At 43.8% G+C, this 72089-nt stretch overlaps 1 protein-coding gene across 1 annotated transcript; it reads right to left on the minus strand.

Annotated features, from left to right (window-relative positions):
• Positions 1–232: 232 nt before the first annotated feature.
• Positions 233–29810, minus strand: TMEM108 (transmembrane protein 108). The gene is made up of 4 exons (XM_063124243.1): positions 29687–29810; positions 19110–20237; positions 4633–4787; positions 233–562 (listed from the first exon to the last, which is right to left on the minus strand). Exons 1-4 carry the CDS (start codon positions 29697–29699, stop codon positions 440–442), a joined length of 1419 nt encoding a protein of 472 aa, XP_062980313.1. The 5' UTR covers positions 29700–29810; the 3' UTR covers positions 233–439.
• Positions 29811–72089: the final 42279 nt, after the last annotated feature.

Here is a 72089-nt window from a genome sequence, read left to right on the forward strand (position 1 = left end):
TGTCTTTTTTGTTCCATGGCTCAACCCAAAAGAATGATAGACTATGTCCTAGTGTATCAACAGAGATGCCTGCTCTGGCCTAATCTTGTGAAATACGCTTGTGAAAGGGAAGGGAGATGTGAACAAAATGATTCAAAACAAAACCCTGTCAGGGTTGTATACAAAGTATGGCTGATAAGCATTTAGTAAGGGTTACAAGAAATGGATTCAATTTTATTTTTTTTTGCTTAGAAATAGCTTTTATTATATAAAGCTGAAGTTTGGTCTGTAAAGTTTTTAATCACACTTATAAAAAAGAGGTTGATAATTCTTGGGGAGTGGGGAGCTGAAAATGTTTCTCATAATTCAGGGTTACACAAAGGTTATATTTATAATATATATATTTATAATTTGGAAACCATAAAGATGGGACTGCAAGTACCAGAGCAGTGGAGAGGGCTCATATTTCGGACACTTGTTCACGTCCTACAAATAAGGTTTCTTGACAGAAAGGGTTCACAAGGACCATGCCGGTGTCTCTGTAATCACCATTGGCTGGGGAGCGAGGCTCAGAAAGATGGTCCTGGAAAAAGTGGGGAGAAGGGGAAAGAAAGAAAGAAAGAAAGAAAGAAAGAAAGAAAGAAAGAAAGAAAAAGAAAGGTTAAGCTTTAGGATTGTTTTGTCACTTATTCGTTCTCAGTACAACTTGTGCAATACAAAGACAGTATAAAGTCAGGCTGTGCACGGACACCCCCCCCACACATACATGCTTTGGAGGATGATCAGGAGCTTCCAAACCAGACCCACTCTGGATCCAGGTTGAGATTCAGATGCCCAAATTATTCAGACATCTGACAGGCTGGCCAGCCGGCATCTGTCTTTCTTTGGTGCCTGCCAAGCCTGCCCCTGGCTGCATGATTCCCCCCTTCCTTACCTAGATCCTCTGAGCATCTGCAGCTGTCCAGGCCTCTTCAAGAGAGTTGACATTTTTAAAATGGCAGCCAGGTACAGGTAAGAAGCAGGGAACTCACGTGGCGGGGATGTGTGTGTCCGGATCAATCTGAAGCACTCCAAATTGCTTCAGACCCAACTCGGCCCAAAGTCAACCTGCTTTGGTTCTGGGCCTATTTGGGCTGAATCAGCCTATTTTGGCTCAGAATTCAGACCCAGAGACAAAATGGTGAACAGCCCTAGTATAAAGTTGTAGTATATAAAGGGGGGGTGCAGCTGACATTTGCGTGTAGACTAGGGGTGGGTAGACTTCAGGCTCGCAGAATGTTACCAGAACCCAGAGATCCACCGGAGATCTTTTGCTTGGACAAAAGAAATACACTTAAAGAATCTGCTACTGGTTACTCCCAAGCTGTCTTTACTTCAGCAGTATAATTTGGGGTGGGGTGGGGGGTTCATTTTGTTGTTGATATTGTTAAACAACTGGGAGACAGACATCCTTGCCTATCCACTGCAAATCGCTCAGATCCTGATAATCGCTCAGATAATTAGCAGTAGATCCTGAGCTACCTTCAGCCTACCCTAAGCTCCACCCTGCAGCAAGGTCTATTCCTTTCCGTGGTGCCCCATGGATTGCGTCTAATATGGGGGAAGAAGCTCTTAATACAGTGGGTCTCAATAATCACAAAGAGGACAGTGTCAGAAGACAGAAGAAGTCGATGCTTTGGACTCTTTCCTCTACTCTTTGGAAGCTCAAGCTGCTGCAAATTCACATTGTAAAATTTCTCCTGGCATTTTCCTTCTTGGATGACATTTTGTAAAAATAAATAATAAAAGAAAAATAATAGTTAGCAAAATTCCCCATGTCAACCTCATGGGGGCTGGGCAGATATTTGTGAGAACCTATTTTTAATGTACTGGAGAAGCCAACAATGGAGTACCATGAAAGCCTTGATGAACTTTACATGGGAATGATGTTTTCCTACCTCAAAGTAATGGGAAAAGAGCAGAAGACACTTTAGTGGTAGTTGGGTTCATGTCACAGCGTTGCCACTTCTTAGGTGTGGGAACATATGTAGAACAGTGGGGGCTGGGGTGGGGAAATCATTCAACGGCCAATAAAGTGTATTTTTTGAACACAAGGAAGCTGCCTTATATGGAGTCGGACCAATGGTCCATCGAGCCCAGTATTGTCAACACTGACTGGCCGTGACTTTTCCAGGGTTTCAAGCAGGGCTTTTGTTCCCCCAGTCCTACCTGGAGATGCTGGGGATTGAACTTGGGACCTTCTGCATCCAAAGCATGAGTTCTACCCACTGAGCTGCAGCCTTTCCTTACAGCCATACTTTTAAGAAACCCTAATTTGCTTAATGCTAAAAATGGAGGCTGGTTGAAACAAGCCATTCTTCTCCCTACCTCCATACGGAGTCATGTCCATAGGAAAACCACAAGAAGAAACCAGGCCAGCTTAAAGTCTGCCCATATGGTATCCTGACTTTTCCCAATGTCAAAGTTACAGGGCAATTTACTTAATTAATTTACCAAGGGACAATGATTAAATGTAGCATTTTTAAAGTATGCTAAACATTAAATTGAATTAGTCCACAAATACTTAACAGGGGTTGGATCCAGACCTGGTCATACTTGAAGTAGACCCATTGAAATCAATGGGACAAGTTAGTTATTACTTACTTGTCCGGTTGATTGAAATTGTTCTACTCTAAGCATGCTAAATCTGAATCGAACCTCAGGACTGGCTCCAACCTCCCGACCTCTAAGCATATCAGTTACATGGATGTTTGGTCCTCACCCTACTGCTTTTTTCTCAGGCCTTGGCTCAGATAAAAAAAAGTTAGAGCATGGTAAATTTTAGCTTTTGCCAAACTGAACCATTAGTGGCAACATGTTTATGTCAGCAAAGCTAATCCTACAGCATTGCCTTTGGCAATCCCTTAGCTTTCCCTAACCTGATGCCCTCTAGGTTTGTTCAACTACAATTCCCAGCATCCTCCAGTGCTGGGAGTTAGTAGTCCAACACATCTGGAGGGCACCAGGGTGGAGAAGCCTGCCTTAGAGGAAAGTAGTTCCTTTGTACCTTTGATAAATGTGCGGAAGGGTATAATTGACATACATCTTCTCCACAATGGTGATGGAAATACCTGCAACTGTTGAATGTTTGTTCTGCTGTAATGCCATGGGATATTCTAGCTGCAGAGAAATGAATCTCTCAACAACAGAATATTCACATCAGTCCAGCTTCTGTTGAGAGAGTGGAAGAACAGTTTGGGGGGAAACCCTCATAGGGGTACTAGAGATAGGGGTACTATCTCTAGTGCAGAACTTGGTCCTTCAGCTGTTGTTGGACTGCATCTTCCACTAGCCCTAGCCAGTGCAAACAATGGTAAGGGATCATGGAAGCTGTAGTCTGATGACATCTGGAGGACCACATATTCTCCAGCCCTGCTCTAGTGAGATACATAGAGATCGGAGGCAGGGAAACTAAAGGGCAGGAGAGTGGCTGAAGAAAAAAAAAAGTCAGAACAGCTTATGATCTGAGAACCAACCTGAGGGAAGTGCAGGTGGAGAAAATGGTGACCCAAAGGAAAGAATGGGGAGGGGGATAGAAAGGAAGGGTATATAGCACTGGAGAAAATTTCTCCCACAAAAGGCTCTTTGTAGGAAGTGGCGGGGAGACTGAAATGTTGGACAGGTAGGTGGTTAAGTCAAAATGGCTAAAAGAATTGGGACAGACTAGTTAGGGGACTGAAAATCAAAAAAACTGAGAAAAAGATGGGTGGTGGAGGTGGAATAAAGGCCAAGGAGAAAGTGGGGCTGGGGTATAACTTCAGGTTGGGGCCACAGGAAGTTTATATGGATCAGGGAATTTTAGAAGCTCAAGGACTACGGGTCTGGAAGCCAAGGTACAGAACTGAGAAGGTTTATGTGCCTTCAAGAAATGTGCAGAAGGGAAAATTATTATTATTATTATTATTATTATTATTATTATTATTATTATTATTATTTATATAGCACCATCAATGTACATGGTGCTGTACAGAGTAAAACAATAAATAGCAAGACCCTGCCACATAGGCTTACATTCTAATAAAGTCATAATAAAACAATAAGGCGGGGAAGAGAATGCACCAAACAGGCAGTATAAAAGTCAGGGCAAAATCAAGTTTTAAAAGCTTTAGGAAAAAGAAGTTTTTAGCTGAGCTTTAAAAGCTGCGATTGAACTTGTAGTTCTCAAATGTTCTGGAAGAGTGTTCCAGGCGTAAGGGGCAGCCGAAGAAAATGGACGAAGCCGAGCAAGGGAAGGAGAGACCCTTGGTCAGGTGAGAAACATGGCATCAGAGGAGCGAAGAGCACGAGCGGGGAAATAGTGTGAGATGAGAGAGGAAAGATAGGAAGGAGCTAGACAGTGAAAAGCTTTGTAGGTCAACAGGAGAAGTTTATATTGGATTCTGAAGTGAATTGGAAGCCAATGAAGAGATTTCAGAAGTGGAGTAACACGGTCAGAGCGGCGAGCCAAGAAGATGATCTTAGCAGCCGAGTGGTGAACAGAAACCAACGGACTGATGTGAGAAAATTCTGCAAGTTACCACTTCTCCCAATGCTGTAACACTGTGGGCTGGCAACCTATCAGCCAAGAAGGAGCAGAATGACTGAAATCCAGATATTGATTTGAAGTAATCTTACCTCTGATGTTTCAAGGGACTGGATCTCTCTTGGTAACTCCACAGCATGTCTGTTGAAGTAGTCCATGGTGATTGCGTTGTTCCAGTAGCTCAGGTTGTTTTCTGGGTTAGATGTTTTCTTCTTTCTTCGCATGCAGCAGACAGTCAGTAGGACAGCTGTTGGCATAAACAAGTTGAGAATTTATTTGCACACCAGTGGGAAGCGAAGCAGTGATTCGACTGCTTGCATGAGCTTATCTGGAGCAATCTGCTCTGTAGGCACCTTGGTCGCTCCAGCCCCCCATGTTGTGGCCCATGACTGCGTGATGATGTGATGGGTTAATCATACCATCGGTGTGTAGGGGTGTGTGTGTGTGTGTGTGTGTGTGTGTGTGTGTGTGATCCTGCCTTGGCATGGGCAGGGAAATGTTAGCCCTTTCAGGTCTAAGAACAGAAGAAGAGCCATGCTGGATCAGACCAAGGGTCCAGCACTCTGTTCACACAGCAGCAAACCAGATGCCCAGGGGAAACCCACAAGCAGGGCATGAGTGAAACAGCACCATCCCACCCATGTTCCCCAGCAACTGATGTCTATAGGCATACTAACTTGGATACTGGAGGTAGTACATAGCCACCAAGACTAGTAGCCATTGATAGCCTTCTGCTCCAACAATTTATCCAACCCCCCTTTTAAAGCCATCCAAATTGGTGGCCAGTACTACATCTTGTGGTAGTGAATTTCATAGTTTAACAAAAAAGAATATATTGGTACCTATATTTTCATACCTGTATTCTCTATACCCTTAGAAGTCATGTTATAGTCTGTTTGCTACTCCCTGATGCTACCAGCTGAAGTAAATGCTGTCTCTGATATCCAGTGCTAACCATGGTGAGAAAGTGCCTCAGAATCTCTGCCTGACAGTCTGCAGCTACAAATTGTGTTTGTAAAATGTAGACTTTTAGTTTCTTCTGCCATTTCCACTTCCGTTTTCCTTCGTCACATACATGCATGTTGCATGAGGCAACCTCCATTACTTCATATTTAAAATAGTCTTCTGTTTATCCAAAGAACTAGTTCTTTAGATGTTATCCAGCAGAATGCCATCCACTGCCTGTGGGTGTCAATCACATGTCCATAGAAGGAACAGATTTTGATTTGTTTACAGCTGGAAGATTTATGACATTGAGGGCACAAACCTATGCAAGTTTAGACATAAAAAGGGCTCATTTTCGGTCGGAACTTGCGTATTGCACCTTGAGGCTACAATCATGTACACACTTACCTGGAAGTAAGTCCCATTGAACTCAATGGGGCTTACTTCTGAATAGATATACATATAGGGTGACCATATGAAAAGGAGGACAGGGCTTCTGTATCTTTAACAGTTGTACTGGAAAGGGAATTTCAGCAGGTGTCATTGTTATGTATGCAGCACCTGGTGAAATTCCCTCTTCATCACAACAGTTAAAGCTGCAGGAGCCCTGCTGCCCTCTTTTGTATCTGGTCATTCTAGTATAGCTCCTGCAGCTTTAACTGTTGTGATGAAGAGGGAGTTTCACCAGGTGTTGCATGCATACAAAGAACACCTGCTGAAATTCCCTTCTCTATGCAAGTATTAAAGATACAGGAGCCCTGCCCTCCTTTCCATATGGTCACCCTAATACATAAGATCACACTAAGAATGCCATGCAAGGACCTCACAATATTTTCAGAGCCCGGACCAAAGGGAATACACAATTACTTATCCACTGACCATTTCTGAATCCTGATGGTGCCTTTGAAAACATACAGCAGCATATTTATTCAAGGAACTGATACCTTAGGAGTGCAATGTGTAATAAACCAAACTGCTGGCAATTCTTGACACTTGGCCTATTCACATGATCATGGTGGGAGGGCGGGTAGGGAAAGAACACTGCAGAGATGGGTGGGAAAACCCTCACAAGACCGCAAAGCAATGTGGTTCTCTTACCCCTCCCTTCAGAGTACTCCCTGCGTTGTCCTCGCACGCCAGTCGCTGAATATCCCAGTGGCCGCCACAATGAGAATCAAGTCGCATCGCCCGCTCCATCTGTCGCTATGCAATGGTGACCATAGAGTTTGCTGTATGGGCTAGAGTGTTGCTGGAAATTCCGGATGCTCTAAGCAGCTGCCTCAATGGTCACTGGTTTTTATCAACCGAATGCCAGGAATTATCCACACTGCACCCGATGCATGACACAGAAGCCAGTCCAGGGACCCTTTCTCCCATTTTAGAGGCTGCGTACCCAGGGTGGGTAATGCATCAATCTTGGGGGATTGGGAAAACACTCCCCCACACACACATGTCACTCTAACCCCATGTGGGTTACTCCTGAATGCAGCCCACAATAGGTTGGTGTTACATCTGAACTGAACCACTGTGTTCCTACTGCCCAGTGCACATTGCTCCCAATATCGGCACATTATTTCAAAACAATACACTCAGGGCCTTGTAACCAAGTAAACAATTATTCTACCTATCTAATGGTTAGGTTCTAGGGGAATTAAGGCTAAAAAAAATCACAAGAAAGCTCTGTGTCAAAGGAGGAAACTAGAGCCTTTTCTAGATGAGGCTTTTAATGTGCCACTTTACCAAGGTTTCTGCTTCTAGATTGTTTGTGAGGTTCAGATCAGATCCTCTACACATGTTCTTTTTCCTTCTCTGCCTTTCTATATGTTTCATTACATAACCTCTAGGTGGCACTGTGGTATAGTGGAATTGCACAATTACGCTATGGTTTCGTTCCATAATTCCCTGATATACCAGACTTTCACCAATAAAAAAACCCACAAAAATGCCTGGAAATTATGGGAGAGGCCTTGGAAGATTATGTTGTTGTCTAACATACCCACAAACTACCATGAATGAGGAATCATAAGCACATGATAAATGTTCAGTGTAGAAAAGCTCTAGAAGAGACATGGTAGATAATGTAACAGTCACCCAACTAGGTTTATTTTTAAAATAAAAAACAACCACGAGGTGGTGAGTATAGAAATGGGAGGGGGGAAATTGCAGCATAACCCTTCCTACTCACGCCATTTTACACTCAAACCCTATCCTAAGCTGCTTTTTCACCTCAGAGGACAAATATGTATCCCACTCCCCCAGATGAAAAAGCAGCTGGGAAGGTGGAGAGGAGTTTGCACGGGCATAGGGGAAGCCATCATACCCCCACGGCTGCTTTTCGCTGGGGAGGGTTCTAACCGATCTATTAACCCTGTAGTGGCTGCGCAGTGGCTCTGCATTATTTAAATGATACAGCCGCCAACTTGCAGCCACATCAGGATTCCCCCCACCGAAGGTTTTCAAAGTGCCAATTTACGGTGACTTTTAGCTTTGCTCAGGGTTATCCATGGAAGTTGAGTAAAAGCTCAAGTTGGCTGGAGAGAGGGGCTGTCTTTTGTGGTTGTTGAGATGGGAAAGTGTGGGAATGCAGGGTAGGGGGCAGGCTTTTCTGGCCAGATAGCTCACACTCCCTCCTGCCCCATCTAACTTTATCAATTTAGCATTGCAGCAGCGATGCTGCAGGCGGCATATAGAAATTCCTTAGGAAAAAACCCTCCACCTTTTCTGGGGAGTGTTGCATGTGTAATAGCTAGTTTAGCCCAAATATTCTCCTCAGTCTTGTAGGTATCACAGATTACATGTTCAAGTCAAAATTCATAAGCACCTACGGTTCTCGGAATAACATGCTTCGCAAAGGCTATTCTTGAACTAATATTGCCAACGGGGTAAATCTAATCAGGTTTCACAGCACGCTCTCTTCTTATCATGCTCTCTTCTTAGGGAGGGGGGGGGAGTGTGATAGCATAATCATATCTGTTTTGATTTGGATCAAGTGATGCCTTATCTTCTTATTACCACTGAAAAAGCTTCAGAATCTGGGCAATTTCATCTAAGCCAGTCATAATCGCTTTGTGAGGCACACTCTTTTGCATTGTGTAGCTGTGGCAACTCAAACACAGATAGGAATTGTTTTCAGCTGAGCCCTACCAAGCTCCCTTCCTGTTTTATTAGCAAACACAGAGGGGCTGTCTGCACATAATAGTAAGCTACCATGAGTTAATTTTTCCTTGGGCTTAGTGGAGTATTCCAGCCACCCTTTTGAATACACAAGCAGCAACAGCTCACTTGTAACTTGACATGTCATGTGAAGGGTTGTTTGAGGGGGTAGAGATAACCCTCAAATAACCCATAGCTTGTTTCAGGGATGCTTGAGGGTTATCCTTCAAACAACCTACGATTTCAAGTTTGCATGACACAGCAAACCACGGCAACCAGGGGTGCCCATAGTTGCCCTGCATTTCACGATAGCCCCACAGCTAAATTAAGCCACGGGCTGTTGTGTGGGGAAAACCAGGTCATTATCATAGAGTTGGAGGGAGTCTTGTAGGCTATCTAGTCTAACTTCTTGCTCGACACAGGAAATCCAGAGCTAGAGCATCCCCAACAGATGACTGCCCATAAAATACTTAATCTGAGGGAAACATTCAAAACAGCAACAACACACTTTTATTTCAGATTTGTGAATGAAAAGTGTTGCCCAGTGGACAGAAAGAATACAGGTAGTAGGTGGGCGTTGCTTGGGATATTTTGACAAATATAGGAAGTGCAGTTATCCCGGATTTAAAACTGTTTCCATCTCAGCACATCAACTTTGAACATTATCGGTATGCAGAAGTCAGAGCTTCTCTTTCAAGGAACAAGAACACGACTATGGTGAGACTGTCAGTCGGATGGGCTCATTCCACTCCTGCCTTATTCAAAGGAAAACGTGGGCTGGTGCTATAAATCTCTTTGTTGAATTAATAGAAAGATTGTTACTACTGCTTTCAGTTTCAAAACTGCAAGCTATTATGATGCCCACCACAACAGTGCAGAGAGAGAATCCTTCAATTTCCCCATTGCCATTCATTCCACTCCTACCATACAAATTATTTTAGCCCTAAGCAAACAAGTGTAGCAGTCCCAGGGTGGCCGTGAAAATTGCTCTCTGTATAAGTGCCTGAAGGACACTGAAGGACAGATCCCCTGGACACTTTTCCCTTTCAGGGTTTGTATATGTGGGTGCTGTGGATCCTGAATCAACAATCCTTGAATTTACAGGCAGGGATTCTCAGGCAATGTTAGTTACACTCCCATACTCTGGTCATTTTCAGATTAGCCTGTGCTGGCCAGTGGTGTAGCAGAGCCAGGGCTCGCAGGGACACAGCCCCGGCACTTTTTGATTAGCAGGGACACTGGCAACATCGGGATTTCCTGTTCTCTCTGAACTTAACTAAAATCCTCGCAGTTGCAGGGGGTGGTGGGGGTGGTTGATGGAATTCTCCAAGGAGCAATATATTGTTCCCTGTTGCAATGCAAAGTATTTTGGGGGAGGGGGAGGGGGAGGGGGCTTGGCCTTGAATGGGCAATTAAGACCTATCAACACAGCTGCCTGGAGATTTAGACTCTTCTTGGGGTGTGGCTATGGGAATGTCGTGATGAGTGCCTGCACTACAAAATTCGCCACTATATTACTGGTGCTGCCAGTAAACCCTGAACTCCATTTGCCCTCAGAAGATACCTGTAATGATAAAAATATAGGGTCGGGGCCAGAGTTCAGTTGGTTGCACTACAGTCCCATTGACATCAATGGGATGCTAGTTGTGGCTTTAACTTCAGCCCCATTGGTTTTGATAGGAACTAAGCCTGGATTCAACATGTTATTTCCACAATTATCTACCCCAAGATTAAATAGTTCTGGAAACACCCTTTGTTCAATTTCAGCCTGCATTACTGCTTAGTCACTTCAAGATGTTACAAAAGAGAAGCTGCTTTTTTACCCCCAGTGGATCAAATAACAGCCTGGTGGGGAGGGGAAAATTTGTATTAGAAAAATGGATGGGAGTGGGCAAAGATTAAAAGTCCTTCCCCAAGTGTTGCTGCCCTCTAGATGCTCCCTTCCTGCAGATGCTTTCAATTGTGGTTTTTTTAAATCATTGGTTGACTATCATGGATCTCCTGTTAAATGTGTAATTTGGCTCTCATGTGAGGTTAAAGCCTGCATACAGTTGTGTGTCTAATTTCAGTACCTATTGGATAGTGCCAGCAATATTAAAGGTGAAGAGAAAAAAATCCTGTTTCCTTTTTTTGGAAGGGCTGGGTAAAGGGTGATTATTGATCAGCTGCAGGAGATTATTGCTCAGGTGGTCCTTTAAGAAGGGGAAAAAAAGATTCAAGGTGAATTTCCCTCCCTTCCTTGAAACAGGATGAAAGCTAGAGCAATGTTAGCTCTGAGACGGGAAGGGGCAATGTGTGGCCCTCCAGATGATGTTGACTAAGGATGATGGTAGCTGCAGTCCAACCACCCCTGCTTCAAGAAGAGCCTTATTGGATCATGGTCCATCTAAACCTAGCATCTGCTTTCTGATAGCTGCCAGCTAGATACTTCCAGGAAGTCCACAAACAAGGCAGGAAGGTAACAACTCTCTCCCACTGTTTGTGCTGGTGTTCAAAGTTGGTTATAGTGCCTCTCTCTGAACTGGGAGGACCTACTTAGCTCTCATAGATAACAGTAATGATAAAGTTCTCTTCCATGAAATGGTCCTCATTCTCTTTTAAGGCCAATACCAAATACTGTGGCAGTGAATTCTGGGTTGTGTGGAGAAAGACTTTCTTTTGCCTGTTCTGACCCAGAACCTGCTGTCAATTTCATGGAAGGATCCACATTCTAGTAGGGAGACAAATATACCCCCCTCCCCCAACATCATCACACGGGGGGGGGGAAATCATTGCTTCTCTGCCCCCACTTTTGTCCCTCCTTACTTCCTCTTTCTGCTCAGAGGGAAAAGAGGAAGTAAACAAAGACCACATGGACCATTTGTATCTCACAGCTTTTCGTGCACACAGGAGGAGACCATGGCACATTCCGTTTTTGTTTTTTTTAAAAGTTGGATTAAAATGGGTCTATTTTGCGACGGAAAAATGAGCTGGAGGCAGACATCATCATTTAAAGGACGCATGCACATCTGTAAGTGGGCAGTAGTGAGCGTGCAATAAAACGCTCGTCTGGTGAACCTCTCTCTGTCTATCTCTGCTTTTCCCACACCATTCACAGTTCGTTTATTTAGACTTGAACAATTACGAATGATGTTGACAGAGAGATTTCTCTCTCAAATTCTCTTGTAATAGCAGGGAGAAACTAAGGGGGAAGAAGGTAGTTCCTTCTGCGTTTTAGAAAGGGCCGGGGAGCAGAGGAATATTACTATGTGCGGCAGAAATAGATTCGGATTCTATTTGCCCACTTTCCATTTTCTATTTCCATTCCCAAAGAGTCACTCTATTGGGCTGAGTTTATTTTATTTTGTTTGCTGGACATCTGAAAGCACTTTCACTCAGAGAGGCCATTCTAAATTGCTTAGATACTTAATTACAGGGCATCTGTTAAAATGGAATGAAGTTCTGTAGCTAGCCTTTGGGAAAATGTTAGCTTTGCTGTTTGTCAAATTGTAGCTATGTTGCCAGCACAGTATCACATTCGTCTCTGGTGGATTGCAAAGACAGTTTCACTGCATATAAGCCACAGTGATTGCTCTGGTGGAATGGCACTAAAAATGAACCCCAGGCTCTTTAAAAAGTTTGAAACTTATGTCTATGGGTTTATACTGGCCTTTTAGAACAAATAATCTCAGTTCAAAAACCTCATGGCAATTTTTTATTTTTTTTTAAAAAAAGATACAGTAAGTAGTACAGAGCTGTGATATTATAGCTTCAGCTATTTAAAATCAGTGCAGATTTCCTGCAGATGTGCCAGTAAAGCAGCCTGATGCAAAAAGAAGGCAGTGCCTCTGCACCTCTAATAGTGTTGCAGAAGATGGAATTTTGGCAGGTATAAGCTACACCTGCTGGAATTTCCTCTTCTATCCAACTATTAAAGGTGCAGGGGCTCTCTTTTCTATGCAGCTACCAAAGCTGCTGCAGCCCTTTTGCATCTGACTACCTTGGCCACCAGTCTTTTCTGCACTGGGCCATAGCTCTGTAATAAGCCTAAGTCCCATTGATTTCAATAGGTCTACTCTAAGGCTGGATCCAATCTATTGTAATATAAAATAGGGCACGATCCAACCAAAGGTATGCACTTTGAAGTTTGGCTGATTTCAATGGGAGATAATTCAGCATGTGCTCAACACTCCCATTCAAAAGGGCTGGATTGTGCCTTTGATGATTAGAAATAGCCACTACATGAATGGGGTTTCCTAATTCTTCAAGTACCTTGAGAAATTCAGTGATGATATACTTAATGGTAACCACAATAAGATTTATTTTCCTGAGTAGAGAAGGCAAACTGGAGAGATCTGTTCAGTCTAAGAGTGCCATCCGGTGACAACATGTACTGATGCAGCCCCCTAGACATCACCGGAGTAGTACCTATTTATGCAGGAATTGACTCACATCTTAAGAGCCCCATCTACTGAATGGGATGGTTCAGGGTCTTCACTTACATTGTAGTAGCAAAGTGCACCTAAACTTTGCATTTGCAAAAAGAGGCATTGCCATCCTGTAAGTCAGACCTCCTCAACCTGGCACCCTCCAGATGTGTTGGACTACAACTCCCATAACCCCCTAGTCAGCACGCAACTGGAGGCCCCCAGGCTGGAGAAGGCTGTTGTAAGCTGAACACACATGTACAAATATGCTCTTTGCAGTGAAATGGTCAAGTAGGGTGAAACCTGTCTTGCTCCAGGGGAAAGACTACCAAGTGCAGGCATCCAGGACTGCAATCCTAAATGCACTTACTCGTAGGGAGTACACCCCATTGAGCAAAATGGGACTTTCTTCTGAGTGTACAATCTGAGGTTTGCACAACTATGAGCGGGACAGGGAGAAAGCCCAGGTTTGGCTGTGGGATGAGCCATGAAAAGCCTGAAGCCACACTGTAGTAGCAACCTTGTCCTATGGCCCTCTCTGTGGTCCTGCCCCAGTTACAAGGATTGTGCCTGGGATGTAAAGAAAACAGGGCCAGACTCTTCTTGTGAACGAGGCACAATGTGGGGTGGGTGGTTAGAGAGTCTGAAACCCATTCATAACCTAACCCTTTATTCATTTCTTGAGGTAATAATAAAAGCAGGAATTTTGAAGAGTTCTGCTTATGTGAAATATGAGCTAGAACAGGACCCAAAAGAACATGCCATGCATCTTTTGTGTTCTGCTGATACGGCCACACCACAAGCCTACCTCCCGCACACATCAGCAGAAGCAGCTAAATTAATGCACAGTCATGAATCAGAGTCACAGTTTTCCATCTTCCTGATTGTCTTCATGTCACCCTTTAACTGCAGAAATGTTTTTGATGTTTTGGCTTGAAGGACTTGGATTCCAAGAACTCTTTTACAGTAATTTTGTTATACGTTTTGCCACTCCACGTTTTGCAGATGGGAGCATATGATTCTCTCTCTCTCTCTCTCTCTCTCTCTCTCTCTCTCTCTCTCTCTCTCTCTCTCTCTCTCTCTCTCTCTCTCTCTCTCTCTCTCTCTCTCTCTCTCTCTCTCTCTCTCTCTCTCACACACACACTCACACACACACACACACACACACACACACACACACACACACATTCAAGGCTGCATGAAGGACATCATAAAACCAACTGGAATGATGACATGATGAGAATGCTGATCAAGGCATTTTTGTGGTTAAGAACTGAATGCCACTGAGTACTTCTTAACAGAACAGCTAACTGCCTCCACTAGGTAAATGGGGAACACATGCCACAGAGTCTTTGCACTTCATAATGTATTGGTCAAAACCACACAGATTTTGGAGTAATTTCCTTCTTTCCTGGATGACCAAACTCAGTGGCCTAAGCTGACAAGAGGAGCTGAAAATGTGCTTTGTTTGATGTGGTACTTCATGGCTGCTCTCATGATTTGGTCAGGATGTTGGAGAAACTTCAGAGCCACAGAAAATAAATTGCTGTGGACAGTTCTGTTGTCCTTCTGCCACTTCAGTATCGGGAAATGCTGTGTTCTGGAAATTCATTCTTGTGCTCTATTTATGGGCACGGGAACCCTATACTGAACCCTATGCTAGAGACCCACACTTCTCTGATAGGTACATATCCTACTGAATTCGTTCCTTTGCCTCAAATCACAAAGGATAAAAGTAGTCATACAGATTTATTTCATCCTACCACCGCATAAAGATGAGGTTTTTTCTTCTTCTTCTCTTCCTTATGATGGGAAGATTAGCCACATATCCTTTCAAGTGGAAATGTGGCTACCATGACCCTGTAATCCGATTAGGGAATGGTCACCATTATTCTCATTGTGAGTTTTCAAAAGACATCATGGTAAGAAGCAGAATATGCGCAGAGATGCCCTGACAAGCTGATTATAGCACAGGCCTGATTCAGTCTTCGTGATCAATCCAGCCTAAACTATGGAAATTCAAAGTGACTCCAATTGATAAAATGGCTAGTTACCTTTAAGGATGGGGGGGGTAAATGTTTTAGGCCATGGCTAGACCAAGGCTATATCCTGGGATTGTCCTGGGGTCATCCCTGTTCCTGTAAATTACACACAGGCATCAATAGACTTGCAGTGGCTGTTGAGTTGTGGGAAGATGAAATGTGGCATCTATACAGTATATTTGCCTTGTGTCCTGAAGGTGGCAGCAATCTCCTTACTGTTAGGTGAACTGTGGTGGAGTAGAACAGAAGGCCAAAGCTTTCTGTGAGGCTGATTTTTCAGGGAAACAAAGCAGGCTGCCGTGGTAACAGGGCACACAGGAGCCCAAAGTGGTCTCTGTCCATCAGGGAGAGTGAGTTATTTATCTCACATGATTTTGATGACAAGTAAAGTGACTCATTTGGGTGGGCCTTGGTGTCATGCCCTGGTATGTAATGCATGCCTTTCACCTTGAGAGATGACAGGAGAGCGGCATGCGGAGTAAGCAGAGCTGAGGCAAGATTATACTGTGACGACAGTTATTATGTGTGATCACCCCAATGTGACACCATGAGTGGCACCTGCCTTGTGAAGCAGCCAGTTCTCTGAATCAGAGGTGGGAAAGAAGAAGTGGGAGCTCACAACTAAGACTAAGCTTTTCAGGGGGACAGAAAGTAAATGGAGCAGACCAGCTGTGGACTTGAGGAACATGTCTCACAGCAACATCCCTCATGAAAAGCTACTTACAGGCCAGAGACAGAAAAAAATAGCTTGAAAGCAGGGATGGGGAAGGCATCACCTTCCAGATGTTATTGGGCTGCAATTCCCATCATCCCTCACCATTGGTTGCGATGGCTGATTGGAGCTGAAGTTTGGCAACATTTGGCCCCTATCCCTCTTTAAAGGGAGCTAAAGGGACATGGTGTGCGCAATCATTTCTTTTGTCCCATTGTCATCTCCGGTCGAAAAGGTTGTGCAGGTTTTGAAGCACTTCAAAAACCTGCAAAGGCTATGATTGGGGCTGAGATCTAGAGAGGAGCTGTGCAAATGGAACTGTTGGCTTTTAAAATTGGAGTTAATTTTTCTGGACCATTCAGCTTTTGGCACTGTATTGAGATGGGCTTTTTGATCTGATGTGGCTGCCTGTGGACTAGAAAGTGAACTAAAGATGATACATGTTACCTAGACTTCCAGCTCTGTAGAGTTTTCTGTCATAAAAAGGAAAGAGTATAACAAGTCTGCTTTGTCAGTCACACAGAATGAGAAAAACAGGCAGAATTTATTGCCCTAATCCAGCAATTCATGGTGTGTGTGTGTGTGTGAGTGAGTGTGAGAGAGAGAGAGAGAGAGAGAGAGAAGGGGGTGGGAAAAGGTGCTTTGCTGTGACTATTGAGCCCTACTTCCAGCAGAACTACCCAGATGAATTTTAAACCTAAGAATTTTAAGATGTTGTGATTGTTATTTTAATATTGTATTGGTTTTATATGCTCTTTTAACCAGTTTTATGTATCATATTGTATCTAACATTGTTTCCTGCCTTGATCCAGAAGGAGAGCCGGGTAATAAATAAATAAATAATAATTTACACCAGAGTAGTTGCTAGGATTCAAACCCATAGGACACAGCATGGCATAAAATTTGCATATGCTCATTTATATCTGCATATGCAAATTAAGAAACAAATACTAAGATTTATTTAAATGTCACAAGAGGCAAGATGGGCAATTAAAACTTCCTATCCAAATCACACCCAACAAAATAAATTCTCAAATTAATCTGCACCCCACTATCACATCTCCAAACCAATAATGGTTCTTCAGTTACAATTAATTTGTAATAGCTGTGGGAAGGTGTGAAAAAAGGCATTAAAAGGAATGGCTGATAGGATTTTCATAAACCCCCCCCTCTCTCTCTTTCTCTCTCTCTCTCTCTCTCTCTCTCTCTCTCACACACACACACACACACACACTAAAAAAGGGAACTTATGCACCAAAATGGATGCACAAAAACTTGACAGAGCACTAATTCAGAAGGGTAAATCAGTGGGTCACCAGCAATTGATTTTCCAGTTTCACCCAGATCCTACTCCAAAATTTGTTAAATTCTGTTTAACTCCCACACTGCAATTCATCTATCATAATTACTTCTAGAAATTAAATTCAAATACAATAAAAGTTCTATTCATGCATTATCAATCTGAGTAGGCTAAATAATGCCCTCTGGATCAGGCACTACTTTCATCGATCAAACTTAAATATGTGAATTCTAGCTATACAAAGTCGTTGGGCAAGCTCAGTTCTTTATTTAGTATCCTATTATTCTACCTTCAGGCTCAATGGATGTGTATGCTCCGAATGCAAAGGAAGCATCTCCTGTGGTGTTCATTGAGTAAGAGTTTGAGCTCGTTCTGAAAGAGCATTCTGCATCCACAAGATGGCTCCTGGAGTATGCACATTTGAAAACTTTTTGGCTTAAATCAATGCATCTTGCTTGTAAAACCTCTGATGATGAGAAGCTGATGGGATTCATAGATTGTTTTAATCATGTGGTTATCTACAAGCGAGTCACACAGATGCCCCATTCTGGTAAAACCTTTCTGTAGGCACATCCACAGAAATCGTTCCAGGGGTTTCTGGAATGGTGATGAAGTTCTACCAGTAGTAAATGTTTTCACAGCAAAGAAAACATTAAGATCCTAGTCCTCAGTAGGCAACCTTGGGGTCATATCAGATCATCTCAGTTGATCTTCTATCTAGTGGAAGAGATACATGGGTAGCTTGCCGGAAATGACCATCTGTCTGGCTTGAAAGAGCAGCCTCATGAAGAGTTAGGAGGTGTGTTTTATATTGTTCCAGTAAGTGCTCTTTCAATTGTCACCCACCAGGCATGGATTTTTTAAAATCAAATTTTCTGGCATTTCATTTCAGACACTCTGTATAATTCTATGTTCTCATACCAGGGAAGCTTAAGCAATGCACTTTAATATAGCCAAGGGGAAACACTTTCAAACCCTATCCACCAGACAAATTAATAAATAGAAATATTGCCCATTTCTCTCATACTATTCTGTACAGTCCTTTTACAACTTCATTGGCTGCCAGTCCAGGTCCGGGCCCAATTCAAAGTTCTGGTACTAACATACAAAGCCCTAAATGGCTTGGGGCCAGGTTATTTGAAGGAACGGCTCCTCCCATATGTACCTGCCCAGACCTTAAGATCATCCACAGGGGCCCTTCTCCGTGAGGCCCTGCCAAAGGAAGTGAGGCAGGTGGCTACTAGGAGGAGGGTTTTCTCCACTGTGGTACCCCAGCTGTGGAACGAGCTCCCCAGAGAGGTCCGCCTGGCGCCTACACTGTATTCTTTTCATCGCCAGCCGAAGACCTTTTTATTTTCTCAGTATTTTAACATCTAAATTTAAACTTTGCTGTTTTAATTCTGTATTTTAATCCTATATCAATTTCTGCTGTGTGGTTTTACCCTGGTTGTGCTTTTTATATTGTATTTCATATTTGTTTTTTTAGATTGTTGGCTGTTTTATTGTGTTCTTAATTGTTTTAATTTTTGTGAACTGCCCAGAGAGCTTTGGCTATTGGGCGGTATAAAAATGTAATAATTAAATAAATAAATACAGGTGTCCTTCCTGCTCTCATTCAGATCACAGCTTTCGAAATGGGGCTGCCATGATTTCTTGCAACACAGTGTGAGCATTAACATGGGGGTCATACGGAAACCTGGCACCTGGGACACTTGAAGCAGCAGGTACATGTGACAGGTGACACCTCCAGGGAAGGCAGATCAGAGTAGGATGGCCCACCTTACAATGTAATTGGAAAGATTTAAGATAAGCCTTCCCCAACCTGGTGCCCTCCAGACAATTTGGACATCAACTCCCATCAGCCCCAGTCATCATGGTTAACAATCAGGAATGTTGGGAGTTGTAGTTCAAAAATCTGGAGAGTGCCAGGCTGCAGAAGGCCGATCAAACTTATAGCATACCTCAGCAAAGTAACAACAACAGCAACAACAACAACAACAACTCAACTTACAGCATGAAGATATGGGTACGCTGATGGCCAATACGATCCATGCTATATCCACTTTGCTGAGACAAATGGTTGCCCTGTGTTGGGGCTTGTCCCCCTCTGTGACATGAGAAATGTTCCCCGGCTTGCCAGGATTCCGGGTTCCAGCAGGTACCAGTCTGTTTAGGAAATTTTCTGTTGCTGTCGAAGTGGAACTCGGCAGCCAGGTAGAGGGCTCTGTGGAAAGCGCATCGCTCGGCAAGCTGGTATTATGCTCAGAGGGATGCAGTATGACGGATGTCCCATGAGTAGGGCTTCCTGTCGTATGCAAGGAGGAGCCGTTGACATCCATGCTAGTTTGACCAGAGTGAGCAAATGTTGCTGCTGCCGCTGTTGCAGTCCCAGAGCTAGCAAAAAGAGGTCCCTGGTTTGTACTCTGGTTCGATGTTACCCAAGAGTGATTTTTGCTTAGGATATCCCATATGCCATACTGCGGGGGTTTAAAAGGCACTGTCACCATTTCTGAAACCGTTGCTGGGCCAGTTGCTGGGGTGCTGAGTTCAGTTTCCTGCGTAGCCGATTCTGGTGAACTCCCTTTTTCTGCTTTGTTAAGGCCTTCTGAGGTATCACTGTGGAAAGATGCAACTGAGTCTGTCGTGTTTACTGGCAGAATGCTGCTTCTCCGGGTGCTGTAGGCTGTAGGCCGAAGCAGAAATGGATGATGTGGTGGAGACCAGTTCCTGGTGGTAGCAGGAGAATGCAGTTCTGTCTTTAGATAAGGCCCTGTCAGTTCTGTGGAATTGCCTTGAACCATCTGGAATAGTTTCCCTTTGGGGCGAGTCTTTCCAGAAAACAAAGCACTCTGGTTGTATAAGTGATAGGGTCCTTTGTTGCCAACAGGATGGTTGCTGGATGGTTTCTTCTGGTCAATTGAAGGAGCAGAAGTCTCCACTGGACTGGCGGAATGAAAGCCTGCAAGAGTTGTTGTGGACAAAGGTTTGGCTGTGTGATGGCCTTTGTGTCCAGGAGTTGTTCCCATAGCTGAGATATTGATATTGTCTGTTTGGAGGCCCCTGGATGATGCCAAGCTGGGAGACAATACCTGAACAGCAAACACCAGTTCTTCTGTCAGTGCCAAGATCAGTAGAACACCTAGAAGTAGATCAAAGTGAAAGAGAGATTGGAGTGGAAGGCTAGCAAAACATGGAACATTTTCCATAAGATCATAGGATGGCCGTTCTGGAACAGAGGTAAGGTTGTCACTTACACAGCGTCAAATAATGAGGACAAGAGGGGATATGTATGTGCATAAAATCTGCATTTGTTACTATGTACGTATAGACTGAAATTTAGAAATGATCACTATTATTTCAATGGAAATGCAATACATCTCACCATAATGAGGAATATTGTGACCAGGCAATCTGTGTGCCTGCTCCAGCTGTTAAGTGTTGATGGACAACTTCATGAACTCTAATCTCCTTCTTAGGGGGTCTTTATCTTTAATTTTTGTAAACCGTCCAGAGCGCTTCAGCTATTAAGCAATATAAAAATGCAAAGAATAAATAAATTTAAACCAGACTTGGACTGGATGGCCCTTCCAATATGAGACTCCTTCAAATAGAGGACTGACCTCTGTAAAGTAGGACACATGGCCATCCTAGCGTGAAGGCAATACAAGCTAGATTCCTCCATTGAGGCAGGATGACTTGTACACGAGGTTACGGACATTCCATGTGTTTATGAGCGATTCTCTGGTGCAGAATATGGCACCTAGAGGAAATCAGCTTTGATTTAAAAATTCAATAGGTTTTTCAATAAACCCTTCATGGAGAAGCTTATGAAAGTATAGGAAGTGCACAGGAGATGGTGATGCAACTTGTTATCTTACCTGGATTGCCGTGTCTTTAATCCTTGGCTAAGGAAGTGTGTGTGTGAGAGCATGAAGGTAGATTTATTGCACACTATTTTACCCCACTCTTAGGGTTCCATCACACACAATTCCCCCCCTGCTTTGTCTCCATGTTTTTACCTCCGATACTCTTTCGCTTGTTTGCGCCTGGCTCTTTTGCCCTCCAGTTCATTGGTTGCTCCTACCCCCCCCCTTTAACATGAAAGGTCCTGTCAGATGAGTATTTCAACCAGAACACCTTTCTGCGCGGCAAAAATGGAATGACCCTTTAGTTTGGCTCTTTGGGGGCATCGGGAGAGTAGAATCCTGTCTCTGCAGAGATTAGGGCATTGTATGATTTTTAAAAAAGACACGCTTTTGAGCCTGGGATGCAAGGTTGGGGTTTTATATGGAGGCTTGGAGCCAGCTGCTGGGAGAGATGGCTTTCCCCTGCCAGGACCTGATGCAATCCATTCAAGCCAACAGCAAGGCTCCCATCACAGCACACGCCTCCAACAAAGGAAAACACACTTAGGGAAAATAATCCAGACTTTAGGCATTCTAGGAAAAGATGGAAAAGGCTGGGGAAGAGGCGAGGTGTCAGCAAGACAGGCATGGCGTCATGTGGGTACCGTGCTGCAAATCCGCACACCAGGTATGGCAAGAGTGCACTAAATCGCTGGTGTGATGGAGCTCTTACTCCAAGCAGAGCAGGGCAGTGTACCTGGGGTACCCCCACTTTATCCTCCCAACCATCCTCCCTGGGTCAAACCTAACACTGAAACCACTTCAGTACCCTTGCTCACCATGGTGGTTGTGCAGAATATGCACAGCCTTGCATATGCAAAAAGATTAATTTCCATTGTTCAGATCAGGAATGGCCAACTGGAGGGGAGATCCAGGCCTGTAGCAATTTTGTCCCTGGCAGCTTGAACCCATACTGAAGCTCATAAGGAAATAACAACAACAAGAAGAACACTTGCAAGTTGAAAGAGAAAGAACAGAGATATTCCACAGGTTATAGTTTTGGATTTTGTAAGTGAAATCCTGGCTGAGCTTGAGCACATGATCTCTCTGACTGAAACACTTACTCCTAAGAAACAAACAATGAGTCTCGTTGCACTTTAAGCATGAAGAAATGTGTTACAACAAAAGATTTTGTGGATTACAGTCCACTTCATCAGATGCATACAGGGTTATCCTGAGTTACAGAAATAGATACACAGGGGTAGGGATGGGGATTGTAACCAATGAGGTTTACAGAGGGAAATGTGATGGGCACCAATTTGGATGGCTTTAAAAGGGGATTGGATAAATTCCTGGAGGAGAAGGCTATCAATGGCTACAAGTCCTGATGGCAATGTGCTACCTCCAATATTGTTTGTATCCGTTTTCTTAAACTTACTTTTTTTTCAGTAATCCTATATACACTAGTTGCTATGGAACATGAGTGGGAGGGTGCTGTTGCACCCATGTCCTGCTTGTGGTTCCCTGGTCGACAGCTGGTTGGCCACTGTATGAACAGAGTGCTGGATTAGATGGACCCTCGGTCTGATCCAGCATAGCCCTTCTTATGTTCTTAAATGATACGCAAAAACTACAAGCAGTGACAATGGCCCTTTCTACATCTAAGGATTATCCCAGGCAAATGGAGGGATCATCCCTGCCTGCTCCCAGGACCCCCTGTATGTCATTTGGACGTACAGGGATGATCCCGGGATATAGGCATGGTGTAGACATGTCCAATGATGTTCTTAGTAGTGGCCATTCACAAAACATTTGTTGCTGATGACAACAACTTGGTATTATGTAAGCAAATTCACTCATGGATCCAGCACATCCACATTTCCCCTTTCCCCCGTCCCCCGTCCTGCCCTTTTTCTCCCTCCCTGCCCCTTTTCTGGAGTAGCTGTTGCAACCCTGCAAGAGGAGCCACCGAAGAGCTTTCTTGGATTCCCCCCTCCTGAGGTCATAGCTGTGTCTATGGTCTTTGGGTGGGGTGGGGGAATCCACAGTAACCTACACTCCCTGGCATGCCTTCCCAGGGACCACAAGATCACACTGTCCAAGTGATGAAAAAAATCTGAACACTTTATTTTTATTCAAGCCACAAGAGATAGAATTGAACCTCTCGATGAATCATAACTCTGTGGTTTCTCATTTGAATCTCCTTTTGAAGTGCGTGCTGGGAAACTGGCCCCAATGTTATGACGGAGTCTAAAAACTTGGAAGGTGCTCAATTTGTTATGTAGCAAAATCCACTTCTGCACCACAGACCACAGTCTGTCGAATAACAAGGCCTCGAAGAACACAAAAGTCAACTATGGCTCTCCTTGCTCCATCCAGATTATAGCATGTCACAGATGGAGAACAGAAGCCAGAGGTAAATGCAGGACAAGGCATACCTTTAGTTAAAGCACATCCAGGTGGCTCAAGTAAATGAGTTGTGTCATGCGTAACAGTGGAAAGCAAAAGGCGAATGACCCAGATGGTCAAGCTGGAGGGAAAATTCCTTCGCAGCGAGGTGATCGCTTATCATCTGAGCATGAAAGCAAAGTGTTTCTGCCAAAGCTCCTCCAAGTGAAAGTTTCCTATGCTCTGTAGCCCAAGTCCACACCTACCAAAATGGCATCTCCACCAGCATCACTGAGAGATCAGAGGAAGAAAAAGTACCTCTAAAAAACTTAAGACATAAACTATCCTCCTTGATCCCAATGAGCAAAAACTGTTGGGGAAGGCCGTTCCACACAGCTTCTGCGGAGCTATTTGGCATTTCAAGCCAAGGTCCTTTTAGGACACATTTCTCTTCAGATCACTGACTTAATACAATGCAGCAGCTCCCCCATCGTTACGAGGGTTAACAGTGGCAGCTGTCCAACCCTATCTTATGGAAGCTTTGAATGGGTGCTCCGGAGAACGTTCATTATTCAAAGAGAAGGCCTGGTACGCACGACAATACAGGGAAATGAAAAATAAAAGTTGAGAATCATACCACAAATGGAAGTGTGATGCACACACACACTCACACACAGAGAGAAAGAAGGGATGTAGTACATTTTAAGGCATTGAGTGATGCTTCTTAGAGTGAGCTTCCAGATGAGGCTTCCTATACTCTGCTTGGCATATGAAATTTTACAGGGGGTCCAGACAATATCGTTGTCAACCCATAACCCGCCTGTGTTTTGCCACTATTTCCTGTATGCTTCCTTATGGAAGAAAATCCATTAAAGACAAAAAGATGGAATTGCTGCACAGTGCCTTCCGATTGGTAGCACTAGGAGCCCTCTACTTGGAAGCACCCTTCTCCAACAGAAAACAACTGTATTTCAATACATTATTGTATTGATCCTAAATGTATTTACTTAGAACTAGAACACAACCATTTCTATCAGATTAACAGCCGAATAAATATGTTTAATATTGCAACCTTAATGAACATTCTGAGCCCCATCCTGCCAACAGGTTGGTCTCCCTTGGACTCCTGGCATCTGAGGACCACGAAATGGGGAGATGTCATTTCTATGGTCCTCCCACACAATTCAAAGCATCAGAAATGTTTCATTGGCCACAAACCCAATTGTTTGCTTGGTGTTGGAGCAAATCTAGTGCAGTTGTTGCAATTTTGGGTCTTGCTTCATCAAAGTAGAGTTCACTGCTACAGAATGGCCCTGAAGACAGTAGGTCTGTTCAGGCAACACACTAAGCCATGGTTAGGCTGCTAACCCTTTTGCAGCAAATGATTAGTGAGCATGTTTAAACCGTGGTTAGGAATGGTTCACATGACACATTGGGCCTGTTCAGACAACATGCTAAGCCATGGTTAGCCCGTTAGCCCTTTTGCCCCAAATGGTTAGTGAGTGTGTTTAAACCATGGTTATGTAACCACTATGGTTGGAAATGTTTCACATGACATGCTAAGTCATGGTTCATACATCACGCTAACCAATAATGTTTATTATTATTATTATTATTATTTACATTTATATACTGCCCCATAGCTGAAGCTCTCTGGGCGGATTACAAAAGTTAAAAACAGTGAACGTTAAAAAGAAATATACAAAATTTAAAACCATAAAATACATACAAAAACAGACAATATCCATTTAAAAACAACTATTCTGGGGTCAGTTAAAAAACTCAGCATATGCTGTTAAATGTTTAGCTCAAAGTGCTTAACCACCGTGGTTTAACATGTTGTCTGAAGTCATGGTTCACCCGACACACTATACCCTCAAATGACTTAACCACCATGGCTTAGTGTGTCATCCGAACAGGGTTGATCTCAGTTTGCACTAATTAGCACAGCCTTGCTCCATTTTGGTGCCCTCCAGCTGCTTTGGACTTCAACTCCCATCAGCCCCAGCCAGCATGGCGAATGGTCAGGAATGCTGGAAATTGTAGTCTGAAACATCAGGACACCACTGGGTTGGAGAAGGCTGCCTTAGACAATTGTTAGTGGAAACACAAGCCAGGCTTCACTAATCTTCTTGTAAGCTCAAAATCTGGTTTCTTTGTGCCAAAACAAGACATAATGATAACAGGACTGTTTGTTGTTCATGTGTCTTCCCTCTTCAGTGTGTGCAAGTTTGAATGAGGGGAACTGAAACTTCCCCCACCTCACCAGCCTGAGGTCACCTGAGCTCCTTTCTCCCAAAAGCCAACTTTGCTGACAGGGAAAAAAATGTCTGGGGTGCTACGCCCCACTAGTAGATAAGGCAGGGAATGGGACAGCTCAACTCCCCTCCCCTGTGCTCCTCTTTCATGTTAAATTTAGACTCCACACTGGAATAGAAAAAGGCCCAGCAGACACCTAAACAAATATGGATGCTGCCATGATGTTTATGTTGGCCCTCAGGGCTGGTTGATTTAGAACACTGAAGCTGGCCACGCGCAGCACTAAAGAAAAGTTCTTACTGGTGTAGTTAGTCTGCCCTCCAGTAGTTTAAAAGTTTTGTTAAACCATGTGTCCGACCACCCGCATGGAGTGCTGCACATTAATGTTTTGCAGGCCCAGACAGTAGCTGCAAACATTAAACCCATGTGGGTTACTGCACAAAGTAAGAAATGCTTAAACAGTATATGGGGCAGCCTAGAACTTCTACAAGGGTGGGAAAATTGTAGCCTTCCAGATAGTTCAGCTTAGAACTTCCATCAGCTCTAGCCAGCATAACCAATGGACGGGGTTGCACTCTCCCTAAAGGATCGGGTCGTTAGTTTGGGGGTGCTCTTCGATCCAGAACTGTCACTTGAGGCACAGGTGAACTCAGTGGCAAAGAGCACCTTTTATCAGCTCAGGCTGATATACCAGCTGCGCCCTTATCTGGACAGAGATAGCTTAGCTACAGTTATCCATGCTCTGATAACCTCTCGTTTGGATTACTGCAATGCGTTATACGTGGGGCTGCCTTTGAAAACGGTCCGGAAACTTCAACTGGTGCAAAATAGGGCAGCAAGGTTATTAACAGGGACTGGCCGGCGAGATCACATTACGCCAGTCCTTTTACAACTTCATTGGCTGCCAGTCCAGGTCCGGGCCCAATTCAAAGTGCTGGTATTGACATTTAAAGCCCTAAACGGTTTGGGGCCAGGTTATCTGAAGGAACGCCTCCTCCCATATGTACCTACCCGGACCTTAAGATCATCTACAGGGGCCCTTCTCCGTGAGCCCCTGCCAAAGGAAGTGAGGCAGGTGGCTACTAGGAGGAGGGCTTTCTCCACTGTGGCACCCCGGTTGTGGAACGAGCTCCCCAGAGAGGTCCGCTTGGCGCCTACACTGTACTGCTTTCGTCGCCAGCTGAAGACCTTTTTATTCACTCAGTATTTTAACACTTAATTTTAACTTAAATTTAAATTTTACTGTTTTAACTCTGTATTTTAATCCTATATCAACTTTGCTGTGTGGTTTTATCCTGGTTGCGCTTTTTATACTGTATTTCGTAATTGTGTTTTAAACTGTTGGGTGTTTTACTGTGGTTTTAATTTTTGTGAACCGCCCAGAGAGCTTCGGCTATTGGGCGGTATAAAAATATAATAAATAAATAAATAAATAAATAAAATGGTGAGAAGTGTTGGGATTTGTTGGCCAAAACATGTGAGCCCAACCCTATCTTATATGGAAAGGGTTTTATGGCAGTAGGTGAGTGCAGGTCGTGGGCAGAAGCACATCTGAACCCGATCTTAGTGTTACACAAGAGTTGATAAAATGGAACCACCCAACCATTCTGTTCATCATGTCAGTTTGATCGACCAAAGCAGAGATTTTTAGGTAGGATATCAAAACTGCTTGATCCAAATCTCACTCAAAGCAAAGAGGATGCTTCCCACCCATTTTGGTAAGCTTTGGACTAAGTTCTAACTATACAAGACTCAGTGGGAAATATGTGCCGTTTATGTAAGCATTTTCCATGGTGAGTAACGATGCACAAAGAGATCAGCCCAGCGTTCCAAAGGCAGGCGTCCCTTCCTCCCCCTGCGCCTCTCCGTGACTCCCTGAGTTCAACCGTGATGGCAGGATCAACCCAGCCTCCTTGATCAGCCAGGCTTGAAAAACATTGCTACTCAGGGAAGTCAGAAGCAGATTTTTGTACTCAGGCCTATTCTTCAATCAGTTGCCTTGGGCTAAGAAAGCAAAGCGAACCTTCTGGAGCCCCATCAAATGACAAGAAGTACATGTAAGTGGAAGGGCAGAGCATGTGCGAACATCACAGTTCCTCTAACATTTTTTTTGGGGTGTGTGTGTGTGTGTGTGTGTGTGTGTGTGTATATATATATATATATATGGGGAGGGAATGATATACTTGCAACACCTGTTCAAAGAAAATTGGGGAAAAAAGCTGATCTTCATAAGTACATGGAAAGTACTGAGTGCAATCTTATGTAACCTCTTTGAATTTAAATTTTAAATGATGCTTGCATGAGATCAGAATGGGATGGTCTTTTGCCCTAGTGAGCAATCCCACTATTGTTTAATGGTAATCTTGGGGCCCATTCACGTCTTTGTTTCTGAGATGGTAAAGTGCACCTGAGGCAGCTTGCCCACCTGGTGTTCATGTGTCTGAAATGGACCACATGAGAATTATTGCCCAACCCAACAAAATCTTTCCAAATTTGTATAGCGCGGGGTTTCTGATATGGTACTTTTGGAGATTTTCATATAGGGGGTGGAATTTTAGACCAGCCATCTACAACCTGGTGCCCTTTCTAGATTACAACTCCCATCAACCCCAGCCAGCACGGCCAATGGGATGCTGGGAGTCGGTTGTTTTAGACGAACATGTGACATTGAAAACAATGGAAAGTCTTGTAGCACCTTTACTATGGTACAAGCTTCCATGGGCTACAGCCCAGTTCATCAGATACATGAAGCATTATCCTAAGTTCCAAGCGTATAGCACTGGATAACACTTCATGCATCTGATCAAGTGTGCTTTAGTCCACAAGAGCTTCTCCCAGAATAAATGTGTTAAGTCTTTCAGGTGCCACAAATCTCTGTTGTTTTTGCTGCAACAGACTAACACGACCAACATGAGGAGGTGAAATCATCCCTTGTGGATCTCTCCTCCTCAGAAATAAACCTAGGAATAAACCATCATTTAATGAAAAAGTAGTATATGGTGACACCAATTCTTAAAACACGGACAGTGTCTACTGTGAGCATTTCTGCCTTCCCCTCCCCATTTTTATGTTACTTTTATTTCATTTCCACACAACAGGAGTGCCTCAGATAAAACAGAAAGATAGATTTTGTCAGTAAGCGACACACAGTGAAATTTCTACAAGCGGATTCAATAAATGATATTCTGGGGAATGCATGCACCAGCAGTAAAATAATCTGATTTCTTCACAAGCTGTTTGTCCTCTCACTACCTTGTTACCAGGGTTAGGATGCTCCATTCAACAACTTGTTTTTACATAGGAAAATATGGAAATACTTCTCATTCAGTGTGGGTGGGCTGTATCCAATTAATGGTTTCAGTTTAACAGCCCAGCCTACATGATTCCAAGTCTACAAACCTGAAGCTAAACCTGACCGAACTTCTGAATAAACATACCTAGCATTGGAATAGTTTAAGAGAAAGCCCTCCTCCTAAGGACGGCGCAAGAGAGCTGTTTGCTCTCTATCAAGCACAGTATCTTTCTTCAATCAGAAGTCTTCAAAATAAATATATTTCCCAGATCTGTGCAGATTGAAAGAGAAAAGAAAAGAAGCAGAACTAGAGGAAATCACCAGCCCATGCACTTGACAAAGCAACGGTGTCCAGCAGCTCTCCAACAATGTTAAACCTTTCTGGGGGCCATCAGCCCTGTTGCTAGGAAAATTCATTTCGGCTCGAGGTCTCAGCCGAGTCAGTTCATAAATTAAGAAATGCAATTCAATCTCAGGCTGTCAAGGCATCGGAACAATGGAGAACATAAAGAGACCACTAACGCGAAGAGGCAGTTCCCCATTCATTCTGAGGGCGCGCTGGAAGAAAGCAAGAATCGGGGCTAAGAAGAGATGCTTTAGAAACGCCTCTTGATGGAAATCCATTTAGACAACTGTAAAGCAGCTGACCCTTCTGGAAATGATCATGGAAAATTTCACAGCCCTGTAATTAATGACAGGAGGAAGGGGGTGGGGGCAAAAAGGGAAAGGAAGGAAGGAAAAGGGTGGTGGAGGGAGATCTGGAGTTTGATCTGATCGATCCAGGTTTAAAAAAATGATACTCACCTGAAAATATCATTTGGACTTGTCGGCAGACATTCTCACCTGCTCACATCATGTAGGCGGCTGGGAGGTTTCATAGCGTAGAACAGCTGGAGCAGACAGCGCCTGCGAATCGCAGCGGCGGAGCGCCTCGCGCTGAGGAGAGTTGGCTGGCGAATGCCGAGATCTCTTCGGAGCGAGGACGACAGGCGCCGAGTACGCAGGCGCGTCTCGCAGGAATGCGAGGCTTCGTGCCTGCGCCTTTGTGCAGAGATCGTTTGGCCAAGCCAAAGGAGGCTGACGAGCGATCGAGCCTTTCCCCTCCCCTGCCGAGCGGCTTTGTATTCCGGCTTGGGGTTTTTCCTCCACCCACCCACCCAACACACACTTAGGTGGAGGCAGTGGCGTCCTCTGAGGCGAGACCAGAGGCTCTCAGGCAGCTCTCGTTGGCTGGAAAGGAAGCGTCCGCCGCACCAGGGTGGCGCAGCCTTCTGGGTCTGCCGAATTTCCTATTTGAAGGCAGATCGCTCATGCTCTGACCATGTAATTTGGCCGCCCGCAGCTGGGTTTTTACAAACGGAGGGCTTGTTTCTGTACCTGCTTTCTAGCTATTGGGAAGTGGGTTGGGGTTTTTGTTTTTTTAACAAGGCAAGGCAAAACAAAACAGTGTGCTGTGCGCCTCCTCCTTTGGTGTGCTCTTTCTGTCTGCTTTCATTCCTCAAAGTGCATTTCCAGCACACAACATGTTCTTCCTCAGTGGAGAGCTCTGAGGATTGCGTACATGGAAGCAAACTATCTCCTCGAGATTGCTATTGTCGCAGGTGGCGGAGTCCTTAAAGGTGGAATGAGGACTGGGGAGATCTGGGTTCAAATCCTCACTCCGCTCCAAACACTGAGTAACCTGGGGCCAGTTGCTAACTCTCACCCTAACCTACCTCGTAGGGTTGTTGTAAGAATAAAATGGGGAGAATGGTGCAAGCCAGGGGTGTGGAACTTGTAGCCTTACAGATGTTGGATATAACTCCCATCAACCCCAGCCACTATGGCCAATGGGCAGGGGTGATGGGAGTTGGAGTAGGCTGTCTTGAGTTCCTTGGAGGAGAAGCAGGATACAATGAATTACTTACATATTTAAAAATATGTAATGATCTGATTAATACAAGTGTGCCTCCCTTTTCCCTTCTATTTTTTTCCTATTGTAACGTGCTTGGGGCAGGAGGTAAGATTTCTGTAGGTATTTATTATTCACTGGAAGCACCTCATGTTTTGTATACATTTGAAAATTTCAGTGTATTGATTTAAAGCATTTGGGTATTAGAAACTCAGTAAAATAGTTCTGTTGGTGTCATTGTTGCATGCCACCTTGGGAAGGCTTCTGCCTGGAAAGGCAGCAAAGATTTTTTTTTTTTTAAGAACAACAACACTATAAGACCAGATCAGACCAATAGTCCATCTAGTCTAGCACTCTGCTCACACAGCTGTCGACCAGGGACCAACAAAGCAGGACATGGTGCAACAGCACCTTCCCACCCATGTTCCCCAGCAACTGGTGCACACAGGCTTAGTAGTCACATCAGTCACCAGCATCACATCAAAAAACTATACAGAAAAACTTCAGAAACTGGGCCTACCAAAATACATCCACACCAACATCCAGAAAGCAGTCATACTTAAAACCTGCTCAATTGTCAGGAAATTCCTGAATCAGTAAAAGACAGCATGATCTGGCAAAACCCAGAGCTTCGGCTATGGAGCGGTATATAAATGTAATAAATAAATAAATAATGTCCGTCTAGAAAAACTGCCACAAGCGAGAAAAGAGATGATAATAAAAAAGGAACATTAGTTGTATAGTGTTGCATTGAAAATGGATGCATAAAGAAACAGAGTATTATGAGATGCACCCAACGTTAGTCTAACTTAAGTCCACCTTATTTTAATGGATCTACTCTAAGTAAGACTAACATTGGATCCAGGAGTTGAGGATAACAGAAGAAAGTTCAGATGATGGTAGGTTTTCAGGGCAATCTTATGCATGCCTACCCAATCAGAACTCAGAAGTCAATCCCACTGAGTTCAGTGAGGCATTTTCACAGATAAATGTGCTTATAGGATTGGTGCCTTACCTACTTACCTGGGAGTAAACCCCATTGAACTCCATCACAAGGTACTACTATGTCTGAGTAGACATGTACAGGATTGTGCCACTTAAAGGTCATAATCCAAAACAAAATGAAATCCGCTGATTTTTGCAGGTTTCAATCTGTAATGAGTTTGGGCCAGCATCTACTATTCACAGTCTACTTCAGTGGCAACGAAGTATCAACGAAGCTCCTTCAGATGGGGGAAAATCACGTTCCCTTACCGTGGCTCTGTTTCCTGCATCTCTTTCACTTTTGCAAAAAGCTGAAATTATATCAGGAAGAGAGTAGCAACTATGTGGCTTGTACAGCCTCAATGCAGTGCTCTCTAGTGGGCATTTTATAGCGCAACTTCTGCACGTGGCAGGAAATATCGATAAATACCACTGTTTTCCAGAAGAGGCGAGTTTTCTGAGCTTTTTATTTAAATTGCTGAAACTGGAAAATGGAGTGGGAGACACTCAGGAGGATCACTGTGTCATCAAAATGAACCATGAACATCCATGAGTGGCCAGTCATGAGCGTGCCATAAAGCACTCATTTATAGACACTCATGGTTTCCCTCTCATTTTATTAACATTAGTGCAGCAGCAGATATGCCTCTCCCTCCAGACTGGAGTATGGTGATGGGATAGAAATGGAGACAAGGGCGGGGGGCCTACCAAAACAATGCATGTCAAATGTGGCATAAGAGTCAAGCTGTGAAATTTTCTCCCGAAGCAGTTCTGGCTAATTGTCTGGCTGGAATGAGAGCTTCAGTCATTTCTCATTAGCCTTAATGACATAAGACCCTCCTCCTCCTCCCACCTCATTAGAAAATTAACTCATCGTGATGTGGTGGGGCTAAGAGAAAGAGGACAATGTCTCTTTGCCTGTGGGTTTCAAGGGTGGACTATTCAAACTTCCACGCTCTGATCGATTCCGCTCTGAGGTCGCGCTTAGCAGACAGGTCAGTTGATAAACTGCTTCCCTTTTGTTAGAAATGGTACAGAAGCTGAACTGTCTTGTGGAGAATAGCTCCTGCAGCCTTCCCCTCACTCCGACATGTGTGAGTGCGCTCCCCTCCCCAAATCACAGCCACACCCAGTAGGACTAAACTACACCAACAAGTATTAGACTGGCCTGTTCTAAGTCCTTTTATTCAGTATACCACACAATGGCATAAAATATGGAAAACAATGTTTTGAGATTGGAGAACCTTCTCTAAAGACATTTTTCACCTGTGCATTGTAGATATGATGGATACCGGGCATAATTCATAAATGTGCAATATATTAGGAAATAGTGGAAGCTGAGAGTTGGGTTGTCTCCAGCTCAGATCTTTCCTCCGCTACAAATTCACTAAGTGGCCATAGGGAAGTCACTGTCTTTCAGCCTTGGGTCTCTTCCCTCAGCATTATTGGAAGAATGATACTTGCCTACCTAACTGCCTTGTTGTTATTGTTAGAATAACAGAGGTAATACATGTGAAGTGATTTGAACATTCCTAAAGAGTTCCGCTAATGCTAAGTATTATTATTAAAAAGTAAAGGTGTTTGCCATAAGCCAAATTCCAAACTCCATACCTTTATAATACCTTTATTAGGCCAAGCAGAGATCACCAAACATGTGCAAACTTTCAAGATGTTACCTGATGAAGAGATCTTGAATTATAAACTGCCCAGAGAGCCTAGGCTGTTGGGCAGTATGAATATGTAATACATAAATAAATAAGTAAAAAATTTTTGGGGTGATCTTTTGGTTGGCCTAATAAAGGTATTACACATATGGATTTTGAAGCATTATTATGATGCTATAAAAAGATGACAAATTAGATAAAGCCAGTAATCATTGCAATGCTGATACTCAGGAGCAAATACTACCCAGATGTGCTGGAGATGTGCAGAAACAAAGAGTGAACAGACCCGGAGCAACACATGTGCATGTGGGAATCATTCTGAAATCTCCTTTGTTCAAATAACACCTGCCCTTTCTAGTTTTCGACTCTATAGCCCATTCCCTTTTCCAGCCATTACTTGGCAGCAGTTTGGTTGGCAGAATGCTGTTGCCAAGGGAGATAGAGTAGATGTGCAGCTGGTTTTTTTCTATTCTTTCACCAGCACTTCAGACTTGCCGTTGCTATTTACCTGACTGTGCGACCTTTGGCTGCCAAGAGTTTCACTGTTAATGTTCTAAGGCAATTCAAGGGGATTGTGACAATGGCGTAAATGGACCTCCAGCATGGCTAAAACAAGACTTTGACAGATACTGCAATAGCAAGATGAGGATGGAGAAGAGAAGCCTAAACTAAGGACTTCATTGCAGAATCCTTACCCTTCTTGAAAGCGAAATCGGACTGTTTACACATATCTGAAATGTGTAAATTCCAAGCAAAGGAGGAGAAGAATATGGGGAACAGATGTACTAAAGTACGATGACTTGGATCCTAACTTTCTTTCCGTGAACAAAGTTCACAGAAAAGGCCTTTCTCCCCTCCTCTTTCCCTCTCCAGTACCCCACCCCAATCGGTTCCTGGAGACTGGGGTACCCTCGCGTGTGTGGGATATGATATGGAAGGCCCCACAGGTAAATGGGGAGCTGGTGGAAATCACCTTCCCCTCGTACATGAATGAGGGAGCAACTTTGAATCCAAGCCTAGGGTTAAGACCTTGAAACTACAATATATAAGCTGCCGTTTTGTGGTTGTCCTGTGGTTTGGAGTTAAAAGTATTTACAAAAGGCTACTGAAGTGTCCAGTGTCTTGGGGAACCATGGAAACATTGGGACTGGTTAACTGCAAAGTCAAAAGCAAGAATTCAGTATTTCTATTTGGATTTCAAAGGACTATTTGTTGCGTTTATTTGTATTAGGGCAATTGCAAAAGCCTTGAAGGTGCCCATCAAGACTTAGTACCTGGACAGCAGACAGAGTAGGTCAACTGGACTATAAGACTATAGGGTGCTGCCTTTCAGTGAGTCAGGCTGTGGGTCCATCTAGGCCAGTATCGGCAACAGCTTTCCAGAATGGGTTTCAGGCAGGAGTTTTTCTAGCCCCACCTGGAGAAGCCGGGGATCGAACCTGGACCTCCTGCATGCAAAGCAGGTGCACTATCACATTGAGCCACAGCCCTTCAACTGCTCACAGGCTCCCCTGCTATGGTGAGATGTATTGTATTTCTATTTAAATTATACTCTCTATTTCTGAATTTGGGTCTATTCATATCCATCAAAATATGCACATGCGTCCTCTTTTGTCCGCTTTCTTAAGGACACACAACTGGCCGCCTTTGTTTAAGATCAGAATTTCTCATGTTTAAACATTATTATTATTATTATTATTATTATTATTATTATTATTATTTATATAGCACCATCAATGTACATGGTGCTGTACAGAGTAAAACAGTAAATAGCAAGACCCTGCCGCATAGGCTTACATTCTAATAAAATCATAATAAAACAATAAGGAGGGGAAGAGAATGCAAACAGGGACAGGGTAGGGTAAACAGGCACTGGGTAGGGTAAAACTAACAGTATAAAGTCAGAACAAAATCAAGTTTTACAAGCTTTAGGAAAAAGAAACAGGGATTGCAAAGTGCTGGGATGGCTGTGGGAGGAAGGCTGGAGAAAAAGGGTAAATAAAGAAGCACAGAAAGTGACCAGGAGGTGGGAACAGCAGCGCAGGAAAATAACAGGCAAAAATGGTCAATTGCGAGGTCCTGTGAAAAAGGGAGAATCAAGAGAATTTCATAGGCAGTACCAAAGGGTGGTGGGAGGGGCAAGCGCTTCTCCAGACAATCAGCTCGCCTTTCACCTTCCCCTCACGTTGCTGAAACTCTGCAGTTACTTGTAGGAAAGGCACTTTTCACATGCAAACTATAACTGAATTAGAAACTGGAAATTAGCAGCCCTAATCATGCTTACTTGAAAGTTAGCGCTATCAAGCTCAACAGAGCTCCAGAGCTTTTTTACACAAGGCATTTATTGTGCACTCATCCTTCCTTATTATTATTATTATTTATTTATTTATTTATTTATTTATTTATTTATTTATTTATATAGCACCATCAGTGTACATGGTGCTGTACAGAGTAAAACAGTAAATAGCAAGAGTACACTTCCTCACTCACAGTTGTTTATGGGTTCTTTAAATGACATCATGACCCTCCAGTTTCGCTTCTGTGTTTTCAGTGTACTTTCCCGGATTTTTTTTAGAGCAGGGAAAATGAAGTATTATTTGTGAACGAAAGTGACAGAAGAATGCAATTCTATAATTCCATTATTTTGCTATAGCACAGCACCACCTAGAGGTTATTTATTTATTACATTTATATCCCCCCTTTTTCCCTCAAAGGAACCCTAGATGGCATACATAATCTTCCTCCTCTCCATTTTATCTTCACAACAACAACCCTGTGAAGTAGGTTGGGCTGAGAGTCTGAGACTGGCCCAAAGTCACTGAGTGGGTTTCCATGGCCGAGTGGGGACTAGAACTCAGATATCCTAACTCCTTAGTTACTATACGACACTGGCTATACCACACTATACCTCACTGGTTATGTAGTGGAAAAGCAAGAAATGAATAACTTTTGATTGGCAGTTCTAGGAGCCCTCTGCCTGGAAACAGCCATCACCACTACCAGACCTTCCTGCTACTGAAGCAGGGGGCTAACTCTTTTTAATTCCTGAACTCTTAAGTCACTCCTTAAAGGCTACAGAAATGACTGGAGTTGCAGAACTGCTGAGTGAACCTCCTCAAGTTTTCCATGTCTTCCTTCCTTCCTTCCTTCCTTCCTTTTTAATCTTTCAAAGACATTAACCTAATAGGAGAGAGGTTGATTGCAGCAGCATTCATAGAGGAGCGAAGTCACAACAGCAAGATGTGACAGCTGCATTTGAAAAGAGACCTGATAATTTGGCCTCGGATCACATGCGTCAGTGCAGGTGTTGCTAAGGAAGGGCCAATTCCACTGCATCCTTCTGAATGTTGTGGGATGGCGACGGGGATCATAAGTTATTTTTTCTCCCTCCCCGATAAAGAGGATAACACAATTGGTATGGCACAGATAGATTGTCGCCCGCCTTTGAAGTCAGATACAAAACTAGAATAATGGATGGCGTGAGCTGATGCAGTAAATTGTGTGGTTTTACACTGAGCAACCTCACAGAGAACGCCGGACACAGCTTCCGCTAATGGGGGGCGAAAGCTCTTGGCATTTTAATATAGAACTTTTATGATCCATTACTTGATTAATTAGATTTGGTAGCAGAGGTGAGGGCTGAAAATACGTGAAACAGCATCTGAAGTATCTGCTCCGCTGATTCCACACGGTGGATAAACTAGAAATCCTTGATTCAATATGCAATAGAGATCTAATACAATAAAGGATGTGATTTATTAGACAATATACTCTGTTTGACCGCTGGTTTATGTTTCCACTGAGAAATGAATTCTTGTTGTTCTTTTGTAATTTGTTAAACTGTTCTTCATGAATACGGTATATTTCCTTTGGACACCAGAGTGCCTTTTGCAAATATTCATTAGCGGGTCTATGATAAAGGTATGATTAGGATGGCCCTGTGTATTATTTTAAAGAACACAGTTCTCCCTTTGAAGGCTGCCCAGCCCAAGGCTGGTTTAAAGATAAAGAACCCACCTGAGACTGAACATGCTCACAACTCACCTGGTTCCAGAGCTTTATCACACCAGCATTATACTGTGCAATCACTGCGAATTGCATGCAAAGGACTCTGAAGTTTTCCACCTTATAATCTGCTTTGATTGTGAAATACTCTCATGCATCCTGCCTTAATTGTGCAATAAAACAAAAAGATTTGCCCTATTTAGCCCCTACTTTTTGAGCGTATCTTCCGAGCCGCCGCTGGGGCGCAGGAGCAGGAATTTAAAGAAATGTGTAAGCATTTGCGTAAGCTTTAAAGATAAAGACACCAAAATTGGCACAGTAATAGATATTAGGGAGAGCTTTAAGCATACCAAATTTGAATTGAATTGGTTCATCCGTTGATTTTTTAAAGATTTTTTACATTTCCTCCCTTAAACTCACTTCCTGGTATGCAAAGGATCACTGTCGCCCAGTAGCAAAAACAACAACAACTGTGAAAGCGTAGCGCTACGGGGAGAATCCGAGGGAAGCAGGTACGTGGGATGAAGCTCCCAGTCTTCTCTGCTGTGCTGAAATGTATCATATTTCTATTTAAGTTATAATCATCATCATCATCTCCGAATTTGCATATCTACATATAAATGAGCACATGTAACCTTTATGCAAATCTGTACCCTCTTTTGTTTTGTCCTTTTTTTGGTGATTCATAAATGTCTACCCTAGGCATGAAGCACTTTTTTTGCATCTAGAGTTGGCAGTTCTAAGTTTGTACAGAGGTATTTTTAGAGCTACTTTGCCCGATGTGCTAGAAACAGGTGCATATTAAAAATAAGGAGAAGAATCATACATTTCAGTGCTGGAAACAGAGATTTATTTATTCATTACTTTAAAATGAATTCTCATAGTATGCGATATAAAAACATGCCCTGAAATCTGTGGGGTTTGAAAGTGCTTAATTTTAGCTGGATCAGGACTCAGATATGCTTTTTTTAGATGCTTTGTATTTTATCAAACATTCTTTTAGATTACCTTTTTCCTGCTCTTTCAGGAAGGTCAGGCCACTAGGCTGTAAAGAAATGCTGCATGACATTAAGAAATAGACCTAGCTTACAATGGGAAAATTAGATATGGAAATCTTCACTAAATAACTGAAGTTAAAATTATGAGACAAAAATAAAACAAAACAAACTTATAGGGTAGTATCCAATTGCGCCTTTGCGTTCACAGGACCCGCTGCTCATGCAATGGGGCGTTGGTGCTCCTCAAGGAGCTCAGATGACCTGTCCCAATATGGAAACAAGCATTTCTGATAGTTTCTAGGGTTATTTTTTAGCAGCACAAAACCCCCAATGCACAAGTAGCGGATCCCATGAGCGTAAAGGAGCCAGAGGCAGCAGTACCCCAGTGGAAACGGCACATAATGAATAAATAAAACTCTTGTTTCCAGCCCTGAAATGTATGATACTTCTCCTTCTTTTTTCATATGCACCTGTTTCTATCATACCAGGTGAAGAAGCTCTAAAAATATTTCTGTACAGAACTGCTGGCTCTAGATGCAAGGAAAATGCTTCCGTTTCTGTTCTCAATTCAGTTTCTGGACCAAAGTCGCCTTCTAAATTCTTTTGAGAGCATGCAGTTCATCAATAGTTCTTGTCACGTGTTTGGAAACGATGTACAGTGAATGCATGGAGGGGGAATGATATCACGTTGCTCTTGCTGTCCCTGATCTCCATGTGTTCATCACTCCTATGCGCCCAGAAACCTTTGCGCGTAGAGCTTATACACGAATAGGTTGTTTCCATGTGATCGGGCGTCAGACCACATGGAGAGAGCCTCCAGGTGTACATCTTGTCTGCACATAAGCTCTATGAACACAGGAATAATGAATATGTGACAGCTGGGTGTGATTCCCCTTCCTCTTCCATGAGTGCAATGCGATCTAGAGAGATCGGAGCCCAGCGCATAACTTAGGATGAATGCTGCTCACACAGGCATCAGGATGACTATGTGCATTTGCAGCCTGAAAACGCCTATGCTCACATCTACTCGTCACTCAACACCAGTCGCAGCTTGAAAACTGCACACTTTTGCCTATTTATTTGGCAGGAAGGAAGACCCTTAGCCTCAGTGGGGGTGTGGTAACTGCTGAAGGGAAGGCGCTCTCATCACGACAGTCCCCATAGCCACGCCTCCCAAGGAAAGTTCAAAATTGCAGGCAGCTGCCTTGATCCATGTCAACAAACTAGCTCTAACAGTTTTATCTCCACCAGGATGAGGCCTTTTCTAAAGCTAATAGGTCTTAATTGCCCATCCAAGACCAAGCCGCCCTAAAATACTTTACATCACAACAAGGAACAATATATTGTTGCTGGGAAAATTCACTGCCCTGCCCCCAGCTGAGAGGGAGTGGGCAATTCTGCGAGGGGTGGGGGGAGATGACGTCAGCGCCCTGCTAATAAAAAAGTGTTCACTTTGAGGGAAAAGATCTCTTGAGGGAAGTGCCACTTACTGTTGTTATAAGCTATCTAAGGCCACAGGATCGATTTATTCTAATTTTACCAAGGAACGGAGCAGTCCCCTGCGTAGAAGCTGGGCTTCAGCTAAGGACTCTATACATCAGCCTTGCACCAGATGTATTGGACTGCAAGTCCCATCATGCCCAGCCACTATGGGCTGTGGTCTGACACATTTGGAGGGTACCAGGTTGGGGAAGCCTGCTTTGCAATAAGGACTTTTGAATTTATCCTCTCTTTTTACTTTTTAATAATAAGATGGCAGGTATAACACCACCTAAAATCTTGTCTGATCGTTTATTTAGTAATGACCCTGTTCAGACGACATGCTAAACCACAGTGGTTAAATATTTTGCGCTAAACCTCATGGCTTAGCTTGCTGTGTGAACCATTCCTAACCATGTTGGCTACATAACCACGGTTTAAAAATGCTCTCTAACCATTTCCTGCAAAAGGGTTAGTGGCTTAACCATGGCTTAGCATGTTGCCTGAACAGGCCCAACAATTCCAAAGGGAAATGTAACTAACTAGCTAAATGAATGAATGAATTAACAGGCTGCCTGCCCTGCTGCATCTTTCCATAATAAAATGCTCTCTGAACAAAATCTCAAGTTGCTCGAATGACACGTGGGGTTTTTTTGTCGTTGTTGCCGCTTTGCAACAACGGTTTTTACTGCTGTCTTGGTGCAGGCTATTGATTTTCCATTGAAATCCTGGAAACCTTAGCCATGTACTTGGAACGCTTCACTGTTGTTTGCTTGAAAGGCTGCCTCAGTGGACCAGAAATAAAGTAGCCAAAGCCAAATGGGGTTTAGAAGACTGATTTGCAGAGAAGAGGAATTCAGGGCTAAGGTAGTGCATGACTAAGGCTAGATCTACACTACTGCTTTGTAGTGGTTTTGAAGTGCACTGATCATTGTACAGCACCATGTACACTGATGGTGCAATAATAATAATAATAATAATAATAATAATAATAATAATAATTGTTGGGGTACAATCCACATTCCATATACCGTTGTCATAGCATTTTATCCTCCTTTCTATTCCACATTCCTAATGATTTGATACAAGGTGTAGATCTGGCCTTTGTGTCCCTCAAGTGAACAATTCCCCTGTGGATTCTAATCGAACCTTTTTTGTGACATGCTAGATTTCTATATTCAGAGAGGAGTTTGGGGGCTTTGTTTTTGTCTTTACTTGAGAGAGTCTTCAAAGAAATGATCCCTCACTTGGATTCTGAAGATATAGGGTTGGTTCCAGACTGAGGATGCAGTCCTAAACATACTTACCTGGCAGTGTGTCCCATTGGATTCAATAGTGTTTACCTGTGGGTAGGCATGCATAGGATTACCCTATAAATTAGTTGCACTTAGTTCCAATTGAAATCAATGGGACCGGTTATGTCCGGATGAACTTAACATGAGCAATGCTATGTAAATTTAAGTAGGCTGTAATTTATATGTTCATACTTGGGAGTAAACCCTTTTAAATACAGTGGGATTTACTTTTGGGTAAATATGCATAGGATTGCACTGCCCATCTGGATCCAACCTATAGAAGCCCAGGAGGCTGCATTACACAACACTTCTGAAAAACTAGCTCAGCTTTCAGACACCTTTATTCAAATAAAGCTTCTTCATTCTCTGTTAACATCAAGGATTCTTCAAAATCATTATCGATTTAGTTGTATGGAAACTTAAGTCTTCATTTACCAAGGAGGCTTCATTTATTAATCAATCAATCAATCAATCAATCAAAAATCACTTTATTTCTGTATTGATCTACTGCTTGTTATAGGGCCTTTTTGAAATATTAGTATGCAAAGCAGCACTGTGAAATTAGAGTGCAGCAAAGTTAATGACAAATTGCAAACTCTGTATTTAAATGTTTTGAAGCAATTGCAATTAATACTGCTTTCACAGAGGGGACACCCATGCTTTCTCACCACACATAAGCCTGTGTTTGGTGCTCCCCGGTGCACTGATGCTACTGCAGGGTTGGGAAACCTGCAACCCTGAGACTACAACTCCCATCACCCTTGGGCAGTGGCCATGCTGGCTGGGATTGATGGGAGTTGGAGTTCCACAATAACTGGAGGGCTGCATGTTTTAAAGCTGTTTCTTGATATGAGGGTTTCCCCAAACGGATCTCTCACTTTCTCAGAAGAAGCTAAACTGTTTGTCAATAGTCTATTGTTGAGAAATCCATTTCTCAGCAGTTAGAAGGTTCCTGAACAGATTCACACACACCCTCACCACCTGCGCTATGAGGAAGAAAATGAATCGGTTGTACTCTGCACATGTACAGAACTCAAATGAACAGGGATGCCATTCCAAGTAGGGTGCTTTATACTGCTGTGCCTGGAATGCATCAAGTTGGGGCAAAGCATCACTTGAGGCATGCTTAAGCCCCACTGAGAACGAGGCAGCACAGATGTATCCCACTGATTTCAAGTGCAGGGAAGGTGGAGTTTACCCATATGCAGCCATCGCTGGAATGTGCAAAACAATAACCAAGATGAAACTCCGTGGATGAAGCTTTCATAGCTCCTGAACCGTACTGCAACACCTTGGCTTGCAAGTCATCGAGTGAAATGATTTAAATGGATGCGCAAAGCCAGCTCTCACTGTGCTTCGCTTTCTCTGAATTGGGCCCACTGGGGAGCTAGCAGCCAATGGTACCATGGTGCAGCCACCAGCGGCACTGCACTGAGCTAGCATCAACCAACCCCAGCGCAACATCATCAACGAAGAGAAAACAGAGCGGTTTACTGCCGGCAGCGCATTGGCCACTCAAAGGGGGAGGCAAGAATGTGGAGAGGGAGACATTTTTCTCCATTTCTCAAAATACTAGAACCCGGGGTCATCCCATGAAGCTGAGTGGTGGGAGATCCAGGACAAATAAAAGGAAGCTCTTCTTCACACAGCGCATAGTTAAATTATGGAACTCATTACCGCAAGATGTAGTGATGGGCACCAGTTTGGATGGCTTTAAAAGGGGGTTGGATAAATTCCTGGAGGAGAAGGCTATCAATGGCTACTAGCCCTGATGGTTGTGTGCTATTTCCAGTATTTGAGATAGTAAGCCTGTGTGCACCAGTTGCTGGGGAACATGGGTGGGAGGGTGCTGTTGCACCATGTCCTGCTTTGTTGGTCTCTAGTCAACAGCTGGTTGGCCACTGTGTGAACAGAGTGCTGGACTAGATGGACCCTTGGTCTGATCCAGCGTCAGGGCTCTTCTGGTGTTCTTATGTTCTTAAGTCACCACTTCCCTCCTTTGCTTAGCAAATGATGACGGCATTGTGTCAGTGTTGATTTACACCAGGGCAACATCATTAGCGCCAATGCTGTGGCAGCTTTGGCTTCTACCCAATGCATTTTGAAAGCAGTGGAGGCTGGTGGCTCCGATGCCAATGGGGCAATGAATCTGTTCTGGGTTTGGGTCAGAACTCTGCTTCATACCTTGGAGAGCTCGTTTAGGGTTCTAATTGGTTCTGACTGAAACCCAGAGCAGATTCATCACTTCACTGACATCAGAGCCATCAGTCTCTACAGTCTTCCCCAACCTGTTGCCCTCCAGGTGGGTTGGACAAGAACTCCCATCATCCCCACCAAGCATGGGAACTGCAGTCCAAGACATCTGGAGGGCGCCAGGTTGGTGGGAAGGCTGTATTACTATCGTGATGATATCTTTAGCTAGGAGCAAGGAAAACAGGGAGGTTCAGGGCTAGGTGTGTGTTTTGTAACTTTTTCCCTTGCCAAGCCACAGAGAATATGAAACTGTGCAGGAATTGCAGCTCTCTCTCTCTCTCTCCTCCAACCAGATGCCTCCGGTGTTACGGGCTATTTACTGTGTCTTTATTCAAAAGTCTCCCTGCTGGGAGCTGTCCAAGCACATTCGCTGGCTGCCAATTACACTGCTAGAAGCACCTCGATGGACCTTAAGATGATTTCCTCAAGGTGACCTGAGCCACGAGATATTTATCTGCACAGCTAATAAAAAGTAAAGCAGAAAGGTGGTGCGGGGCGGTGAGGGAGAGTAAGAAGCAGCTGCACACAAGCCATTTTTCTGACACTTGTAGTCGCTGCGTGCACTTTATGAGCTAATTAGGATAGCTGGGCTTGCTTGGGTCCTCTAATCCAGGGGTGGGCAGGCAGGTGATCTACAGATGTTTTAAGGGCTGTCTTCATGGCGCCGGGTTGGCGCTGCCTCCCTCTTCAACCCTGCGCTTTCTGTCTCCTGGGGCATCATTAGGTAATCCCGATGCCGAGGGGGGAGTGCAGGGTTTCTGGGTTGCCACCTGAGTCCTGGAGCTGTCCCCCTTCTTCCTGGTGGAAGGAGACCAATCACTCCTCATCCAAGTTGACCCCAGATAGGCCCCGGAGCGATGTTACGCAGTGGAAGTGCCGCGTTGACATCGCTCAGAAAATGCAGCATCATGGGGAAGCCTCCGTGGTGGCTGTGAACTTGTGCTTGTGTCACCTAACTGACGCGGCGCAGATTCACAGCCACCGTGGGGCTTTCCCCGCATATAGACAGCCCCTTAGACTTCAGCTTCCAGCAATCCTGGGGCCATGGCCCAGGTGATAACTGTTGATGGGTCCTGTTCTTCCTCCTTATGGGTCTTTTACTTTAAACAGACCTGGACCGAACAGCCCACCAAATAGAGCAGAGGAGGGCAGAAAGTCGATCTCCAGTTGTTTAGGACTTCATCTTTAAAATGGAGCTGGGCGGGGCAGCCTTTCAAACATGTGATGCCTTCAAACAGAGGTCTGTCCGCAAACAACCCTTCAAAAAGAGGACTCTTTTCTATGAAGTAGGGGACATGGCCACCTTAAATTAGGGGCCTGAGGAACCTCTGGTGGAAGCTCTTCCCAGAAGCAGTCAAAAGGAAAGAATATTTACTATGCTAGCAATGGTTGAAGACCATTTGAAAGTAGTAATATGAATCTTTGTAAACCGCCCAGAGAGCGTTGGCTATTGGGCGGTACAGAAATGCAATAAATAAATAAATACTTTGCAGCATACCTCATGGCAGGAGTATCTATCTACGCATCATATTCGCATTCCAGCCTGCCTCCAAAGAGCCCAAGGTGCATACATGGGGTTATCCCACTTTATTTTCACAACAGCCTTGTGAAAGGGCTGAGATGTAGGTGACTTGCCTGAGGTCATCCAGTGATCAGGGATTTTGAACCCAAGCTTCCCTAATCCAAGGGTTCATCTACACCAACCAGGGTATTCTACTATGAAAGTGGTATGAAAGCGGTATATAAGAGGCAAGAGCTACTTAAAGGACACATTTACACCAAGCAGGATATAACACTATGAAAGTGGTATATGGTATGTGTTGATGGGCCCCAACAGTTGTCAGTGCACTTCAATACTGCTGTAAAGCAGGAGTGTGGCTCCTGCCCAAGTCTCTGTTCCTTACAGGCACAAGTGAGCCTTTTGATTCCTTCTACGCTGATTATTCTGTGACCATAATGGATTTATTATGTTGTTTTCCATTCTTTGCAGGGACACATTTTTCAGGTTCCATTTGCCTCTGGCTGTCCCCCTGCCACCTTCATACCTTGTTTTCTCCACTCTCAGAAACCCTTAAAGTGTCGATTTTGCCAGCCTCTCCTGATAACTGCTTGCCAGGACTGTGCCTCTGGCCGTGAATTTTGCGCAGCTGATGCCAAATAAACAAAAAACCCATTGCCAGCTCTGCACTCTTATCTTATGCAGGCAGTCTCACAGTCCAGACTGCAGCTGAAACGGTGGCAGAAAGAGCCTTGGCCTAGGCGAGCAAAAAATATTCTCATTGTGTTACTATAATAATGATGTAACATGAGTTCTGCAGCAGACCACAGATGGCCTGGCCAAGTAGAAGCTGATGGGCCAGTCAACCAGAAAGACGGTGTTGCAGCGCTCTTGCTGAAAGGCAAGTCAGACCATGTATGTATTCCTCTGATTTGAAAATGACATGCCTTGTAGTCACATGTATGTGTGTGTCTGTGTTTAGCTTTTTTAGATTGCTCTACCTTGAGCGCTTCAGCAGGTGAGTAGCAATCTGTCAGAAACTTATTTCAAATGTCCAATAAAATAACTGGGCCCTGCAACAAAATGTTGCAGTGTGAAGTGCTCCTTGTTCAAGGTTTCAACTGGCCAGCAATGCTTTCTTTTAATAAAGTCCCAGTGGTGCTGTTAGGGCAGGACTTTGGGGCAAATGTCCAGGGGCCTGCTCAGCAAAATGAGAATGCCTCCCCCAAATTCTGCAGGGCTAGCTTACCACATTTTGAAGAAAGTGAACTAATACACTTCTCTAAAAAGAAGAGGCCACTGTAAGTCCATAACAGCTGAAGGTACCTGCAATGGCGCCAATGAAGGGATCCCCAACATGGCGCTTGCAGGAACCTGATTTTTAAAAAAAAAATTTTTAACTCCCCCCATTTTACAAATATATGTACATGAATTTTCATATATTCATAGCAATAAAAACATGTGAAATGCAGACAACTTTTTTTTTAGCAATTATACATGGGTGTCCTCCCATATTACTGAAAGGGTCTCTAAGTTTCTCATGACCTCAATGCAAATTAGAAAAATAACGCTGCAATCCTTCTGAGAGAAGTAACTCACTAAGCTGTATTCTGTTTTTATGCCACTTTTTATCTATCCTTTCCATGTTTTGGTGTTGATTTTGCTGGTCTGCGACCGTAATAAATAACAATTTGAATTTGAACAAAAGCGGACCAAATATCCAAATGTATCTATTTGAAGGTGGCATCTATATGCTATCTGCTCAAATACTGAAAGCATTATAAAGTCTTCAGTCCATTGCATTATAGGATGTGAGTGTTTACCTTTCTAAAGTTGCAATATCTGCCTTTTAGCTGTCAAAGGGGCACAGAGTATTTATGCTGACCATTTGTTAATTTCTATTAAGGATGTCAATAATTTAAAAGAGCATGTACATCACTGAATATTAAAGACTGTTCCAGCACAAAATTTCTCTGTGTTGTAACCTCCCTGCAAAAAGAAGCAACTACTGGACATTGCCAAAATATTTGTTTCAAGGAAGCATTGACTGTACTGCACCACCAGCGATTAGCTGAATTAGACAAGCCCTTGTGTCCTATAAACGCAAAACAAAAGTTTTTGCTGAATAAGATGCAGCTGAAGATCCAGAGACATGACAGGTAAAGTGGCAATCCACTGATTAGGCATTTTGTGATGGTGCCCACAGTGAATTCTCAAATTCTCCAATGCGTCTATTGGTCCAAAAAGGTTGGGGACTCCTGTGTTGAACTATAACTCCCCCCATCATCAACTAGCATCTCCAGTTAACATTTGATGGGCAACTTCAAGGCTCCTACTTACTCTTCTTTCCTAGGGTTCTTTATCTTTAAATTGGACTTGGACCAGATGCCCCTTGAAATAGAGGCTGCCTTAAAATAGAGGACTGCCCTCCATAAAGTAGGACACATGGCTACTCTAGTTGGGAAGAAAGCAGGACGTTAATGCTGATATTCATGCACTGGATTTATTTACTGCTGGCTGGCCTGTTGCCATGAAATATGGACTGCAAAATTGTGCGTCAACCAGAGCTTCTGAGCAGTCATCAAGGGCAGCCCCAGGTAGCGCAGTAGTATGGGCAGTAGCACGAACATCATTTCATTTTAGACAGGAGTTGATTGCATGCATACTTATGGCTCTCTGTTCCCTCAGGTGTGACACAGCAGTTCCCATTTAAGTTAATAGGGCTAGCACTAGAATAATGACAGGTAGGTGGACAAATTAATTACGGAGATTTAGCACTGCAGGCTGCTGTTCTGTGTGCCGCGCTTTCATTTAAAAAGAATATAATATTATTTATAAAGTACACAGCATGGCAGCCCACAGGGGGAGGCGTTATAAAAACATTATAAACTTGAAACATGTAGCGTGCTAAAGAAAAGAAGAATAGAAGAAGTCCAAGTCTGGGCAGAAGGCTAAAATGGAAGCCAATATGAGAGAGAGGATGTGTCCTAATTGACAAAGGTCACCCCTCTACTTGAAGGTGCCCTGTATTTGAAAGGCTGTCAAGTCCAAAGATCCAGTGCAAAATAAACCTTGAGTGAAAGATAAAGAACCATAACAACCCTAATAAAAATAATAAATAAAAAGAAGAGGAAGCAAAGCCATTAAAGTTGTTCATCACCTGGACAGCAGGCAGAAGAGGTACACAAATCACCTGGTTCCAGTCTTTCTCACTAAGGCGAAATGTACAGTATTTCCGGTTAAATCATGGTAATTATTTCTACATTTGCATCTATACATACAAATTAGCAAATATGAATTTTATGCAAAATAGTGTCCTCTTTTGTCCCCCTTTCCAGCATTGGGTAATAGAGCCTTATACAAAGACCATTCAAGTTATTTTATTAAAGATCAGAATGAAGGATTAATTTTTTTTAAGAAAGAGAGAGAGAGAGAACAGAGTTTGTCTGCGTCTGCAAAGAACTATTTTATTGGAATTATTTTTTTAATTTTTTTTTAGAAAAAATGAGGAAAGTGTGAGGACACTTAAGCGAGGACAAATCCGAGACAGTGTGGTGGAAGTTTATAGACTTAGTGAACAAAGTAGAAGAAGGGAGAAGAACACCCTCATTGATATATACAGGCATTTGGAGTGGATAGCATGACGGTAATATTAGAAAAATTAACTTCCAGTCCAGGAAGAAACTTGTAATTTGTATCTGAATTGATATGGAATGTATAGATACATGTGTATATATAAATAATGTAACGCTCGACTTATGTAACCAGAACTACCAGAAACAGAGAGAGAGAGAGAGAGAGAGAGAGAGAGAGAGAGAGAGAGAGAGAGAAAACAGAGTTTGTCCGCATCTGCAAATAACTATTTTGTTGGAATTTTTAAAATAATGTTCTCTAAAAAAATAAATCTGTATAAGTGAAGCTTTGTCGCGAAATGATGCAATACTTTTTTTCTGTCTAAACTTATGTAGAATTGTGTTTTACGCCTCTTAAGAGGGCATCCTTAGAGTTTAATGGGAAATTGCTATATATTCCACAAGAATGCAACTGCTTGGTGCTGGTAAATATGCCCTTCTTCTCAAAATGTGGCCAAGGGATCAACATCAAATCACAAGAATCACTTGCAGGGTTGAGTGTTTTGCCATCGAAAACGACTGGGCCTTACCAGTTCCCTTGGCATAAACAGAGAATTGGTTGCATTTTTAAAAAAATCATAATAAGTGAAATTCTGAAATAAAAGACGGTCTAATAATAACCAACTATCTGTGAATACAAATTGGGCTTTAACAGAATTGCTAATGAATACTGTGGTAATCTTCAATAATGTTCTCATATGAAAGGCAGGTTGTCCATTATATCTTTACATTATACCAACAAGGTGGGGTGGGTGGGTAGGGTGACCATAAGGAAAGGAGGACAGGGCTCCTGTATCTTTAACAGTTGCATAGAAAAAGAATTTCAGCAGGTGTCATTTGTAGGCATGCAGCACCTGGTGAAATTTCCTATTCATCACAACAGTTAAAGCTGCAGGAGCCCTGCCCTCTTGATCAGATACAAAATTATTATTATTATTATTATTAATAATAATAATATATTTCTTATCTGCCCCTCCGATTGGATCGAGGCAGGGAACAACAGCAAGCATAAAATACAGGACTTTAACTTTAGTAGAGCTTTAATTGTTGTGATGAAGAGGGAATTTAACCAGGTGCTGCATGCATACAAATGACAATAGCTGAAAGCCAAATTCCTGCCCTTAACTGGGAGTGATGAATTGTGGGGGAGAGCAGGCTGGCAGTGAAGTCAGAAGGGCTGATGAAGAGCGGTGGTACAGCCCCAGCAGCAGCAGCAGCATCCCCTTCCCAGGACCGGACTGCTGAGCCAATCAGCGTGATGATGGGGCGGGGCCAAAGAGGTGGGCCGAACAAAGTGAGGTCGCTCCTTTCTTCCGCCTCCAGTTCAACTTGAGGCTCCCAAAGGCAGACCTCCCATGCGGCTCCAGGATTGATGGAGATGTCTTGCAGCGGCATTAGTCATTGCCAGTTAATGGGGCTGGGAAGGAATTTTACCTGCAGACCAATTAGCAAAGACTGTGCAGGGTTGTTGTTTTTTCTGCCTTTCCCATTGCAAGATTAATTCCATTGTAAATAAGTTGATCTGGACTATCAGTAAATCGTTTGTGGATGCTTCATTTGATAACATTTGCCACAACTTACGTAGGCATGATAGGCATTGGGCTGGATCCATTGACGAGGGGGAGCGGGATTGGGCTCCCTGTGCCCCCACAGTGAGGATTCCCATAAGGGATCTCGGGGACGTGGCTCCAAGATCAGACCAGCATTGGGGCTGAGAGCTGGCCACGTCTGTGGTGGAAAGGGGCTAACATTAGCGGTCTGTGCCGTGGTGTGCCCGTGGGCCTTCCAACCACCCTGGCATGCAGGCCTGAGGAACTGGTCAGCAGGCGGGTTGGCCGATTACAAGATCCTCACCCTATGCCGTCACCACACTTATTCAAGTGAGTCAATAAAAGTTGTGGCCAATTTATTATCCCAGCTACGCCTGTGTGTATATTTGTTCTTGTCCCTTAACCAACCAGAGCCAATTAAGCGCTGTCCACTCAATTACCTTTTCTATACAACTGTTAAAGATACAGGAGCCCTGTGCTTTTTCATATGGCCACCCTAAAACAAAAGGAATTTATAAACGTGAAGGAAGGGGTGGTGGTGGTCTAACAATTTGCAGAAAAATAATTATTAACCTCAGTCTTATTCTTCATGATTGCATATTCCATATATATTTTCTGTATGTCAAGTCTATAAATTCAGCATCTCCTGATCAGGATGTATGATTTAGCATCTAGCAAATAATAGACAATGGATTATGCTGAGGAACAGTTGGTTGGATTGTATTTGCCTTTAACGCAGAAAAGTCAGTGTGGCGTAGTGGTTAGAGTGTTGGCGTGGGAGCTGGAAGATCTGGGTTCTAGTCACCACTCAGCCATGGAAGCTCACTGGGTGACTTTGGGCTAGTCATAGCCCAGCCTACCTCACAGGGTTGTTGTTGTGAGGATAAAATAGAGAAGAGAATCATGTATGCCGCCTTGGGTTCCTTGGAGGAAAAAAGGCAGGATATAAATGCAATAAATAATTTAATACAAATGACAGCAGCTTTATGAATATTCTCTCTCTCTCTCTCTCTCTCTCTCTCTCTCTCTCTCTCTCTCTCTCACACTACTTCAGCTATTTCAGTCAGGTCAAAAGAGGCCCTTTAACATGTAAAACCCAAGCCAGAATGCAAAATGTAGAGCTTTATCACACCAGCGTTATACTGTGCAATCACTGCGAATTGCATGCAAAGGACTCCGAAGTTTTCCACCTTATAATCTGCTTTGATTGTGAAGTACTCCCATGCATCCTGCTTTAATTGTGCTATAAAGCCAAAAGACCCGACCTATTTTGCTACTAGTTTTGGAGCGAATCATTTGTTGTTTTCCGAGTGGTCACTGGGGGGGGGGGGGGCGGGAGCAGGATTTGTTAGGTTTAAAGAAAAATTAAACAAATGCTTCCATCTGTGTAAGTTTTAAAGATAAAGACATCAACATTGGCACAGTAATAGATATTAGGGAGAGCTTTAAGCATACCAAATTTGAATTGGATTGGGTCATCCATTGATTTTTTATGATTTTTTACATCTCCCCCCTTAAACCCATTTCCTGGTATGCAAAGGATCTTAGGAGTGTTGCCGCCCGGGATATGAGTTAGCTAGCAACAACAACAACAATGCTGACTGCTTAGCGCTGTAGGGGATAATTTGAGGGAAATGGGATGAAGTCATCAGCTGGCTGTAATGCAATGTGTCATAAGCAGTAAGTAACTTTCTGGTTTGAAGGGAGGCTGGTTGGCAGAACAAGAAAGTTATTTTAAATACGACAAAGGTAATCAATCTATAGGTTGCCTGCAGGCCCTAAAGCCATATAGAAACACATTACTTGACGTAATTTTTTTTAATGCTATTGGATGTTTTAAAGAAAGGTCTTTACTATCACACTGGAAGAATTCCTGCTTACGTTGGTCCCTGCTCTATTACGCACTGCATGATTGTATTAATCAGTTTTCAATTTGGAACAGATAATGGGGCTAGATTGCTATGCCACCATTACTCGAGACTCCTCAGTTCGAACAGATCATTTCAATTGGCAGTGGGAGGGAGAATCTTTAATGGACTCCCCCCCCCCATCCTTTTGGGGAAGAATGCTTATGCCATTTGTCAGTACTTATGACTCTGTCTTCAGCAGACATTTGATGACACTTTTATGGCCTGGTGTTGTAAGCTATCATGCTGTATTTAGGACTGGGCAATGTGATTGTTGTACAGATGCAATGCCATATACCATATGGTATTGCCCTAAAGTGGTACAGTAGAAGGCCACCCACATTTTGACCAGTAAACGTAGGCCAGCATCAGTGTGTGCAGCAATTCGAATGAGGGGGCAAAATCACACTAAGCAATTTAATCAAAGCTAAACAATTCTAGTTCCCTGATGATATGTAGATGAATTCTCTGGCTTTCATTGTTTCTGTAAAAGCATGTGTAGAAGATTTTACTGTTGCCCCCTGTGTCTCTCTGTGGTACTGCAGGCCCACAAGGCACTGCTGCCAACATGGTAGGAAGTATGTATGTGCTCCACTAAATGAGCAATTTATTACATTTCATGATTGGCCACTCAAGGAAGTTTGTACGTCCATTACACAATGTCATCAATGACCAGGACATCTCCTGAGCTATCCCTTAGAAATCCTGCTTTTAAATGAACTACAGATAAAGTGGTAATATCCAGAAAAAGCAGGATTTTCCAGTGTGTAAACTCGGCACTGTGCAATAATTCCACCACCAGTTGTCTCAGTGGAAGTGAATGGAGCACGCAGAGAGAGGAAGTTTTCAATTCAAACCACCTGGCCACCCATGAAATTGGGCCGATTGCAATCCAGAAAGAAAGCGGAAGCAGAAAGCCCTGTAAGGCAGTGGGATTTTTTTTTTTAAAAAAAATGTAGAGATAGTCTGATCTTGAAAAATGACAACCAATTCTCCAGCCATTCAAATTAATGAAAAACAGACACAGGACCTCCCTGCTTTTACTTGAGTGAATTTTTCCTAACGTTATTGTAATATGAAGCGCATGTATCAGTAATTGGAATATTCCTGGGTTTAATAATACATTTTCCTTGCAGATGTTCACTGAAGCTAATGCACCAGATAACTCAGTTTAATGACACAATAATTAAAGTGATTTGCAGGTTTCTAAGGCACGCCAAAATACTGTACCAAAAACACGTGTCCCCCCCCGCACCAAACACATGACTCCTAAAACCAGGAACTGTGTTAATGCTGCCCATTAAGAAACGGGATGACATATACAATGAGCGCCAAGTGTTTTATGTTTGCAGATATCATTAATTATTTTTATGATGATAGCATGCTCTTAAGCTGTCACACAATATTGGATTTTTGGCTCAACTGGCTGGTTTGCTCAGCTGCTGAAGGAACGTGGGTCCTTCTTGGGGTGTCACGGGTGAAGTTTCCTGAACAAGGCATTTGCAGGATCCACATGTATGATCAAGGGCATCACAGATCATACATGTGGAACCTGCAATAAAATGTTGCAGTGAGGAATGCTTCCTGTTCAGAATTCCAAACACCCCAAACCGTTGCCTCTTCCACCCCCACCCCCCGGTTTTTTTGTCTCTCTACCCCACCCCCAGAGAATCAGCATTTCATGGCCACTGAACATATTGAGCTGTCTTTGGGCTATTTGGGGAGTTTCCTCTTTCTTTCTTTTTTAAAGATAGCTTTATACATTTTCAAATCTTGTAGTACCTCCATCACTGCCTTGTGCACGGGTGGTGTCATTTTGGCTACCTATGCAACAACACTCACAGCCTGAACAGCAGAAATAGAGGGAGAGATGACATCACACAAGGAGGCCCTTACGTCTTCCTATCATGGCTCAACATCCACTGCACTGGTACATGTATACTGAGCATGGGTGCATCAGCTGTGTAGCTGAGACCATCTCATGATGAGTTTCCAACATGGATTTCAATAGAAAGCCATTCCTATATTAGTGTTTCCCTTTGGATCTTGTCTAATTAAAACAGGAGTGTACAACCCAAGGCATTAATTGTGACCCCCCTAGTCAAATTCCCTCCTTCTAGTGTTCCTGCTCCAGCTCAACCTTCTCTTGCTGAAAGAACCATCAGAATAACTGTGGGGAGGGTGGAAGGAAGCATCTTCTCCCTGCTCCCAGCAATCCTCATACACTTCACTGTTTCCCCGTTGCTGGATTCTGGATCAGCAACGGGGGTATACATGTATGCGTGTATACATATGTGTCTGTGTGCGCACACATGAATGTGTATATGTGTCTGTGTGTTCACACATGCACATGTATATGAATAGACACAACTCACTCAATGTGCCCCCAACCCCCCAGTGATACTCAAATGCTTTCAAAATATCAGCTGCAATCCAAAACTCCTTGTGATCACGGTGTGTGCACATAGTGTGAACACAGCATTCCTTTAATGTTCCCGGGAGTGAATATGGAGGTTTCTGTGTGTGCTTTTGTACTCCTGAAGATGTGAACTGGAACTATTGGATTATTAGACTATAAAACCACTGCTAGAGTTGAGTGTTATCAGATTTCAATACGATCTGCCTAATATTCATTTGTTAGAGGAGATCTTGAATTTCTCCAAGTCGACTTTTGCAGCTGTAGTGCCAGAATCAGATCCTTTTGTTTGGCTAAAAAACCCAGCTACCTAACATTTTCTTCTTCTTAATTCATTAGTGAACTCACAAATCACAGTCAATTTCCTTAGCAACAAAATATAGAGATCATAAACAAAGGATTAGGAATTCAAATCTGGAGCAGGCAGAGTCTGGTAGAGAAAAATACACAATTACCTTGAAAAATTAGCATTAACTGCAAGAATGGGAAGGGGAAATAGCTGGACATTTTTAGAGGTTTGTCTGAGGCCAGGGATGGGTCGGTTTCTTCATAAGCTTGGCTTAAGTGAAAAAATACATCCTTAGAAAAATATCTCAAAGAACTAGTCTCATCATTGCCTCTGAAATCGGACCATAATAGTACGTTACCATCATCGTCATCATCACTCACACTTCGGGGTGGGGAATTTGTTGGTAGGGGCATAAGCTTGGATAGCCAATATCTGTTGCAGTTCATCATCGTATGCACCCAAGTTATGGAGCACCTTGTCCTGTAAAGTGCCGCTGGTCTTCTCTCCACTATTTTTTGCCCATTGTTCATTGAAGACTATTTTACTGCGGCTGGCTTTTGTTGTGTGTGGCAGACAATGTTGTTATGTTTTGGTTCTAACTGCTGCTCCTTGGTTGGTTTATATTGCTGTTTTTACAAAACTGCAATTTTTAGATATTGGATTGTGAACTACCCTGAGTAATGTTTTCGCATAAGAAGGGCAGGATAGAAACAGGGCTTTTCTACACAAGGCATGTATTGTGCACTAATCATTTCCTATTCACAGTTGTTTGCAGGTTCGATGTAGTGATGCTAAAGTTTCACTTCTGTTTTCAAACATCACTTTTGGCAAGTTTTTTTTAGAGCAGGGAAAGTATGGTATTTAATTGTAAAAGCAAAAGAAAACCCTTTTACTACTGCTGTATTTGCACTGTTCTGCTATACCACAGCACCACTTAGAGGCTATGTAGCAGAAAAGCAGGAAAGGAAATACTCTTTACATAGTGCTTGGACCTCAGTTCTGTGATGAAACTGAAAATAGATACAGCGGATTAACAGCCTCGTGCAGAAAAGCTCATACATACACACTGTTGTTAAATGAAATTCCCTCCTTACCAGAAATGGTGGTTTCCTTCCCCCTTCCCACCCAAGGGAGAGAACAGCACAGCCTCCTCCAGCGAAGACCCCACTGGGTGGGTTGGACTACATTTCCCATCTTCTGCAGACAGAACAGCCAAATGTCTGTGCTGGCTGTGAAATGATGGGTGTTGTAGTCCAACTCATCTGAAGCTCTCCAGTTTGGGAAGGCTGCTGCAGCACCATATTTTACTTTATTCACCCCAGCCTGATGGAGCAGTACTTTCCACTGAAGACTGTGTTTAATTAGCAGTTATTTATTCCCTTTTCAGAGCTGCCCCAAGATACTTTCCTGCCATATAACCATCTTCTTTTGTTTGGTTTCTGCTGACATATGTGTTTGCTCTGACTACCTTTGTGCTGTGCCAAAGTTTGTGGGTGAGAGTCTCATTTAAGAAATACTTCTTCTTTTTCTAGTAAACTCTTTCCAGACATTAACCCCTTACTAATTATTTTATCCTTAGCTCTAGACCCACGTTGCTAACATCAGAACTTCCTGACTGTTAGAGCAGTATGAAAATGGAACCAATTGCCAAGGGACGTCGTGGGCTCTCCCACACTAGAGGCCTTCAAGAGGCAGCTGGACAACCATCTGTCAGGGATGCTTTAGGGTGGATTCCTGCATTGAGCAGGGGGTTGGACTCGATGGCTTTGTAGGCCCCTTCCAACTCTGCTATTCTATGATTCTAAGATTCTAACTGCAGAAGAAAAAGAATAGTAGGTTTTTATATGAATTTCTATCTGCACTTTGGGGGCAGTTTTCAGAAAAGCAAGGTGGCATTTCCTCTCCCTCCCTGTCCCATTTTTTTTTTTTAAAAAAAATTCACCTTATGCTGGGCTCTTCCTCAAACCCCACCACAAACCACTGGTTCTACTGTCAGACTTACCATAAATGCTCCTCAGGTGCCACTTATGTATCACCAAAAAAAGTGCACAAAAGAACACACTGATTTACATAATATTGGCATATGCTAATGTCTAAGGATGGATGCAAATTTGTTATTATTATTGATGATGATAATAATAATTCAATTTATACTCTGCCTATATACAGAATATCATAGGTGGCAATTAGAAATAATTGCTATAATTTCAGGTATTTGTTCTTCTGTGTTCATGCTTAATTCTTTCCTATGTGAACAGTACATATTGCATATTGGTCATGTGTTTAAAGGCTATTTTACAGTGTAATCCTATGCATGTCTACTCAGAAATCAGAATCTCCAATGAGACATACTCCTAAGATAAACGTTTATAGGTTTGCAGCCTTAGGCACTTTTCTGGCGCCACTTTGCACTTGGAGAAGATGAGAGGAATGTGTGTTTTGATGTTGAACTTTGGAAAACAAGTCGACCTTTGCAGCTGAGCTGATGGCCTTTTCCTGGCTTGCTTGATCCCCCCCCCCTCCGCGCACCTGAGTGGAACTAAGAAGCAAAACAATTCTGGAATGTAAAAGATGAAGGAATGGGGCAGGAAGCTAATAGAGTCATAAGCAGAGAGGTGGGATAAGACGGGAGGGTAAGAAATCTACATCACATTTCGTCTCTGATAAACAGTTAATGGCCAGGTCTAGACAACCAAGAGCAGGGGAAAATAATCACATAACAATGGCTTTCATTTATTCAGTTTTGTACTGCCAACACAGCCTGAAAGAGCATGAGACTAAAAGATTCCATCATTTAGAGTGGCTTCAGACTCAGATTAACAGCTGAGATAGTAACTGAGGTTAGGGAAGACTGACACACACACACACACACACACACACATGCACACAATCATTGACAAATTCCAGTGGCAATGCTACCCTGATTTGGTTTCCTCTGAGCAAGATTTCCTATTTACAAGAAGAACGTAACTGGAGGCAAAGGGTAAATCTGCTACCCCATATTAGATTCCCCAGAGTAGGGTGGCCACTGACATGTTGCCAGAAAAAGAGGAATGTATCACCAAAATAGGAGACAGAAGAGAACACAGACCAGCACAAAATGGGCATTTGCTAATTCATATGTATAGATGCAATATTTAATAATAATAATAATAATAATAATAATAATAATTTACACAGAAATACAATATAGCTTACGATAGTGGGGAAGGTTGTGAGCAGGTTACTTGTGTGCCTGCTCAGTTTACTATTCAGATGCTGACTGTTGATGGGCAACTTCAAGGCCCTTTCAGCTGTCCTTCATTATCTTTAAACCAGAGCTGGACTGGACAGTCCTTCAAATAGAGGAAGCTTTTCTAAATGAGGCATTCATTGTGTGCTCACCATTGCCCTACTCATGGCTGTTTGCGTGTTCTTTAGATGATGTTGTCACTCTCCAGTTTCACTTCTGTGTCTAAACAGCACTTTAGGCAATTTTTTTTTTATAGCAGGGAAAATGTGCCATTATTTATGAAAGTGAAAGGAAACACTCTTTCCACTTGTGTATCTGGGCTATTCCACTACACCACAATGCCACCTAGAGGTTATATAGTGAAAAAGCAGGAAAGGAAACACTCTTTGTGTAGTGCTTGAATCTCAATTCTGTGATGAAACTGAAAGTAGATACAATGATGAATAGCCTCGTGTAGAAAATACCTTGCGCATGCTGAGGGTTGTGGACTATACCCATAATCTATTTCAGAAAGGAATCCTTGACCAAACATTTTTAGTATGTTTGCCATTGGTTTGAATGGTCTTCCCAGTCATGGTCCTAGGGTGTCTTCATCATTTACAGTGCAATCCCATGCAGAGCAAGTCAGAAGCAGCACATACTACTTGACTTCAATAGGATGGAGTTACTCCCAGGTAAATGTGCCTAGGGTTGCAATCTTAGTCTGAATCCAGCCCTGCCTTTGCTCCCAGGTAGTACAAGTAATGTCTACTACACAGAACTGCCAGTAACTATGGGCCTATCTGCATTAAAAGATAGGCTGGACATCAGGAAAAACTTCCTGACTGTTAGAGCAGTGCGACAGTGGAATCAGCTACCTAGGGAGGTTGTGGGCTCTCCCACACTAGAGGCATTCAAGAGGCAGCTGGACAACCATCTGTCAGGGATGCTTTAGGGTGGATTCCTGCATTGAGCAGGGGGTTGGACTCGATGGCCTTGTAGGCCCCTTCCAACTCTGCTATTCTATGATTCTATGATTCTAAAAGAGTGTTTGTTCTTTCTACCTGGGCACAAACTATACAACTTCCTTAAAGGCAGCACATTCTTGAATAGATTTTGCATTTCTGAGCAATCAAAGCACACTATGTTACCCTGGGGAAATGTAATACTTTCCCCACGACAGGCAGCGCTCCCCAAGCTGGTAGCTTTCAAATGAGTAGAACAACAACTCCCATCTCCTCAACCATAAGCAACAACGCTTTTGGCTGGAGATGATTGGAGTTGTAGTCCAACTCATCTGGAAGACCCCAGATTGGGGAAGGCTAGGATTGCATGAGATCCGCAAGCAACTGTCCGATGAGGAAGACCTCTTTCTTCCTCCTCCTGCTCAATTCTTTCTTTCTTTTTTTTAGAAAATAACAAGAACTTGTCTTTAGTTGCTTTGAGGTTGTGAACTCAGCTGCTGCTCAGCTCCGATGGAGAACTCTGGGAGCATGCATCTATTGGGAGTTTTCTTAAGAAGGCCATTGAAAAGCCTCAAGACTGTCTTTCCCACACCCACCGCTTGTGCTAAAGACCTCTTCGTTGGGGATGGGATGCTCATGCTCTTGGTGCTAAAAAACCCACTTGCAGGAAGTATTTCACAACAGATAAAATGCATTTGGGATGGGCTTGGGACGATTGTATGGAAAGCCCTCTTATTTCCCCTGGCACTCAAGGATAATCTCAGATTCGTGCAGTGGAGTAGTTAATTGCAGGGGGAAAAACGTGTTTCATTAACCCTAAACATCAAAGAGGTGTTCCTGTGTGTGTCCTGTATATGTGTCTCTGAATGGTGTGTGTGTGTGTGTGTGTGTGTTTGCATGTGCAATGAGAAACTGGTGCGCCATAGAGCACTGCACAGTTTTTAGAGGAAAAACAATGGTTCAGGGAATTTGTGGATCCCAGTGGACTATTTGTTCAGACGTTTTCCTGGCCTATCTCTGGGGTACAGAGCAGGTTACAGTATATCTCATTTTATCCTTAAAGCAACTCTAAGAGGAGGATTTGACAAAGAGGTGAAGAGATGGTGACACTCCCCAGGGACACCTCTTTAGCTGCATGGGTAAGCAAAGGGTTGTACTTCAGTCTCCTACATTCAAATGGAGGGCTGTGAATGAAAGAGAGGGGGAAAAAGATCCCTGCATAGTTCTTTGCAGAGATGCCCACGCCCTTGTTGTGCAAGGGATGCACATAACTAGCTTCAGGATTGCTTCCCAATATTTAAAAGATGGAGTAGCTGTCAGGGACAAGGATTGCAGGGCAAAAAGCACAGCACACAGAAATACAGATTTGCTTGCTGGAGAGGCCTACGCAAAACCCAGTTTCTACGCATTTCACCATAAGACGTCTGAAATAAACTATTGTGTCCAAAGCTTGTTAAAGTACAGCACTTTTTAATGAAGCATAATTTTGTATGCAAGGCTTTCTTCCCAGGGTAGCTCTCTTTTTAATATCACCCCCATAACCAATTCAAGGGCCATTGTTTTCTTTGTGCCACACATCTGGAATTTCAAACAGTAAATGTAAAATGCATGTTCATATCTAAAGATGACCCAGTTGGCTGTGCTGTGCATGAAATTGTTATACAAGAAGCAGTGGCATTTTCCCGTATGTTACACGGGGGAGATTACTGTAGTCGTAATCTTAGCTAATGTCTCAGCTTCTTCCTGATCTTTCTTTAATATGACATATAGAAATAGACGTCTGAGCCAACCCTATTTGGCAACGTTTAGGTCCTCCCCCCCTACCATGCTTTATGTTTTCACACATGTTTTGCCTGCAGAGAAACTGGATGATTCACAACACCGGAGAGTCATAACATATCCATAGCTTGTTGGCGTAACACTTGGAAGAGTTTGCAAGTTTTAACCAGGAAATATGGCTGGTCAAAAACAGTAAAAGCAAAATGTTACTTTAAAATGAAATATGGCTTGGATCCAGTTTTAGATCCAAACCCATTGAAATCAATGAGACTTAGATGACTCAGGATTGATTTGTCCCGTTATTTCAATGGGACTTCTCTATGTATGACTACATCTGGATCCAACCCTGGGAGATTAATATTCTGGACATGGCTTGGAACTGTCAAGCCCAAACAACTAGGGCTAGAAAACCGCCACCATCACACCAAATTCAGCAGCAGTGGTGGCGGCCACAAATTTGGCCCATGGACTGCCTGTTGCCCACCTCTGCCCTACATAGTTCTTGGGGAAAGGGATATTTGAAGGGCAAACAGTTGCATTTTCCCCAGACACATCAGTTATCTTTCCCTCCATCCTGATCAGTAGATCTCCCATTCTACATCAGGATTGCAAAGACGGGCTCCAAAGATAGACAGATACAAAGAAAAATATGTGGGATGCTATTAGAGATAGAAGATAGCAGGGCATTTACTGAAGCACTCATTAAGACCTGCTCCTTTAGTAAAGCCTTTCCTAAATCTCCCTCATCTCATCTCTCATAGGATTCACACCATTTTTCTTTTCTTTTCCTTCACAGGCCTGGCTCTGAAAAAAGTCTTAAAGTTGTGAAAACATTTTGAGAAGTGGCAGGTCCGCTAATGCATATTGGTGTGGGTCCATTAAGTTCAATCGAACAGTTCCATTTACACTTGGCTCACCCTGCAAAGTTTGGGTGGCTTGGTTTTGTGTTGCTTTCCATGGTCTCCCACGGATGGAGAATACCGGATCTCTTACAAAAACTTGGCGTGTCAAGTGTATTACTTTTATCCAGTTGCAATCCCATCCCATGTAATGGTATAAACAAAGGTGGTTTGGGTAGAGGAACTGGTCCCTACATCCAAAATACTTCTTACCCCAGTTTGGGGAAAGTTTGCATACTGTTAGCTTATCTCCATTTGATGCTGCTGGTATACTGGTTGAATCCAGATGTAGTAATACTTAGAGTAGTCCCATTGAAATCAATGGGCCTTAAATTAGTCATGATTTCAATGGCTCTACTCTAGGCCTGACTACATCTGGATCCAATGTACTCCAAAACAATAAAAAAATATTGGGGCAAGATAACCCAATCTCTGCACCAGAAAAGAAGAATTTGTTCATATTATCAACAAAATGCACATATATTTCCATGTTTTGTACATTTCATTGCATTTCTGCTAGACATCTGGAAAGGCAATGTCTTTATTTGTTTACTTATTCATTTGCATAGTCATCCGTGTACATGGCACTGTGGTGAAACGGAGAACTATGGTTTTCATTATAGTTCAGCAGATTATGTTTATTCCTAGGATGAGCTGTACCGGTGGCAGAATGTCATGGTGACTGGGATTCTTCTTTGCTGAATTGGAATTGGTCAGCAGTGTTCATGATAGTTGGAAGCAGATTAAAAACCGGGTGTAGAAAAGCTTTCGTGTGTGTGCTGGTTTATTATTTTACTTTGCTTTGGGGGAAAACCCCACACAAATGGCTGTTCCTCTTTCTTAATAAGAAAATAGACGTGTTGTTATTTATCCAATGGGGCTGAGTGGAGGTCCATACCCATGTGAACTGGGGCTGGAAGCTTATACACCAACAGTTGCCCTGGTATTCTTGAGGGCAGTGGGGAATGGAAGCACATTCCGCAAGTGGTGATGGCAGGCTGGTGATGCCAATCACAGACATCTTCTCTGTACAGGGCAGTGCAGGCTGGTGGCTCTGATTTTGATGAGACTGCGAATCCTTTTGGGGTTTAAGCTAGAACCAGCCAGGACTCTAAAGGAGCTATGCATGCAGCTGGACCTATTTTGAGGCCATGTTTCAGCACCTTGGATAGCTGCTTTAGAGTTCTGGCTGGTTCTGACAGAAACCCAGAATGGATTCACAGCCCCACCAAAACCGGACCCACCAGCCTCCACTGCTACAGGACGAGGCATCATAGGCACCTTACAGAGATTTACAGTCAGAAAGTAAATGGAGTCAAGGGTCCCCCCCCCCAAAAAAAATGGGAAGAGCAGCCAGGAGGCACGGGCAGGAAGAGTCCATTTCGCAAACCCTTTTCTTCTGTTTCACTGTCATGTTAGTTCTGCATGAAAAAGAGCCCCATTGATTTGTGTATTATAGATAGAGGGCAGGACAGCTGCTTGTCATCACCGTTTGGGGATGGGGGTATCAGAATTTTAAAGATTGGCCATTTTCTGTAGCTTTCATCCCCCTGCCTTTAAACCATGCCGTTTCTAAAAGGAGAGATGGGAGCTGATGGACCTTCTAATGTTTCTGCGTCATTAATTAGTGTATGGACTAGCTAAGCTACCACCGCCATTCCTTCCAGTAACTGAAAGCCAGGACTCTGGTGGGAAGTGGCGAATTTCATGGGTCTTATTATCATTCCCAGTTCTTCTGATCTCCTTTAATATTCCCTTGAAGTAATTCTCGCTCGCATGCATATTCACACCATTACTTTTAATCTTGAGCCATTCATTTGCCTTGACATAAAAAGTAATTTGAAAGCCCTTTCTACAAAGAGTGTGTTCTTTCCATTTATCTGGTAATTTGCCTAGGATAAAGGCAACTTTCTAACTGATCAAATTGTGAAGAACCTTCTGCTAGATGGATATATTATAAATAGATCATAGCAAAGAGGTTAATCTTTTATCAGCTCAAAAACTGACAGACTTATGCTTGACTGTTTTCCTTCAAACAGGCTTAACAAATTTCCTTATTTCAAACTGAGAGGAGCTGTGAATGTCATTCAAACGGATCCCTTACACTACCTATGAGTGAAAATTTCCTTGAAGTAATTCTTTGTAATCTTTCTGTAAATAAATATTGATAAGTATGCCTCTTTTACGGTTGAAAGTCATCAATAATGACATCAGCTCAATTGGCTACTCATTACATCAATTGCTTCTAATCAGATTGGAGAAAGCAAATATTTGTATTAACCAAAACCTTTCAGACATAGAATTTCAAAATTCTGTTGCTTTGATGAAAGGGAGTTGTTGTTCACCAATGTTTCTTGGTTTACAACCTAAGGCTGATTTGCAGTCTACAAAGTCCTTGGCAGGTCCTTAATTCTGTAACATTAAATATTCCAAATACAAAAAAGCCGTTTTCATGTCTAGGCTGATCTTTACCGTCAGCTTTCATGGAGAGCTGATTTAGAGCTTTTCAAGATAAGGCTTTTATTGTGTTGTTTATGTGGATGCTTTAGATGACATCATTACCATCCAGTTTTGTGTTTGTTTTTTTTAAAAAAACAATTTCGTGGGAGTGGAAAAATGTTTCACTTTGTTTGCCAAAGCGAAACACAGCCCAAGTTCCCACCTGTGTACTTGTGGTTACGCTGCTATACCACTGTGCCACCTAGAGGTTATGTAGTGAAAAGTATGGGAAGGCAGGAAATGAAAAGCTCAACATAAAGATCCGATCTCAATTCTGCAACAAAAGCGGGACTAGCAACAGCGAGTTAAACAGCCTCATCTAAAAAAGCTCTTAGAGGCTTTGCATGGCACTTGAGAATCTGTTCATATTGCAGTGGTGCAACGGAACTGCTATTGCATGTCCTTTTATATTGCAATTTCTGTAGAGATTTTTTTATTTTTCTTGTGCTTTCTTTCTACCCAGGCAGTTCTGATGAGCTTTCTGTTTCTATGCTAATAGCAGATACTAACATCATGATCGCTGAGAAGACAGCCAACTATTGCTGCAGCTATTAGAACAAGGTCAGCAACAGTAAGTGAGGTTGAGTCATTCTGAGTTTGATCTTGTAATATAGTGTTGTATTAACTGAATATATGCTTTAATTTTGGCTTGGCTTTTTGGGTGCCTGAAATTGTTTGTTTTTTATGGTCTATGGACTGGAAAGAAACATCTATCTAAAAAGAAAAACAGATTCATCCCATCACAAAGATTCAATATACATGTTACCCAGGGCCTTCCTAGACGAGGCCTTAGCGCGCATTCTGTCCCGGCTTCCCTGCTGTGCGTCCAGATGACGCACAGGGGAATCCGCAGACAGGCCGCGCTGAGGCCTGGTCTTACCCGCCATAAGCGAAGTCGCTTATGGCGCGCCTTTTCCCCAGCTCCGGCCTCAGGCCGGAGCTGGGGAAAGTGTGGAGAGTTCCGCGGCTTTTCGCGGCTCCTCGCTTACTCGCGAGGAGCTGCGAAAAGCCACGGACTTGGCACGATGCGCTGTGCCCATCGTGCCAGGAGGTGGGTGATCCGGGGGGGGGAGATGGCAGAGGGCGACGAAGGAGACAGCGAGGTGATGGCAGAGGGCGACGAAGGAGATGGTGGGGGGGCGGAGGGCGACGGAGACGATGAGGGGATGGCAGAGGGCGACGAAGGAGACAGCGAGGTGATGGCAGAGGGCGACGAAGGAGATGGTGGGGGGGCGGAGGGCGACGGAGACGATGAGGGGATGGCAGAGGGCGACGAAGGAGACAGCGAGGTGATGGCAGAGGGCGACGAAGGAGATGGTGGGGGGGCGGAGGGCGACGGAGACGATGAGGGGATGGCAGAGGGCGACGAAGGAGACAGCGAGGTGATGGCAGAGGGCGACGAAGGAGATGGTGGGGGGGGCGGAGGGCGACGGAGACGATGAGGGGATGGCAGAGGGCGACGAAGGAGACAGCGAGGTGATGGCAGAGGGCGACGAAGGAGATGGTGGGGGGGCGGAGGGCGACGGAGACGATGAGGGGATGGCAGAGGGCGACGAAGGAGACAGCGAGGTGATGGCAGAGGGCGACGAAGGAGATGGTGGGGGGGGCGGAGGGCGACGAAGGAGATGGTGGGGGGGGCGGAGGGCGACGAAGGAGACGGCGAGGTGGGCGGATGGGGGGGGATTAAATTAAAAAAAAAACCTTACCTTCTCCGGCGGCTTCGGGCCCCACATGGCCCCTTTAAAAAAAAAAAAACATGGCCGACGCTGCAGGGCTTCCGTCGTCCCTGCGGGTCGGCCGTCTAGGAGGCTGGGCGGCGCGCGTTAAACTTAGCACGCCGTAGCCCCGCCTCCCTGCCGGCTTATCCCGGCAGGTCTAGCAAGGCCCACAGACTCTAGATGTGATCTATCAGAGATGTGTGAATGTCTTCACGATGCCTGGTTTTTTGTTTTGCTAAAAGCAGCCATGGGGATGGTGGGATTTGGGTCAGGGCCACAGTCTCTGTGTGGGTGAAGATCAAACCCAGAGGTCAAAATACTAGAACCTGGGGTCATCCCATGAAGCTGATTAGTGGGAGATTCAGGACAAATAAAAGGAAGTACTTCTTCACACAGTGCATAGTTGAATTATGGAATTCACTACCACAAGATGTAGTGATGGCCACCAATTTGCATGGCTTTAAAAGGGGGTTGGATATCAATAGCTACTAGCCCTGATGGTTGTGTGTTCCCTCCAGTATCCGAGGTTGGCTGCTGGGATGTCCTGCCTTGTTGGTCCCTGGCCAATGGCTGGTTGGCCACTGTGTGAACAGAGTGCTGGACTAGATGGACCCTTGGTCTGATCCAGCATCAGGGCTCTTCTTATGTTCTTATGGTGTTGAACCTCTTTTAGCCTGAGCCAAATTCAGTTTTTGGAGAAGCTCTTGGAGGGCCTCACGCCAGTGGCAGACAGGACTGAAAGCAAAGGCAAAAGGGGCAGGGCCAAAAATGCAAAAGTAATGCTAGTATGTTTTAGCGCAAAGCTCTTCGCCAGTAACTAAGTCTTAGGAGAGGCATTTCAACTTTTTAGAACAGGGGGAAAAGTGCACAAAAAGTGGAGAACCATCAAACAATTGGTGGTTGGGGAAAAAGGAGGTGGGGCTGGGGTGGAGGCACGGCCATCTGGGGGAACCCAGAGTTTGGGTCCCCAGCAAGGCCAGAGCTGGCTGCCGGGCTTGAGGTTCCCCACCTCTGATCTAACCCTTTCCTTTGCACTGTTGCCCAAATCCACATTGCCCCCTGGAGCTGCTATATATGAGTCAAGGCGCTGTGGGGGAACTGAGATTAACTGCCGTGTGTGTGTGTGTGTGTGTGTGTGTGTGCATAAACAGTGATGTAAGCAAACAAACCAAAACCAACCCACACTCCACATTTTAATAGAGCAGGGATGCAGAAGAAGAGAAAAAGCAAATTCCGAAAGTCATTCAGTGCTGACTTTTTTTCTTTCCCAACCTTTTCAGAATGGACTTCCTGATGCAGACGCTATTCCAGTGCTTGTTAGGTCATAAGAAGGAGAAATGTCTTTTCTTTGTGTAGTTGGGCTGTCTGCCTTGCTATAGAATTGGAGGCAGCCAGTCTCCCTTCATCATTGTCTATGGAAAGAGTACATCACCTGAATGTGAAAATATTTAAAATCCTTGCAAGCCACATCAGGCCAACCCTATGTCATTCTAGTGAAACACAATTCAAAACAAACCTTCCCTAACTAAACCTTTGGATAGCATCCAACTGTGTCATTCCATTAGTGCAAATGATGTTGCGCTAGCGGGAAGCGGGTCCTGAGCTACGGGCGAGAGGAGAATCCCGCTAAAGTTACATTTGTGCAGGCGCCGTTTCACAAGCACTTGTGCAACCCACATTGTGCAACCGCTTGCAGGTCATTTTTGTGCAACCCACTTGTGCAACCCACATTGTGCAACCCACATTGTGCAACCGCTTGCAGGTCATTTTTGTGCAACCCACTGTGAACCGGCTGCACTTTGGTCGCAGGTTTTGTGAGCAAAAATGGAATTCTCAGACATCCCTAGATCCAACCATTTCCCCTCCAGGCAGTGCTTCTGTTGTGGGATTATTGTATTTTTCACCATTCAAAATTCAATATTTTGTACCCAGCCACCTGGAAGTCTTTCCCCAGCTCTCTCAGCCACTGCTATTGTGATTGCCATGTGTGTGGCAAGTGTCATGGGCATTTACCTGATTCTGCCTACATTACAACCTTCCCCAACCTGGTGCCCTCCAGATGTTTTGGTGGAGTACAGTTGCCACCATCCCTGACAATTGACCATGCTGACTGGGGCTGATGGGAGTTGCAGTCCAAAACTTCTGGAGGGCACCGGGTTGGGGAAGGAATGCTAGAATACAGTATGAATAGCAATGAGAAGTAGATCTTGAGAGCCAGCATGGTGTAATGGTTAGAATGTTAGACTGGGGCTCAGGTTCTAGTCCCCACTTGACCATGAAACTCACTGGGTGACGTTGGGCCAGACACTGACTCTCAGGCCAACCTACCTCACAGGGCAGTTGTCAGGACAAACTAGAGAGGAAGGGGACCACGTAAGCTGCCTTGGGTTCCTTGCAAGAGGAGGAAATCTGGGATATAAATGCAATAATAAATAAATATTTCTAATTTATTATAAATTTTTTTATTATAAATTTATTTATTAATTATAAATTTATAAATAAATAAATGTAGGCAGTAACCCTATGTACACCAGTTGCTGGGGAACACAGGTGGGAGGGGGCTGTTGCACTCAGGTCCTGCTTGTGGGTTCCTGGTCAACAGCTGGCTGGCCACCGTGTGAACAGAGTGCTGAACTAGATGGATCCTCGGTCTGGTCCAGCATCAGGGCACTTCTTAGGTTCTTATGTCCTCAAAAAAAATCTTCCTTTGCTTTGGTCTTTGCAACTTTAAAAAATGACAAATAATGGGGAATCCATGATATTCTCAAGCAGTGTGTTTGTGGTCTGTGAAGGAAATCTCCGCATCATCAGCGCTTTGGGGACAAATAGAGGATGAGCCCTCCTGTTCCCTGTGAGGTGACAGTATGGGGAAAGATTTGGGCTCAGGAACTATGCATTTCTCTACCATTCTAGCTCCTGGTTGAGCCGCAACCGTGGGGAACGCATGGCCCATCCAGATATTGCTGGACTGCACCTCCCATCAGCTGTGGCCAGCATAGCCAATGGTGCAGGATAATGGGAACTGTACTCCAACAACATGTGGTGGGCCACCCGTTCCCCATTTCCAGCATTCTAGGCAGAGAGAGAGAGAGAATAACAGTTAAGAATTCTTAGCACTTTATTATCACGTTACACTTCTTCAGCCCCTTCACATACATTCGATCAGTATTCTTTATAAAGGCTTTGTATGGGAGGCCAGTATTATTTACCTCACACCACCAATGTGAGGTTGATGGTGATAGACAGTGGCTTGCCTAAGGCCACGAAGTTAATGGATGAATGAGGTGAGACTTCAGCTGGGGCTGAGCACATCTCAGGCACTATGCTTTCCTATGCGAGTTCTTAAAGGATTGTTATTTAATGCTTCAGAGTAGGGCCGTACACAGCCCTCCCCCCCCCGATTTGACTAGGAGGCTGATTCAGGGGTTCCCAATTGGCCTCGATTCAACTTGGGGTCTCTTGGTCCCAGGCCACCTTGCTTCAGATTTGGTTACAAATCCAAGGCAGGGGCAGCTGCTGTGGTTTCCCCGGTGTTCAGGAAAGCCAGGCGCAAGGCTGACAAGTAGTCCATTAGACTCCCCCCTTCCAGCCACTCCTTGCTGCTCCCAGCCTCTGCTCCCCTCGCTCACTTGCCCGCCGACCCGTGGCACTTACCCGAGGCCTCCATGTGCGGTGATTCACTCAGCCTCCTCTCTGGGCTGCTGTAGATTTAGTGTTGTAAATTATTGGCAGCCAGTAATGGCCATTTCCAGTTGCTGTAGTTTACAACACTAAAACTATGCAGTCCAGAGAGGAGGCTGGGCAGCTTGCCAGCACATGTGGAGGCTCAGGTAAGTCCTGTGCCTGGGCGAGCGCATGGGGGGCAGCGGCTGTCCATTGGGCTGAATCAGCCCGAAGCACTTTAGTGGCTTCAGGCTGAGGTGGCCTAATCTGATCCCAAAACAGTTTCGGGCCGAGGCAGGCTGAAATGGCCCGCTTCAACTTGGATTTGGGATTCGGGACTGGGGTGAAGCACAGCCCTACTTCAGAGGCTGAGATCTATAGTCCTTCAGGTTTGACATGGAGTCACTTCAAAGGTTGACAGTGGATGAGAGCAGGTGTGTTGGTCTTCACAATAGCATGTGGAACAACTCGTAGAGTTCTCACAAGAGGAAGGCTGTGTGTGTGTATTTGTGTGTGGTGGAACGGAGCAAGTTCATCCTTCATTTGCAAAGTGTGGGCTGCAGGGAATACAACAGATTGTGTCAGCCTGCAGCGTGCAGCTGGCAGCCACTGTCTTCTCATTAAGCTATCAATATAAATAATGAGAGATTCAAAATAGGGCACTACCCTACTATTTTGAACGGCATACCGTTGGTACGACTGTATGGAAACTCTGGAGTGGCTGAACTGTCTTTGTTAGACAGAATGGGATGGCAAATCGTTTCCAACACACACAAAAATGCCTGGTCACATTTTAAACTCCCAGTCTTTTGAACGCACCAATCTCTCCCATTTAAATCAATGGGTGGTCTAATGGTGGCTAAATTTGGTTGGGTTCCGTAGCCAGCCAGAGATTTCTCTCTCTGGGATTCTACACGTCGTACTGAGGGCGCTTCCATGCGCCCCCAGTGCGCCCCCAAAGCGATCGTGTAGCTTGCCTGGGAAGAGACGAGGAAGAGGTGTCCTTGCCGCCGCCGCCACCCACCTACCTCCTCGCCGGCCGGGTCGGAGAGCTCGGCGGAACCCCGCCTTCTTCCGCCGAGCTCTCCGACCCGGCCGGCGAGGAGGTAGGTGGGTGGCGTTGGCAGCAAGGATGCCTCTTCCTCGTCTCTTTGAACCAGGCAAGCTACACGATCGCTTTGGGGGCGCACAAATATAGTAATCCCAAGGAGTTGTGGGTTGTTATAATGGCTCAAGAAGCAAGAACCTCTTTTGAGCTCCCTGTTTTCCCATACTTGGCAAGGTGATATGTTGCCATGCCTGGACGCATCATTTCAATGTGTTGTAAAGGGTGTGTGTTTAATATGAAAGGTTTGTGGATGATCCACACTCCTAAGAACACAGGAAGTGTAGTGGTAGATCAGACCAAAAGCCTATCTATTCCATCATTCTGTTCCCACAATGGCCAACCAGAAGTCTATGGGAAGCCCACAAAAGGCCATGAATGCAATACATAGGCCCCTCCCATTCATGTTCCCCAGCAACTGGTATTGAGAGGCACTTTGGCCCTGTTCAGACAACATGCTAAGCTACGGTTAGTCCACTAACCCTTTTGCAGCAAATGCTTACTGAGTGTGTTTATACCATGGTTATGTAGCCACCATGGTTAGGAATGGTTCACAAGATACGCTAAGGAATGGTTCACATGACATGCTAAGCCATAACGTTTAGCTCAGAATGCTTAACCACTGAGGCTTACTGTATCATCTGAACAGGGTCACAGGGTCTCTGCTACTGGAGGCAATACCAAGACTATTAGCCATGGATAGCGTTCTCCTCCTCCATAAAATTCATTTTGTTTTACTCAACGTATCTTATTTTATCGTGCTTTCCCCCCCAGACAGAAACATTCAAGTAACACTTTGCACCATATGGTTCCTGTAATCTTCATAAATTCAGGATTACCCCATTTATGAACCATGGACATAATTAAAAAGAAATGACCATGCAATTATCTTCCAAACACCACTGTCATTGCACTGACAATTTAATTAAAACTTCTGCGCCTTAAGTTATAATTAGCCTCTATTCAAACAGGAGAGGTCGCTTTTGAAATTTCTTCAGATAGCACTAAACAAAACATATTTATGTACTGTTATATAGGGATTGAACTGATGACCAGATCTGATCAATCCCAAAGATCCAAGTATCATTCTGGCCAGCTTTGGATGTAAATTAACCAAAAATAAAACTTTCACATTTAAAATACAGCATAGCCCAAGTTCTGACGAATATACATGCAGTGCCATCCAGGTTTTTGAAGGTGCTTCAGCAAGACACCCTCAATGGCCCTCCTCCTTCAGTGAGTCTACCTTTTCACCATCATTATCTCTAGCTGCTATTGTTTAGGGTGACCATATGGAAAAGAGGACAGGGCTCCTGTAGCTTTAACAGTTGTATAGAAAAGGGAATTTCAGCAGGTGTCATTTGTATGCCTGCAGCACCTGGTGAAATGCCCTCTTTATCACCACAGTTAAAGCTGCAGGATCCCTGCCCAGTGACCAGATACAAGAGAGGGCAGGGCTCCTGCAACTTTAACTGTGGTGATGAAGACAGAATTTCACCAGGTGCTG

This window comes from Elgaria multicarinata, chromosome 1, assembly GCF_023053635.1.
Source record: "Elgaria multicarinata webbii isolate HBS135686 ecotype San Diego chromosome 1, rElgMul1.1.pri, whole genome shotgun sequence".
NCBI classification, from domain to species: Eukaryota; Metazoa; Chordata; class Lepidosauria; order Squamata; family Anguidae; genus Elgaria; species Elgaria multicarinata.

Coding starts and splice junctions, on each gene's coding strand:
- TMEM108 (XM_063124243.1), bottom strand. Junction 4,788..19,109: donor CGTACCCATATCTTCATGCT/GTAAGTTGAGTT, acceptor TTATGCCAACAG/CTGTCCTACTGACTGTCTGC. Junction 563..4,632: donor AGTCCCTTGAAACATCAGAG/GTAAGATTACTT, acceptor CACTTTTTCCAG/GACCATCTTTCTGAGCCTCG.